General features: G+C 48.7%; 2 protein-coding genes across 3 annotated transcripts in view; one reads left to right on the forward strand and one right to left on the reverse strand.

Annotated features, from left to right (window-relative positions):
* POLR1E (RNA polymerase I subunit E) overlaps positions 1 to 9,283 on the forward strand; it is a 15,331-nt gene extending 6,048 nt beyond the window's left edge. Inside the window, exons 6-12 of one of the 2 annotated variants that reach the window (XM_065908016.1) lie at positions 789 to 933; positions 2,072 to 2,179; positions 2,805 to 2,901; positions 4,833 to 4,966; positions 6,920 to 7,001; positions 7,748 to 7,879; positions 9,025 to 9,283. In XM_065908016.1, the coding sequence (XP_065764088.1) occupies positions 789 to 933; positions 2,072 to 2,179; positions 2,805 to 2,901; positions 4,833 to 4,966; positions 6,920 to 7,001; positions 7,748 to 7,879; positions 9,025 to 9,184 (858 nt within the window). In that variant the 3' untranslated portion in view covers positions 9,185 to 9,283. The remainder of the gene's footprint in view (positions 1 to 788; positions 934 to 2,071; positions 2,180 to 2,804; positions 2,902 to 4,832; positions 4,967 to 6,919; positions 7,002 to 7,747; positions 7,880 to 9,024) is intronic. The other variant, XM_065908017.1, reaches the window with a different exon arrangement.
* A 7,913-nt stretch (positions 9,284 to 17,196) lies between these two features.
* Positions 17,197 to 60,631, reverse strand: FBXO10 (F-box protein 10). The gene is made up of 12 exons (XM_065908015.1): positions 60,513 to 60,631; positions 57,489 to 57,580; positions 40,537 to 41,127; positions 36,845 to 37,666; positions 34,951 to 35,100; positions 33,013 to 33,149; positions 28,027 to 28,097; positions 26,090 to 26,242; positions 24,804 to 25,073; positions 22,592 to 22,902; positions 20,501 to 20,679; positions 17,197 to 19,123 (listed from the first exon to the last, which is right to left on the reverse strand). Exons 3-12 carry the CDS (start codon positions 41,119 to 41,121, stop codon positions 18,949 to 18,951), a joined length of 2,853 nt encoding a protein of 950 aa, XP_065764087.1. The 5' UTR covers positions 41,122 to 41,127; positions 57,489 to 57,580; positions 60,513 to 60,631; the 3' UTR covers positions 17,197 to 18,948.
* Positions 60,632 to 60,948: the final 317 nt, after the last annotated feature.

The raw sequence follows: 60,948 nt of genomic DNA on the forward strand, positions 1-60,948 counted from the left end.
TTCCTTCCAGGCCTTGAATTTCTCCAGCAGTAATATAAAAATGCACGGTTCTCCCTGGGCGCTCCCAGTTCATTCAGTCTGTGGCTCTCTGGAGAGCTCCTACCTGCAGAGGCCTCTGTGACCTCACAGAGAGCAGATGCCCTATCTGGGGCAGCTGTGCATGGCTCTGTGCCAGCCTCTGGGACTGGTTCTCTGCTGGGCTGTCACTGCAGGTGTAGCATAGCACTTATTCTCAGGATTTAATCCAAGTTTGAGAAAATACTGGTTGTAGCCTGGAAACTTCACATCAAGACAAAGTAAACTTTAGGATTGTCAGTGTAGCTTCCTACAGGCTCATCTCATCCTAGGATGGCAGACTGATCAGATCTTCAGGGCTGCCTGCAGCACTATTGAGAAGGGTGTGAGGCTGTCTGCAGGCTCAGAGGGGGAATGAGTGATCTGTTAGCAGTGTCTGTTGTGGGTGTAGGATCGGAAAACGGTGAGCCGTGTGCCGGTGAGCCGTGTGCCCCAGACTTACTGACCCTAATTCTAGTCAAGCCTTTTCATTTTATAGATGGAAACACTGTTGATTTATACATAGCTCATTATAGTTTATAAAACAAGCACCTCAGATCTCTTAGTATCTTTTGGCTCTTACAACAAGCCTCTGAGGTAGTTAGGTATGAGTCAGCCCAGTTTACCGGTGTGACGTTGACGGGCTCAGAGAAGCTGAGAGTTCCCCGTAGTCACACAGGTAGGAGTGGCGGTGCTCAGCCTGTCTCCAGTGACCAGATTTGTCTTTGGCACAGATGGATTCTTGCATTGAAGCCTTTGGTACCACCAAACAGAAGCGAGCTCTGAACTCCAGGAGAATGAACAAAGTTGGCAGCGAATCTTTGAACCGCGCAGTGGCTAAAGCCGCAGAGAATATAATTGATACAAAGGGTGTGACTGGTAAGCAGCTGAAACTTGGGGTTAGAGGCTGCTCCTCGAGACAGCTGCCCCTTCTCTTGGGGTCCTTTTCCTGCCTCACAGATGGACATGATGGGAGTTAGGGCTGTATTCCTTTCTGCCTCTCCCTGAAGGCCTTCTTCGGAATAGACTCTGGAATTGTAAGAAACAGCTGACATGGTCTGCCTTCTGTGAGCTCAGTCGAGTAGTTTTTCTATTAAAATGGAATTTTAGGAAATTTTAGAAAACCTTTCCATACCCTATGATTATATAAATATTTTTGTATATTTTCTTTCACTACTTTCACAGTTTTACTTTTTACATTTACATTTTAATGACCTTTTTTTTTGGTCTATGGTACAAACCTCATTTTATCTTTTCCAAATGATTAGCGAGTTGTCCTCAACTTCATCTTTTCCTTGTGTAAAAAATGATTTAAAAAGTCATCTTTATCATTTTACCACATTCTTAATTGGGTTCTGTCTCAGCATTCTGACTGGCTATTCGTGTAGCAGCATACGGTCCTTCTAATTCCAGTAGCTTCACCATCCAGTTTATTGTCTGATGGGGCAACTTCATCCTTATTATTCTCAAATGTACGCTCTTGTAGCGTACTTTTTCTTCCAGATGATCTTAAGAATTATTTTGTCAAATTCCCTCAAAATCCATCTGGGATTAATATGGGGAAAATCATCATCTTTATAATACTATGTTTTCCCATTTAGAAACGTAGAGATATGTCTCCATATGGTCAAAGATACAGTTTAATGTCTTAAGTAAATTTTTCAATTTTTTTATTCAGTTTATTCTCAGCTATTAACAGTAAACTTAATAGCTGGAGACATTTAAAAAGAAAAAAAATTCACCCATTTTCCTATCGTTCTACAAGACCAGCTGTTACAGTTTTCCAATGTTTTCCTCTCTCTTCTTATCTGGGTGCATCCTTAATTCAGATGTGGTTATTCCTGTATGATAGTTACAGTTTTATAATTTGATCTTTCTCTTTCACTCACAACACGTGAGGTTCAGATGAGGGGTTTCTGGGCCGATGATAATCTCGAGTGTCCAGGTTGCAGAGAGGGTTGGGGAACCCAAAGCTGAGCAGGGTGACACTGACGCTGACTCTTCCTTTATTGAAAAGCCCTGGTCAGTGACGCCCTCCACGATGACTTGCAGGATGACTCTATCTATCTTCCTCCCTGCCACACCGATGCAGCCAAGCCTGAAGACGTGTATAAGTTTGAAGACCGTATCCTTCTTGCAGCAGAAACGCCACTTCATTTCCCAAGTAGGGGTGTGCGCACAGCAGTGCCATGGCCAGGCTCTCTAAGGATGTTGGTGGTCCTGTGATGCTCACAAAAGCTCGCCCCAGATGCTTGCTGTTGCCCCAGCACTGTTGCTGGGCTTCCCCAGTAATAATTCCCCAGTGAGGCTTCCCCAGTAGCTGAGGACATACGGCACCCCCAGCCTGTGAGTCAAACCCATCCCTCAGCAAAGTACCCGCAGCTCGGCTCAGCGGGTGGGGCTGACCCTCCACAAAGAGTCAAAATATGACTTTTAAGTTGGCCAGTACCCAAAGTCTAGGACAGGCTGATTTTGTAAAAGGAAAGGTTAGAATGTAGAGTTTCCATGCTTGTGATTCTACTCAGATGGAAGATGCCTGCAGCAGCTTTGTGATAAGACAGAAAAGTCCAGGCAGACCATGAGCTCTGGGCTGGGAGTCGGGAGAACTGAGTCCCGAAAACTCTGCCCAAGCAGACTGTGTTATCACCCCCTCTCAGCCCGTTTTCCTGTTTCTAAGCTGAGGCTGTTACAACATGATCTAGCTGGTTGATGTCTCCACTTTGGTTGGGCTTTTCTTGACCTGTAGCTAGTTCTTTCCCCTGTGGAGTATGACGCTCTGCAGAGCCCATCTGAAGCTTTCAGGAATGTCACCTCAGAAGAAATACTGAAGATGATTGAAGAGAACAGGTACCCCACTTGGGCGGATGGAGAGTCTGGGTTGTGGTGTTGGGACACACACTTCATGGAGTCAGACATGAAGGAGACCTCGGGTCAGTGAGGACGTATGTCTTTCAGCATTTGGACATGAATGAGCTCGTGTTTCTTCCAGTGTTCAGATTCCTAGGCCTGTTGCCCCAAGGCTGTGGGTGGCATTCAAGGGAGAGCGTTGGCCTCTGAGTGCAGGGGTCGTGTGGCCGGGCAGAGGGTGGTGAGGCCTTGTAGGCTGGGGCTGAGCACTGGGGCTGACCTGTATTCCCCCCACAGTGTTACACCAGGTCCAGGGGCTGGCCTGGGAGTAGGTGCCTGCTGAGGTGATAGTTTATCTGTGGTGATGTGTTGAGTGAGCTTTTCTGAAGTTGAATTATATATATTATTTGTTTACTGGTTTTTATTGTCTATATTTTTGGCTGTGCTGGGGCTTCGCTGCTGCGCAGGCTTTCTCTGGATGTGGTGAGCAGGGTCTCACCTAGTTGCGGTGCTCGGGTTTCTTATTGCCGTGACCTCTCTTGTTGCAGAGCAGGGCTCTCGGGCGCCCAGGCTTCAGAAGTTGCTGCACGGTAGCTGTGATGCACGGGCTTAGTTGCCCCGGGGCATGGGGGATCCTCCCAGACCAGGGATCAAACCAGTGTCCCTTGTATAGCAAGATGCATTCTTTTTTCTTTTTCCATTTCTTCCTTCTCTTTTCTTTTTTAATTATTTATTTTTTTGTTGTGCTGGGTCTTCACTGTGGCATGTGGGATCTCATTCCCTGACCAGGGATCGAACCTGAGTTCCCTGCATTAGGGAATCTTAGCCAGTGGACCACCAGGGAAGTCCCGCAAGATGGATTCTTAACCAGTGGACAATCAAGGAAGCCCTGAATTATGTTCTTTAAATATAGTGTGTTTTAAATAATTCAGAGGTGATTGCCTCTAATCCCCTCCCCCTTTTTTTGGCTTTTAAAACAGCTTTTCTTTTATGATGGTAGTGGGGGGTTTTTTTGCTTTTGAGTTTTTCTTTTAATAATTTTATCTTGAAAAAATGTTGTCAACCCTAGGTTGGTTTCCTAGATATTTGTTTGGAAATTTTACTGGTCAGTGAAATCCAAAGTCTTAGAAAATAAGTTTTTTTCCGCCCTCTCTCTAAAGATCCATTTCCAAAAAAAGCTTCATTGCTGGTTCTTTGTTGTCCTAATATGCTTGTGGCTCAGGGCCAGGTACTGGAATGAAGTCTGGGCTGGGAGTCTGGAGAACTGAGTCCCCATCTGCCTGATGGACTATGTGGTCTTCCCCTCTCTGAGCCTTAGTTTTCCCATCTGTACAAGGAGGCTGCCATGAGATGACCTTGAGCTTTTTATGGCTGCGATTCCATGCTCGTGATAGTGGTAGAACAACAGTATGTAAAAATAACAGCCAGCACTGATGGGACTCTTTCCTATGCCAAGCGCCACTTTAATTGTATTGTCTCATTTACTCCACAAAAATCCACAGGGTGAGGGTACTTAATTTAGAGGTAAAGAAACTTTAGAGGAGATGTTCAGAAACTTGCCAAAGCCACTGCATGGCAGAGAGGGGATTCAGACCCAGGCAGTTGAGCGCCCGTGCGCCAGACCACCACATCAGGATTGGGCAGCTATGGCCGGAGTGCTGAGCCTTGGACACCGCCTGTGAATAAAGTTTTACTGGAACACAGCTTCAGTCATTCATTTGTGTGTTAATCAGCGGCTGCCTTTGCTCCGCAGTGCCAGTGAGCATTTGCTCACGAAACGTGTCTTTACTGTCTAGACCTTTACTCCCCCTGCACTAAAGTCATGCTCCTCCTATTATAAGGAGCTGGTGGGATGGCCCTTCCTATAGCGGGTGTGGGGGGTGCCTACTGGCTGGTCTTACACATTTCCCCTTTTCTCTCCCTTGCTGTAGTCACTGCTCCTCTGTCATAGAAGCGTTGAAGTCTTTGCCATCAAATGAGGAGAGCCGAGACCGCCAGGCGCGGTGCATTTGGTACCTGGACACCCTCATCAGATTTCGAGCACAGAAGGTGATTAAGCGGAAAAGTAAGTCCGTGATAGACTTTTGTTTTTAATTGAAATACAGTCGATTTACAATGTGTTTGTTTCAAGTATGCAACAAAGTGATTCAGTTACATGTGTATTTATACATATATATATTCTTTACAGATTTTTTTCCATTATAGACTATTACTGTATATAGTTCCTTGTGCTATACTGTAGGTCCTTGTTATTTTATATATAGCAGTGTGTATCTGTTAGTCCCAAACTCCTAATTTATCCCTCCCTCCCTTGCTTTTCCCCTTTGGTGACCATACGTTTATTTTCTATGTCGAGTCTGATTTGTATAATTTTCTTTAGATTCCACATAAAAGTGATATTATATTTGTCTCTCTCTATCTGACTTTACTCATGATAATCTCTAGGTCCATCCATGTTGCTGCAAAGGGCATCATTTCATACTTTTTGACGGCTGAGTAATATTCCAGAGAAATGTACATACTACATCTTTATCCGTTCATCTGTTGATGGACATTTAGGTTGCTTCTGTGCCTTGGCTATTGTAAGCAGGGCTACAATGAACATTGGGGTTTATATATCATGATAGGCATTTTATTCTAGTTATTTCCGGTGTGTTATCTGTCTATAATTATTAGACTAGCTCTAGTGAGAGAAGAAATGGACATGTCTTTCCAGGTCTTCATTTATAAGTGTGTAACAGTGGGGTACTGCTGATGTTCTGAGGGGACTCGCCAAGCTCTTTCCTCTGAAAATAGGGTCGAGTTGGGTTATATGATTGCTCAGAGCTAACATTCACTGCTTCTGTTCTGTGTTCGGTAAAGTCTAACATCCAGTCCGATCAAGTGAATGTTCCAGGGGATGGTTAGAAATAGCTGTATGGGGAGAAAAGTTGGCCTTGCTTGTGAAGGCCTGTCCATGCTGTTGGGTCAGCTCCTTCTGGCTCAGAGGGAAGTCAGTTTCTGCTGGTAACCCGTGTCACCTGTCACCGGGGCATGGGTGTCTGCTAGACACTCAGAGCCACCCAGAGTTGGAAATCCAGAGAGACACCTGTGATTGGAGGCCTAAGGTGTGTCCAGTCGTGTTACTGTGACTGGGCACCTGGGGTCTTGGAACACCTCGTTCCGCCATGCTTCACAGATACCACGGTCTTTACAAATTGGAGGTTTGCAGCAACCCTGGGTTGACCAAGTCAGCACCATTTTCCCAACAGTCTGCTTACTTTGTGTCTATGTGTCATGTCCCACTGTGAATATTTTCAACTTTTACATTGTTATATTTATTATGATAGTCTATGATCAGTGATCTTTGATGTCACTGCTACAACACAGTGAAGGTTCAGATGATGGCTAGCAACTTATTAGCAGTAAGGTATCTTTTAATTGAAGGATGGACATTGGTTTTTAATTTTTTTTTTTTTTGGTTTTTAATTTTTAATTAATTATTGGACAATTTAAAAAAAAAACGTGATACGCCTGCACACTTAGGAGACTCCAGTGTACTGTAAGCCTAACTTCCAGGCATTGGGAAACCCAGGCAGTTCATGTGACTTGCTTGATTGTGGTGGTCTCTAACCAAACGTGCATAACTCTGAGCTGTGCCTGCTCTCATGTTTTTCAGAATCTGCGTAATTCTTGTTTCACATTCCAGTCTCCCCTCCTTTCCCTCTCCCTGAGCTTCCTCCAGTCTGTTTCGCTTTCTAACATCTTTGAATCATGTGTCTCTAGGCCTCACTGGAGTCTGGTTTTCTTGCTTGTCACTGCCCCGTCGTGAACATCTCTTGCGCACATATGGTCTGCAGGCGAAACACACCTGAGCCTGTGTTGATTTGTGGCTGTTCTGTTTCGTGGGCCCCTTTTTTGTCTTCCTGCATGCCTGTTTAGTCCAGGGGCCGGCTGTTATCCTTGTCTCCCAGCTCATAGGTGAGGCATGGCCTGAGAGTTTTGAAAGAAAATGATCAAACTCCACTTTGTCTTGTAGGTGCCCTGGGACCTGGAGTCCCCCACATCATCAACACCAAACTACTAAAGCAATTCACCTGCCTGACCTACAACAACGGCAGGTCAGGGGGCTTGACTTCTTGGCGTTTGCCTATAAAGGAGAGAGCAGGATTGCGGGGGCGGGGGGCTTGGATCGCTGTCCATGCTCAGAGACACTGCTGAGGTGGGCACCGCTGCTTGGCGGGGTCTTGGGTGAGTGAGTTAGGCAGCACTGTAGAGCAGACGGTCCCTCTGGGAGAAGTTCACACTAAGGCTCTGGGAAGTCCTGCAGCAAAGACCATCCCAGACACTTTCTCCAGGGACGCCCTCCCAGTCTCCCCAGAACCAGTGCTGTGTGGGGAGGTGGTGATGCAGGCAGGGGCAGGCCAGGGGGGCGACTTTGGGCAAAGCTCCCTAAGCAGCACACCTGGGCTTCCTTCCTGCTGTTTGCTTGCCGTGTGTGTCCTGCTCGGACTGCTTGAAGATTCATGGGCAGCCAGGTGTGGAATGACTGTTTCCCCAGCAGCCCTGCTGAGCAGGCTGGGAGGACGGGGATGGTCTGTGCCAGTGCAGGCTCCAGCTGTGCCCGGGGAAGGTGGAGATGCAACCTTTTTGTCCTCCCTGGAGGGACACTGGGATTGGCTCCACCGTGTGTGAAGGCTAGGGCAGAGCAACAAGACGAGGGGTGTTGCTCAGATTCCTTTTCCTCTCCCCGAGATGAGAAGACAGTTGAATGCATATGGGAATAGGCTTGGATGTTTTTCCTTTCCTTTTGGAGAAATCATCTTGGAGTTTAATTTTGTCTCTCTTTTTCTACCACTGATTGCAGTTTGCGGAACTTAATTTCAGACTCTATGAAGGCAAAGGTCACCGCCTATGTGATCGTGCTGGCCTTGCACATCAACAGCTTCCAGATTGACCTGACGATGTTACAGAGGGACCTGAAGCTCAGTGAGAAAAGGTGAGCAGGACAGAAGAGAAAGCTCTCCTAGGGAGCCTTGATGTAGTTCTGGTACTGCCAGACAGCATGAGACACTATCAAGGGACCTGGGGACAATCTTCAGATGAATGAATGATTGACTGAATGGATGGGCAGCCAGACATTACTGTGTCTTCACTATGCTAGGCACAGTGTCAAATCTGCCATGATCTCCCAGTGATTTCTCTTAAGAATCAGTGGAAGAATCTTTGGTTCAGAGAAAGCAGTGACTTTCCCAGGGTCACCCAGTCAAGGGGAATAGTTGGGCTTCAGACCTGAGCCTTCCGTTCCCTTGTAACCGAGCAGCCTCCAGTCTCCAAGTTGCTGTCCCTGGAAAGAGGGATTCTGTATGACTCTGATGGGGTAACCTGGGGGTGGAGGTTGCATAAGAGAACCCCAGTTTCAGCTTAGCAGAGAGCACTCTCAGAGTCAGATGGAGGGAGCTGCCAGGGGAGGTGTCTAAGGCGAGGCAGGGTGGGAGTTTGGCAGGGCTGCCACATTCGCGCTTCTCTGACCGGACTGGGAAGGTTGGCGGAAGTGGCGGCGTTTGCAGGCCCCTTCTAGCCTTGGTAGAAGGGGTTCAGACTGAGTAGGGAGCACAGCCTCCGGGGCGCTAAACCGCAGGGTGTGTTGGCCTCTGTCAGTGATTAAGGAGCATCTGACATCCAAGGACCCTGGTGGTGGTCCAAGAGCGCCTCGAAAAACACGTTCATCTGGACTCTTCCTGCAGTCCGGAGCGGGATTATTCTGAGGGCCGTCCACACATGGCCTTCTCACGGATAGTGAGGTTGACCATACAACAGAAATAGATTCTTGGAGCCTGTAAAATTCTGTTAAGTGCTTGATCCTTGTTATAGGAAGTACACAGTTTATCGATAAATAGGAGCCAGATAACCTGGTTTTCTATCACGTGTATAGGCATTTTCTAACCGCTGCACATTGACACGGGAGTCTGATGGCTCTCGGCGATCTTGTCGGCCTCTGCTGGGAGCTTTGCTCCTGTGTCCACCTCTGGGATTCTGTCTTTGAGGCATGGAGCACAAATGTGCCTCCCGCTCCTGCCTGCCAAGCTTCCCGGAGCATCGCATTGAGGAGACTCTCCCTTGTTTTGTGTGTTTGTTCCTTAGGATGATGGAGATAGCTAAAGCCATGAGGCTGAAGATCTCCAAAAGAAAGGTTTCCCTGGCAGCAGGCGGGGAGGAGGAGCACAGACTGGGCACTCTGTCCATCCCGCTGCCTCCAGCCCAGACCTTGGACCGTCAGTCAAAGCGAAGGAAAATCACCTAGAGGTGTGCTTTCCAGACACAACATCTTGGCCATTCCTTGTATTCATTTGCATTTTTATTTTTAAAGAAAGAGGATTAAAGAAGAAGCCTTGCTTTGGCATGGGTATGAAGCCAGACGCCAGCCCCTCAGTTGTGCTGGTCTGAAGCGGAGACATAAAGCAAGGCGCTGTTGGACTCCACCTGTCTGCTTTGGTGTCGCCATGACTATAAATGGCAGATGGTTCGTGTGTGGGATGTGGGAGGGTCGGAGGCAAAAGATCTCACAGGCTGAACCGTGGGCCACATCTAATGGATAAAGGCTAACATTAAGAGAAGTGTGAGGTGCTGTGCTTAGGTCTAGAAGGGCCGGTGGCGTCCGTGGTGGGGACAAAGCCCAGCAGGGCTGGGAGAGGAGGCTTCAGGTCACCAGTGTGATGGGGTTGCCCAAACAGGCTAATTTAGTTCTGGGCTGCTGAAACAGAGCAGAACCGAGTCAGAGGAAGTGATTAAATCAGTTGTTCAGCTTGGCTCAGGCCACACACAGGGCAGGGGTGAGCTCTGAAAGCCGGTGAATTGGTCAAAGCTCAGTACAGAAAACAAATGGTCCTAGATGTTCTTAAGGAGAAAGGTGTTTAATGGTACAAAATTGTTAAAAAGTTGCAGGAGCCGGTATCAGGAAGTTGCTGCTAGAACTGCTGAATTCAAGAACACAGCTTGGGTGGCCAGCCAGGCATGAAGAAGCCACTTGAATTCATGAAGCTTCTTGAATTCAGCTGCTTCCTGAATTCATGAAGCTGGTAACTTGACACTAGAATGCTGGTTCAGCCACCCATGCTTTCAGTATCCAGGCTTCCACCTCCTGGCTTGTCAGCATGGACAGCCCAAAGATCAAGAGGGGTCTCCATCTTGCTTCTGTCCTCTGTGGGTACACACGTAGGGATCTCATTTCATCCAGAATCCTCTCAGTGAGGGTGTCTTAGAAATAGGTTTCAGCTCTCCAGCCTCTAGTTACAGGAAGCCATACCAGAAGCAGATGGGAAGGGCTGCTCACTGCCACCCATCTTATCTGCCAGGGGACTCTGGAGAAGGGGTGTCCAGAGGGTTGTTGTGAGGAACGGGACTGTGACGCAGAGACTCAGGTATGTGGCTGATGGTCAGACTCAGCCCTTCAAGGTTCTCCTGAGGCAGCGGGAGCAGTGCAGTGTGTGGGGCTCGTGCTGGGGGCCGGGGACAGTGGAAGAAGGGAGAGAGAACCCCGCTCTCTCTGGAAATGAGAAAGGAAGACATTTACACAGCAGCCGGGCCATCTGTTAGGGAAGACATGGTAGAAATGGGCCTCGGATGATTCATTCAGGGCATGTGATCCTTGTATTTCTTCGAGTACCGGGGTGCGGTTGTCAGAGCTACTTCTAACGCACGGCCAGGCCTGAAGTGCCCATTTTCCATGTTCTTGTCTGGCTTGTCCCCGTTTGTGTCTGGTCCTGGGAAGCAGGCACTTCCCGTGAGCAGGAAATCTAAATGCCTGTTGTTTTTCTTTATCTAAGCTGTTGCAAAAATCAGGTATGTGACTTTGCATCAGAAAAAATAATAATCCTGATCTGACTCTGGGAAAAGAATCCCTAGTGTGTTTGCGGGTGTCATCATGAATACTTTTAGACTGTGATGGTTTTGACGCCTTGAAGCTTAATTTCCAGCAGTGATTAGATCACGGCATGTGACCTAGCCTCTGAACAGCCTCTGTCCTCATGGGGAAGCAGTCACCGTGTGGGTCACTTCCGTCACTCTCACTGAGGGGCGGTGTGGATGGGGAAAGGCCTCGAATGGTAAGTATACCGCTGACCTTTGGAAGCATGGATCTGAACCGCCTGGGTCCACTTAGACATGGACTTTTTTCAGGAGTACACACTGCAGCACCACATGAGTGGTTGGCGGAACCTGCAGATGCAGAACGACACACACAGTGGGCTGGCCTGAATCATGAGGATTTTGCAGCTGTGTGGAGGGCCGGTGCCCCTACCTGTTGCGTTGTTCAGGGGTCAGCTGTATACTTGTCCTGGGTGACAACGGGTGTACTTTACTAAGTGTAGGCGATGCAAGTGTTTGTACATCAAGGGGTTTGTGAATCAGAAGGCTCAACAGAGGGCCCTTTCCAGCAAGTCTCGAGAGAGGGCGCCTAGCAGTGCCCAGTGTGTAAGCTGCAGTGTCTGCAGCGAGCCAGAGCCCACGAGTGGTACCTTCTTTCCGGTGGATCTGTCCGGCAGTCCACACATTATTGTACAATAACGGGATTGCACTAGTTTTTTTCTGGCTCTAAAACCCCATTTATTTACTAGTGCGTTCACAGAGGATCCTTGATCTCACCAAGTTATTTGTCATAATGTCGCTTGATGATCTCTTTGAAGAAAAACAGACTGTGTGGGCTAGAGGCTTATACCCTTAATAAGGTTTGCAGTTTGTGGAATAACTTATAGAATGTTACAGAATGAAGTCCGTTCCCTGGAGGGACGTCTCTGTGGCCCTGACCTGCTGACACTGTTAACAGTAATGAGATCAAAGAAGGAATATTTAACATCCTTGCAGAGGACTCAACCTGGAAATAGCTAATTAGGTAAAATTTTTTAAAGCATCTTCTTTTAAGAACTTCATTTTGATATAATGTCATACTTAGAAAATAGTTGCAAGAATAAGAATAGTAGTGTATCCTTTACCCAGGTGCTCCAGTGGTTTATGCATTATCCTATTTATTATTTGCCTTATACACATATTTCTTTTTGAACCATTTGGGACAATTTGAGAAAAGCACCCTTTTTATCTTAAGTACTTCAGTGTGCATATCCTAAGAATAATGAGAACTTTTTCTTCCATAAGCGTATTATACTTACCAAAAGCAGGAACTAGAGCAGTGATACTAGGATTTGGCCCACAGCTCATATTCACATTTTTTCCATCACACTTCATTGGTCTTATTTCATCTGAAACAATTCCTCAGTCTTTGCCTTTCCTAACCTTGACATTTTGAAGAATAAATTAGCTATCTCGCAGAGTATCCCTCAACTTGGGTTTGTCTGGCATCTCCTTTATGATTAGATTCAGGATACACATTTTTGGCAGGGAATTCACAGAAGTGTTGCTCTGCCCCATACACATCACAGTCACAGCATGTGATGTTGGTTTGTCTTTAAGGTTATAATCTCTCCACTTTGGAGTTACTACTTTTATTTTTGTAGTTAATTTTTGGAGAAGTACTTTAAGTGTCTAAACCATCCTGTTCCCCATATAATTATTACCCATGAGTTTTAGCCTGGATTGATCATTTTTGCTGAATCAGTTACTGTGATGGCTATGAAATGGTGAGTGATTTTCTCACTCTGATAGTTTCTTACACATTTACTGTTGGCATTCTGCTGTTAAGGAGCTTTCTTTTCTCTTACATTAAAATGTTTTGTTCATTTAGTATGGACGCATAGATTCTTATCCTGTGAATAGTTACCAATTATTTTTATACTCAGATTGTACCACATTTGGCCAATCTGAGTTCCTTCAAACTAGCTCCTGTATCCCTGTCTTTTTAAGGATGCTTCCTTAATTTCTGGCACAAGATACTCTAGCCGCCTTGTACTTTCCTGCTCTGGCCCTGGAGTCAGCCCTGGGTGGATGACGTGACTGATGGGCCCAGACCAAGAAGTGAAATACTGTTCTGACAATTAAGACAGCAGCATCTTTGGCCACAGTCGGGCAAGAACTGGTTTCTAAGCAGGGGTGACAGGTATGAGTCATTCAGACTGCACTAGAAGGTCACGTTAGGCTTGACTTCCATTTACAAGGATGATCACAGTGAATGGGCCCAGTGCAGTGGCCATAACTGCACCCTGTGAAGTTCTGGACAGGAAGGGAGAAAGAACTAGTGGAATGAAGATGCTCCTACTGGGAGACTACTCAGGTTTGGAATAAGCCCAGCAGGCCCCAAGTGAGTTCACCGTGAGGACCGTTCAGGGAAGAGAAGGAAGGAGAGGGAAGAAGGTGGGCCCGGGGATGTCGCCGGACAGGTGTCCGCTCATGTGCTGCTCCAAGACCCAACTCTGGCTTGTCTGGTCTGGCCACAGTGTGCCCGCCATTCACTATAGCCAGGCCCACCTCTGGCTACAGGGGGCAGTGGCCTCGACAGGACTGGGAGGCCTCGGTGATGAAGCTGTACTGGGTTTTCTGAAGTATAGTTGATCTACAGTGTTTTAGGTGTATAGCAGAGTGACTCAGTTAAACATATATATCTGTATCTAACTGTCTGTTTTTCTGATTCTTCTGCTATAGGTTATAGGTTATTCAAGATACTGAATACTGTTTCCTGTGCTATTCAGTAGGTCCTGTTGTTCATTTTATATGTCATAGTGTGTATCTGTTATTCCACAATTCCTCATTTTCCCCGCCCCCCCATACTGGTCTTTTTTGTGCTTATACACTCCCATCAGCAGGCATCAGCATTGGGCCTGACTGGCCAGCAGGGAAGGCTAGGGAGGCCGCAGGGTAAGCTGCTTGGGTGGGGAACAGCCAAGACCTGTGAGGTCCACACAAGGGTTAAACCTTCACCTGTGGCAGGCACCCTCGGGAGGGGGCTTAGCTGCTGCAGAGAAGCAAGCACCCCCAGGAAAGCTCAGCTTGCTTAGAGAACCCTACCTTCTGATCTGTGATTTCTGCACGTCTTAAGAGCTGGGACGTACCTCCTGAGGTGAGAGACGGGACTCCTAAACTCTGTCTTCCTTGAGCTTTCCAAGACCCGCCCAGGCCACTGGAGTGGATCTAGAAAAATGACCAGATGGTGAGGAGACAGCCTGCAAACTGGCATGCATGAACTGAGAGCAGGAGAAAGTGGACCCGAGGGGAGTAAAGATGCTGTCCATGAACCTCTGGAGAGTCGCCACAGAGGGGAGAGAGGGCCTTTGGGGGCTCCAGAAGGTAAAAGTAAAGACACTGGGAGGTCGGGCTTGTTTCCTTATCTATCTATCCATGTGTCCAACGCTTAGGGAGTTTGCTTGGAGTTGGGTATAAAGGACCAGCAGGGCATGACCACACAGCTTGAGAGGGGGAATCATACATATCCGCAGAGTCCTTGAATGCAGAGGATTCAGTGTTACCATGGGGATAACGTGGGTGGGTAGGAGAGCCTGGAGGAGGGGCACCTAACTAGAAGATCAGGCATGTAAGTAGGATTTGAAGGGGTCAGGGAATGATGATGAAGTAAGGGTGTGGGTAGGATTTAGCCAGGGTGATAGATTTTGGCTCATGTAAGGAAAAAATACCCAGATAGAATGGGTTGTCTTGGGCAGGTCTGGCCTGTGTGGGAGAGCAAGCCATGCACTTAACCAATGCTAGCTACTTGGAGCAGTCTCCTTCCAGATGCTTCCCCAGCCACGGAAGAGCCAAGACAGGATGGGTGGCCGGTGTTCCGCTCATGCCTCCAGATGACTTGGCAGAACATGGGCACTGTGCGTGTGTGTCCTGGTTGTTCCTGTTACGGAAGCCCTAGGTTAACAGCCTTCCCCACGCCTCTCCTGCATACAGCCTCTTAACACTTGGTAGGGAACCTACTGAGCCTTAACAGGCACCTCCACTCAGAACACAGTTCCCTCCGGGGAGAGCAATCAAGATGGTGAGGTAGTACGATGGGACGCTCACCTCCTCCCACAAATCCGTCAAAGTACATGCACATGTGGGATGGTTCTCACCAAGCACCTATCGAGCCCTGAAAGAGCGAGAGAACCTCCACATAGCTGGGTAGGATGAAAGAAAAAAGGGGGGAGGGGAAGGAGTCCGGATGGGACCTGTGCTCTTGGAAGGAAGCTGAGAGAGGAAAGGTTCCCGCACCCTGAAGTCCGTTCATCAGCAGAGACCAGCCAGGATGTAAGGGAGCTTCGGGGCCTCGGAGGAGAGCTCAGCCGTCAGCCGGCAGCTGCTGGGACAGATGGAGACCCCTACAGACAGACACCCCTACAGTGCCAGGGCTGTGCACCCCCAGCCTGACGTGTCCACCGGCGTGCATGTCCACAGCCCGGGGGCCGGGTGCAGAAGCTTGGGCTTCGGAGATCAGACTCCGTGAGAGGACTGAGGTGGGCTTCGTGCAAACGGCCTGAAGGGGTTGGGGTCTGTTGGCACCGCACCTGAGGGTGTACTCAGGACGCCTGGGCCACCTTCGAGGGCAGGCACCGTTGTGGGCGGTGCGTGAGGGGAGGGGCGAGACCCACCGTTACAGCCTTTATCCCTGCAGCAGCTCTCAGGCAGCAAGACAGCATCGAAAGCAGCAGGATCTGTCACAGACTTTGAAAGCTGCTGCCCCCTTGGATGCAGGAGTCATCTCTAGCTGCTGACTTCCCCCATGCTGGGCTCCAGGAGACATTTCTCCAAAGAAGAAATGGCCAAAAGGCATGTGAAAAGATGCTCAACATTGCTAATTACTAGGGAAATACAGATGAAAGCTATGAGGTACCACCTCACACTGGTCAGCATTCCATTCCTCATAAAACTAAGAACAATTACCATATGACCCGGCAATCCCATTCCTGGGCAAATATCCAGGCAAAACGAACCCAAAAAGATACGTGCACCCCTCTGTTCACAGCAGCACGATTCACGATAGCCAAGACAGGCAGACAGCCTGGGTGTCCAGTGACAGATGAATGGGGAAAGATGTGCATGCGCACAATGGGATACTACTCGGCCATCAGAGAGAACAAGACGATGCCATCTGCAGCAACATGAATGGACCCTGAGATCATAAAGTGAACTCGGAGAAAGACAAATACCCTAAGGCATCACTCACACGTGGAGGTTAAAATACGACAAACGAGGGCTGTAGATCCCTCAGTCGTATCCCCCACGGGCTGTAGCCCACCAGGTTCCTGGGTCCATGGAGTTCTCCAGACAACAGTAATGGAGCGGTTAGACACTCCCTACTCCAGGGGAGCTTCCCGACCCAGGGACTGAACCTGGGTCTCCTGCATCGCAGGCGGATTCTTTACCATCTGAGCCGCCAGGGAAACACCTTATGAGAAAACGAACCCGCCTACAAAACAGGAACAGACTCATGGACGTAAACTCAGCCGTAAAAAATGAAATTCTGCCATTTGTGACAAGCATGAATTTGCAGGGTATCATGCTTAATGAAGTAAGTCAGAGAAAGACAAAGGTATGATAGCACTTACATGTGGAACCTAAAAAGTAAACTAGTGAGTATAGCAGCAAACACACTCTTAGATCTAGAGAATGAATTAGTGGTTACCAGTGGGAGATGGTGAAGGACAGGGAAGCCTGGCGTGCCGCAGTCCATGGGGTCGCAAAGAGTCTGACATGACTGAGCGACAGAACAACAATTGGGGGAGGTAAGGGTAGGAGTTTAAGAGCTGCCAACTACTGTTAATAAACTGCAAGGAGAATAAACTACAGGATCGTGTACAGCGCAGGGAATACAGCTGATATTCTATAAGTGAAGTGTAACCTTTAAAAATTATGAACCACTATGCTGTACACTTCAAACATACATCCACTATACCTCAGTTAAAAGTATTTAAGAAAAAAAAATATTTAAGAGAAAAATTCTAAAACTATCCTAAAAAATAAGTCTTTTAATTAAAAGTGCACTTAAATACTAAGTCCTAGCTTTCTACTCAAGTGACGTGTAGATGCTAAATGAGTAAAGCTGAAGAAGACGTGGTCATGGATCTGAAATCCCTTTGCAGACCATCAGGTCATCCACACCAGGGACCTCACTGTTGCTCTTCAGAAAGCCCATGGGGCAGGCAGGCCTGCACCACGGTCCCCGACCTGTGAGGACACAGACCTTAAAACCTGGGATCTTGCGGGAACAAGCTGAATGGACAAGATGGCCCTGGGTCTCCCGCCTCCTTCAGTGGAAGCTGTGGTACCTCTGGGAGGCAGAGAGGTGATGGGCCTGCATCCAGCGCTCAGGACCCCCAGTAGATACCCAGGCCAAGGAAAGGACCCCCCAAAGCGCCTCTTAAAATATAGAACTTTATTTTGGTCGCCGAGATTTTCATAAGCACTTGGTTCACAGAAAAGTCATTTGTTACAAAATAATAAAAGGCAGCATTCTGTACAGCAACTCACAACGGGGCCACAGATTAAGTGCAAAGAGCAGTGTTGGGGAATGGAGGGACCCACGCTCTTGTGCCCCACGTCCTCAGGGAGACCGAGCCCCTGGCTCCCTCCAGCCACGCCCTACCCCACCCGGAGAACAGCACCAGGGGCCTGGCAGAACCTCCCTGGGACGCCAGCTGCGGGCACACAACCATGACCTCAGCAGGCTGGCGAGGCGCCGCGTGAAGGGCCAGGTTGGCGGGGCACTGTTCAGGCTGAGCCGAGCCTGCGTCAGGCCCCCTTCCTTGAATAGTGGGTCTGAGACCGCCTGGCTCTGGAACCTTCACAGTCACAGCTGAGCTTAGCAAAGCCTTCCTCCCCTTCCTCAGGCTCCTAACCCTCCCCGTACCCTGGGCTGGGACACCAGCGGTGACCTTCGAGGAGCTTACAGGTGAGTCAGTGGGCAGGGACGGACCTGGGCAATTTCTAAGCAAGACAGAGTGTACCCTGTGGGGGCAGAGACGGGGCAGAGCAGGCTCAGAGGGCAGAGCGCTGCCATCCGCGTGGCGTACTGAGCCTGGAAGAACGGGTGGGGCCTGGGTGTGCATAGCTGGCGGCGAGGAGGGCGCGCCCGGAGGGGAGGAGAGCGTGAGCCAAGGCACAGAGTGGGAAACCGCAGTAGGGTCCGTAAAGGCAGGCGGTCAGTCATCCATGAGAATGTGAACACAGACAGGGCCCCAGGCACCTCCAGCCCCACCTGTCTGGCGCCCAGCGGGGGCGGCTGGTCTGCGTGTGCTTGTGGGATTTGGATCCTCCCTATGCCGCAAGCCCTGAGTCAGCCTTGTCCTCCTGAGTGTGGGGGCAGCGGGAGGGGGGAGCAGTCAGGTGAGTCCTTGCACGGCCCGGCCCTCACCGGCACACCTAGCCACTCGGGGGAAGCCTTCTCCACACGCCCCTCCTGCTTTCCGGGGTGTCCGGGGGCAGCCTGCCAGGAGAGGCTCCTTACCTCACGTCCCCCCTCCCAGAGGCCCACGTCCAACTGTGTCCTTGAGGAAACCGGACCTCAGCCTCCCCCACAGCAGGGCACGTGTGGCAGGGTCCGCGGAGTCAAAGTGAGCTCTGGGAGAGGGGACGACTCGGGCTCTCTCCCTCTCACTGGAGCCACTTCTGTCCCTTAAAAGTACATTCGTCCTTCCCTGAGAAGATTCTGGGTTTGGTGCGTACAGTTCCCTGTAACTCAAACAGAAAACCCTGGCCAAGGTTTCAGAATCAATTTCCCCAACTCTTCATCATCTCTACAAGAGCTCAAGGGACTAGAAACCCACCAACTTCTGTTCCCTTTTTCTCCTTGAAAAATAATTCCATGGTTGGGGAACTAAGATCCTGCAGGCAGCACACATGGCAGAGCCAAAAACACCAACCAGCCAAACCAACACAAAATCCAAGCTCCGTCCCGCTGAGGGCTGCGGAGCCAAAGGGCTGTGGAGGTACCTAGTTCTCGGTGCCCAGAAGACTCAAGAGCCGGCTTTTCAGGGAGGAGAGAAGATGAGCAGGAGCCGTCACAAGCACTTCTTCTTCCATCCTTGAAGGCTGCACCCTCTTAGCTCGGCCCGGCAGGGCCTGAGCCTGACAGCAGGGTGTGTGCCTGCCTCCTGGGGTCTTCGGACGCCCCCAGCTGCCTCCTCCCGCAGCTCTCCGTTCTTACAGGATGGTGCAGAAGATGCTGCGTTTGCTGTGGTAACCGCCTTCCACGTGGGCTGTGATCCTGGTCGCCATGGCTGTCACCTTCTGCCCACCGTGGGCAGCGGAGGGGCCTCGGAGAGGGTTTTCAAGGTGAGGCCGTGCTGGTGGGTTCACCAGGCACCACGTATCAGACCTGAAGGGGCAAAATGAGAATGCACTCTTTGAGGGTCTAGAGCATTTGCTGAATGGCCCGCACAACCTTACCTTTGGCTCAAGGTCCAGGTGTTTAAATTGGGGTATAGGTTGTGTCTCCCTAGTTAAGTGATAGCAAAAGGGGGTGGCACATGCATGCAGCTAAATCTGGTTCCAGCTCTGCCTTCAGTTCTGATGCAACCCTGGACATGTTCCCTCTCATCCTCTATTCCTCCATCTTTAAACAAGCATCTAGATAAGACCAGTGATTTTCTCTTTTTTCTTTCATTCCCCCAAGCCCCATTTTTTCCCCATTATGTACGACCATGAATGTCATGCAAGCTTTAGTCATTCATTTACTTTGAGTTTTTGGCCGTACCCTGCGGCATGTGGGGGCCTTAGTTCCCTGACCAGGGACTGAATCCGCACCCCCTGCATTGGAAGGCGGACTCTTAACCACTGAACTGCCGGAGAAGTCCCACACAAGCTTTATTAATCATCAGCAAAAATGAGAAACTACCTAAATATTCCTCAGCTGATGAACAGATGAACCAAGTGGCGTGCCCATTCTGCGGCAAAAAGAATGAGTGACAGATGCGACACCACAGGGGAATCCGGGATATACTGGGCCAAGTCTAAGAAGCTAGGCCTGAAAGACGACACACTATATTATTTCTTTAGATGACACTCTGGAAAATGCAAATCTACGGAGGGCAGAAACTGATGGGTTTCCAATCTCTTAAGCTTGGAGGTTATGGAGGGTTAGGGAAAATCAAATGATAGTGATGGTTTGCTCAGGACTTTCTGACCTAAGTTACAAGGAATCACCTCTAATACATATCAGATCCTAAACTGCTTAAACCAGCAACATTGTCTTGTATTTTTAATGACAGTATTACAAGTAGGGCTGGCAAGCTGTGGGCAGTGTCAGAGGCTGGCTACCGTGGGGTGAGTAAAAGCCCGGGAGTATTGTTCAAGGGGCAGCAGCGGCCACAGCAATAAGCACTTATGTGACTCAGATATGCTACGAGGTCACAGGACCTTATTTTATCTTAAGTTGGTGCTACGGACATTATTAAGTGGATTTTACTAAGGTTCAGAGATGCTGAGTAAATTGCCCAAGGGCACATGGCCAGTAACTGGCAGAGGTGAGATTTGAAACCACATACCCCTGACTCTGAAAGGTTATTCCCTCCTAGGGAGTCAGGCTGAGGTCCTCTACCCAGGCCCAACACAAAGGCCAAGCACAGGCCTTTGTCTGACCAGAGCTGAAAGCTGGCATGACTCGGGAGCGAGGGTTCCACAGTCACTGGGCCTGGCTTCCCCAGTGACCTCGCTGCGGTTCTAGAAGGTCGGCTTGGGCAGCCCGTGCACTCACTTCTTGAAGACCAGGAGCCTGTTGTTCTGTATGACGCACGCTTGGTTGCCCGAGCTCTGCTGGAAGATGCTCTTGCTGCTCTTGCCCTGGAAGATGGTGTTCTCCTGCACCAGGGCCTGGGCGTGGCCCTGCACTGCAATGCCGGAGGCCCGGAGTGAATGGATTCGGTTCCTTATTACCTGGGAGGGGCAGCCAGAGCTTGTCACACCTCGGGGACTGGTGCGGAGCCCGGTGACTGAATCACCAATTATAAAACCAAGGGGTACAAGCACGCTGGGTGGGTCAGCACTGAGCCGGGGGAGCCCATGGAAAGGCTGTCGGGCCAGCAGAGAACCAGAGGCGCCTCCTGGGAAACGTACTGGGTAAGCTGTGGGAGTTTCTCAGGCACAGAGCAGGGGAGAGTCGTTCCAGGAAGAAGGAACAATGTGAAAAGGGCCCTCAGACTGAGGGGGTGGTGCCAGAAGCAAGGGCCACTGATGACCCACTGAGGCGACAGTGAGCCCTCCTCTGCCTTCCCAGTGCTTGGATGCAGAGCCAAGGTCTTTACTCCTTGCGGACGCCAGGGACTCACGAAGCCACAAAGCCAGAAAGAGGCTCTGGGACCATAATTTCACAAGGGCAGGGACTGGGTCTGCTTGGCTCAACCGTGAAACCCTAGCACCCAACCCAGTGCTTTGCATAAACGTGGAGCTCGGAGCTCAAGGTCCTGTGCGGAAGAAAACCAGGTAAAGGGAGAGACAGCACTGAGGGAAGTGCCTGTGAGGCAGGGGTGGGCACAATCCGTGGAAGTCAAAAAGGGGCACGTCCCACAGCCCGCGGGATCACGGAGGGCTCCCAGAATCAGTGACGGCCAACGGGGACAAGGCTACTCTGGGCAACGGGACAGCGTTGCAAGGCCCCAGGGCAAGGCTTCTCATTAAGCACCCACCGCAGTCCGGGTCCTGAGTGAGATTATTCCTCTAGGAGAAGAAAGCTGAAATAGCCCCGATCTTGACCTGAAGACTGTGAAGATACCCCAGGGGGCACCTCCCCCAGCTTCCTGCCAGCACCCCTCCTGTGTGACGTGCCCCCTGGATCTCGCAGGCAGGGTTTAGATGGCACCCTTGAAGAGCGCTGAGGGTTTGTGGTTCTGTTTCTCAGCCTAGAGGGCACGAGAGCTCCCCTAGGACTGGCGTAGGCATGCACATCTCACGCGCACACACACACACACGGCTCTCCTAGGACTGGCGTAGGCATGCACATCACACACACACACACACACACACACACACACACACACGGCTCTCCTAGGACTGGCGTAGGCATGCACATCACACACACACACACACACACACACACACACACACACACACACACGGCTCTCCTAGGACTGGTGTAGGCATGCATGTCACACACAGACACACACACACACACACACACACACACACACACACACACGGCTCTCCTAGGACTGGCGTAGGCATGCACATCACACACACACACACACACACACACACACACACACACGGCTCTCCTAGGACTGGCGTAGGCATGCACATCACACACACACACACACACACACACACACACACACACACACACACACACGGCTCTCCTAGGACTGGCGTAGGCATGCACATCACACACACACACACACACACACACGGCTCTCCTAGGACCGGCGTAGGCACACACACACACACACACACACACACACACACACACACACACGGCTCTCCTAGGACTGGCGTAGGCATGCACATCACACACACACACACACACACACACACGGCTCTCCTAGGACCGGCGTAGGCACACACACACACACACACACACACACACACACACACACACACACACGGCTCTCCTAGGACTGGCGTAGGCATGCATGTCACACACAGAGACACACACACACACACACACACACACACACACACACACGGCTCTCCTAGGACCGGCGTAGGCACACACACACACACACACACACACACACGGCTCTCCTAGGACTGGCGTAGGCACACACATACACACACACACACACACACACACACACACACCTCTCCTAGGACCGGCGTAGGCATGCATGTCACACACAGAGACACACACACACACCTTTGTGTCAGACGTGGGCAGCAGCTGCAGCCCACTGCCCCGGTTGCCAATGATGTCATTTTCCATGACGGTGCTGTCACCCTTGGTGATGATGCCATGGCCTCTGTTGTCATAGATACCATTGCCCCGGAGCTCCACCTTGCACTGGGCCTCGATCTTGACCCCACTCTGGCGGTTGCAGGAGATGCTGTTGTTGGCCACACGGGTGAGCTGACTGCTCTGGGCCACAGTGATGCCTCTGACTCTGTTGGCGTGGATCACGTTGGTTACAATGTGCAGTGCCTCACTGCTCTGGATGTAGAGTCCGGAGGCTGTGGGGGAGAGGAAGCACAGGCTGGCCCCAGGGTCACTGCGAACCAGACCAGGAGGAAAAGCCTTCCCAGAACTGTGCAACCAGGAGAGGAGGTGGGGAGGACAGGGAGAACCAGCCCTGGGGACTTGCATCTTCCAAGCTGGATGACAGAGCAGCAGGGAACGCAGGACCAGCAAGGAAAGTCTGCTCCTTCTGAGCCAAGTGCTCAGTGAGGGGGAGGGAGACGTGCTGTGAAGAGGCGCCTAAGACTCAGCTGGTCCTCCGGCCCAGGCGCTCATCCTGCGCTGGAATGCCTCCTACAGTTGCCTCCCCTTACCGGCGTCTGTGCCTCCTGGGACGGGGCGCTCTCTACCTGATCAAGGCTGCCCATCCCGCCTCTGGACAGACAGACTCACCCGGGCGCAAGTTCTGTGGCTTTTGTTCTGCTTCCCATTTTGAGCTAGACTCTGCCTCTCTATTGTTTGGGGAAATTTTCTTATTTCTTAAGAATTAAGAAATTTCTTACAGATGCCGTAGGGGGAAAAAAAAAGCACAAGATCAGCAGGCTGAGAACCGCAACACGCGGTCAGGAAGAGGCAGCATGGCAGGCGGACCTGGGGTGAGCAGGACTCCCAGTGGTGACGTCCACCGCGCCCCCCAGGAGCGGGAGGCTCGGGCAGCAGGGGGAGGAGGCTGAGGGAGGGTGATGACCATGGGTTCTTGTGGGAGCAGTCTGGGTTGTAAGCCCTGCAGGTATGAATTTTTTGGTGCCACCTGTGTGTTGCTTCTCTTGGCTTGGTTGAGAACTGCAAAAACAAATCAAGTGTTTTGAATTTACGTGGCTTTGCTTGTCGAACTGGACAGTGTGGCCACGGGAAGGAAACCCTGAAATGGGAGGGAACAGAACTCATTTTCCAGGTAAGTAAGTGGGCTGGCCCCACTGGCTCCCCACCTCCCTGCCTCGGCCACTCCCAGGGTGATGAGCTTACTCAGGGCCCAGGGGCCTCTCTTTAACAAGCCTTCCTCCACCATTCCCCAGAGTGGTTCTCATAATCAGCCAGGTGTGGGAGCTATAGAGTTGGATGAATTCCACAATAATGTTTTTTTCCCATTCAATAAACATCAAACACCTACTATCCATTTTTATGAAGTTTAAGATAACATGGATTTTAAATATTCTTATTTTCTATATCTCTAAGAAAGAAAAAAAAGAAGTGAAGTTGCTCAGTTGTGTCTGACTCTTTGCGACCCCATGGCCTATAGCCTACCAGGCTCCTCTGTCCATGGGATTTTCCAGGCAAGAATACTGGAGTGGGTTGCCATTTCCTTCTCCAGGAGATCTTCCCGACCTAGGGACTTAACCCGGGTCTCCCGCATTGTAGGCAGATGCTTTACTGTCTGAGCCACCAGGGAAGTCTAAGAAAGAAAAATCACTGCCCATTAAACCATGACATGCCATCAACTGTAAGATGCATCTCATCAGAGGTGTGAAAAAAATATGAAAAATGTGTCTCAGAATTCACTGAAATGTATATGCCAGGTGTGGGACTGGTGCCAAGGGGCAGGGGGCACCAACAAGAGTGGGATGCAGTTGCTCACCTCCAGTTCACTGCCTGTCAGAATTGATGAAGCAGCCACAGAAACGAATGCAGTCTCAGCCCCCCTGACAAGCGCCGGTGCGGCTGGGGGAGGGCCCAGCTGGAAGGAGGGATGCACGGCGGGTGAGGGCTCTGAGGTCCGAGCTGCTTCGGACGTGTGGGTAGGAGAAAAGGAATTTCGGGCAAGAGAAGGGTGAGAGGTGGTGGTGGGAGAAGAGAATGGATGGACGCCCAGGGGGTGGGGGCACCAGGCGAGTGGCTAAGAAGTGGCCGGTGCGGCTGCAGGGTCCCGGGGCAGCCCCAGCATGGGAGGGGTGCTCACCTCCGTTGTGGTTGACACTGTTGGACTCGACCAGCGCTGTGGTGATGGGCCGGCGCGGCGGGTCGTCGTCCTTCTCCAGCTCTGTCTCCCACAGGACGGCATCCCCGTCCTCGCTGAAGTTCTCCTGGGCCCCGTGGCCTCCGGGGAGCTCTCCGGAGCCATCCTTCTGGCTGAACACTGCCACGCCGTACAGGCCGTTGTAGCTGACGTGGTTGCTGGTGACGTGGGGCAGGCTGGACGCCATCATCCACACACCGCAGCCCTTATTCGCTGTAACAGTGAAGGGCGCTGGTCACTAATGCTGCCGACAGGCGAGGCAGCGCCCGGCATCTCCCCAGGCGGGGAAGCAGAAAGGCACTGGCCTGGAGACTGGGCCACAGACTGGTAAAGGGCCTCGAACGCGTCACTTTAGGGCTTGGCTGCTGCAGGCTTCTCCTTCATACAAGGGGTAGTAACGGTCAGGCTCATCTCACAACTGCCGTCCCTCCGTGGGGTGTAAGAGTGCTCTGGGAACTGCCAAGGCCCCGCTTCCAGATGGGAAACACATGAGCCCATGGCGACAAGTGCCCAGGGGCCCTCAGAACTCGTCCAGCCCAACCACACCCCGCACAGAAATGCAGGGTTTGAGTCCCAGCCCTGCCACTCCCCACCTGTGTGACCTTGGGCAGGCTGCTAACTCTGTGCCTCAGTTCCCTCATCTTTAACACGGGCTGACTGACTGTGCCAACCTCAGAAGGGGTCCTGAGGATTAGATGAGAATGCACAGGAAAGGCCTAGTCAGTATCCAGGACCGGAATGTAGGTTCGCTATGATTATTATTAGAGACGCAGTCCAGAAAGGCAGGTGTGGCCCAAGGTCACAGAATGAATGAGAACCGTTTTCTTTCTATGATTTCTCCATTTTCTCCTATTTCTCCATTATATTTTTAGTTCTCTGGATCAAAAGAAAGAGTAAGAGGGGTTAGATGCTCATGCATCAGAAATTAAGATGGCCCTGTCCTTACACAAGATCCACTCCTGCCCTTGGCCACTGTAAGTGGGGATTAAAGCTCTCTGCTGTGCAGACCCCATGGGGTCCCCCTGGATTAGAAGGTGATTTATGAAAGCCTCATGCCTTCTGAGAGGGGCTGGGACCTGAGAGAGAGGCTGATCTTTAAGAGGAGGTACTGGAGGCCCAGGGAAAGGCAGTGACTCTCTCAGTACCCACCAGCTAGAGATGGAGCCTGGGCTTCCCGCCTCCAGGCTGCACTGGCCCCCAAACCTGACCCCAAGGAAGGCGGCTCTCACCGTAGATGGTGTTTCCTTCCAGCAGGCCTTTGCCTTCATCCCCCACAACCACACCATCCGAGTAGCCAAAGCAGATGAGGTTGCTCCTGAGGATGGGGACCCCTCCTCGGCGGATGTCCACACCTCCCCATTGATTCTCTCGGATGACATTTTCTATGAAAAGAGGTGGAAAAGAGGGTCACAGGCCACCTACAGTGCTGGCATGAGGACTTGAGCAGCTGACAGAAAACAAGTCCGGACAAGGACGCTGAGGCCTGCGCGTCAGGAGTCAGCACCGAGTCTTGCCTGCTGTGTGACGTTCCAAGGACTTGTCTGCTGTCTGCTCTCCCCTAGTGCAAGGCCTGTGTCTGCCTCGTGGTTTCCTGTATCCCCAGAACCCACCGTATCCAGCGGCCTGGGGGACTGATAACGAAGCACAGACTGGCTTCAGAGTCCCCGGACCAAGGCCAGGCAGGGCCGTCTGTCCTGGGGGACTGTCCTCGGGAGCACTGATGCAGAATCCAGCTGCTCCTGCGGAGGTACGAGCCTGTCCTCCTCAGCCTGTTCTGGACTGACCACAGCCCTCCTCTCCCCTCCACCACGTCTCTGGGAGGGGGCGGGCTGGAGGGCCACCAGTGAGAAGGGGAGTCCTGGGACACGGCTGCCGCAGCACCAGAAGGAAACGGACTCTCAGCCTCTTGTGACAGGACTGCAATGGTTCAGGAGACCCTGCGGGACCAGCTCCTGCCTGCCTCCCATCTCAGGCTCCTCGCCCCTTGCTCACCGCACTGCAGTCAGATGAGCAACCTCTGTGCTCCTCAGGCCTGCCAAGTCTGTTCCCGCAGGTGGCCCCGTTTGGAATCCTGGTTCTTTCCTGAGTTCCTTCCCATCCTCCTGCTTCTAGTTTACATGTCACTTTTTTGGAAGGCCTGCACTGACCACACAGTCCTAAATACCCACACAGTTTTGTCTATCACCTTATTTTAATTATCTGTAAGACCCCCTGGCAGCCAAATGGTTAGGACTTGGCACTTTCACTGCCAGGGCCAGAGTTCCATCCCTGATTGGGGAACTAGGATCCTGAAGCTGTGTGGTGTGGCCAAAAAACAAAAATATGCATTGCCCTCAGAGATGACTCTTCTTGAAAAAAAAAAAAAAACATGCTTTTGTTATTTTTCCCACCTAAAATGTCAGTTCCTGATAGCAGAGATCATCTGTTTTCCTCACTGCCGTATCCCCAGCTCCTGCATACACTGTGCGCTCAAAAAACGTCCAATGAAGAAAGGCAGGATTCAGCCAAGAGGAGTTACTGGCCCAATATTTACTGGATCTCGTTAATGTTCTAGGTATGGCTATGCTCTGTGTGAGGCTACACTGACGTACCAGATGGACGTGATGCTTGCCTTACAGAACACAGCAAAGGAGGCTGTCACTAAATGGACCGTAAGGAGGCTGTCACTAAATGGACCGTAAGGAGGCTGTCACTAAATGGACCGTAAGGAATTAAGTGCAGTGTTCTGCAGAGCAGGCCTGCTTGGTGGACTGAGTGAGTGGATGTATAAGGGGAGGTCAGGGCAGGCTTCCCCCAGGAAGAGACAATTGGGCTGAGGCTCAGAGAATGACAGGAGCTGGCCAGGCAGAGGGGGAATGGGGATGGACTGCCAGAGCAGGAACAAACCGATAGAGCCCAGAGAAGGGCTTCAGTTCGTGTGGTGTGAACATTTCTGAGTGTTCTGTGAGCCACCCGCTCAGATCCTATAAGCACCAGGCCTGGCAAAGGACGGACGCGACCTCCCTGCGTGGTGGGCACGGCCAGGGCGTGGAGCCCGCGTCCCCGAGCGCCGGTCACCGTCAGGAGGCCAGTCTGCAGGGGAAGGACGGGGAGGGTGGGAAGCCGCGGACGCTGGCTGGGTCGTGGCGGCCTGGGTGGCCACAGCTCCAGGCCGTCTCATGCCGACCTGTGATGAGGCCTCTGCCGCTCTCGCTCACGGCGATGCCGGCCGCGTGGCCCTTGAAGATGTGGTTCCGGCTAGAAAGAAAGAAGACAAAAGGTGAGGCCAGACCACCATCATGCATCAAAGACAACTCCCAGCCAAGGTGCTTCCCCTTCTTCGTGGGCTTCCCAGATGGCTCAGGCCCACTGGGGTATGGAGCACCTCTTTGAGGCCCAGAAGCCAGGCAGAAAGCAATCGTCAGTTACCACTGCCCCCAAACCACCTGCAGCTATGCCACAGAATTAGATACACCTGTCTCTGCAGCCTCTCTGGACTGTCAGCCACACTCAAGCACCATTTTATTTGTATTATCGTTGTTGTACCGTCTTGTATGATTTGAAGGTGTCCCACACAGTAATTCACAATTTTTAAAGGTTATTCTCCATTCACAGATATTATAAAATATTGACTATATTCCTGATGCTGTACAATATATCCTTGTAGCTTATTCTATACGTAACACTTTATACCTTTTATACCTCTTAATCACCTACCCCTACACTGCCCCTCTCTGCTTCCCTCTCCATACTGGTGACCACTAGTGTGTTCTCTATATCTGACTCTGCTTTTTCATTATACTCACTAGTTTGTCGTATTTTTTAGACTCCACGTATAAGCGATATCATACAGTATTTCTTTCACTGACTTATCTCACTTGGCGTAACGGAAGCTCTAAGAAAGCGTGCTCCTGACTCCAGAGACACACATGGCCCTGCTGCCATGGAAAGTCCTCGAGAACGAGCTCCTTAGAGGAAGACACCTGAGTGTGTTAAAGGACCCGCATCGCTCCAGTCTCTCCACTCTGGTTTCCTGCCTGTAAACACGAGCCACTCAGACACTGGCAGAGGTGGGTTATTTCTGGAGGAGACACATTTGCTGTTTGGTATTTCTACTAACAGGAATACTGTGAGCTCCTTCTGTCCTGGAGGAGGACCTGCCCCCTCTCTGAGGAGGTGCCCTCCGACTTCCTACCATGCAGCCGAGGGATTTAGATCCCAATATACAGCGAGCTGTTCAGAGCCTGACACGGGGCCTGGCTCCTCTCACAGAGCCTCACGGATCATGAGTTGGCTGCTAAGTCTTCCCAGCTGTAGGGCAGGGTCCAAAGGTTTACTACATGTTATTATTGTTTACTTGCTGAGCCGTGTCTGACTCTTTTGTGACCCCATAGACCGCGGCCTGCCAGGCTCCTTTGTCCAGGGATTTCCCAGGCAAGAATACTGGAGTGGGTTGCCATTTCCTTCTCCAGGGGAATCTTCTTGACCCAAAGATCGAACCCATGTCTCCTGCTTGGCAGACAGACTCTTTACCACTGAGCCACCACCAGGGAAGCCCTTACTTCCTCGTGGGGGAGCCAAATGCCAACTGTGCCTACAATATGCATTTGGAGTTGAATAAGTGAAACTGTCTGTTAAAAAACATCCTTATGTTTTTACTCAGATATGAAGCAACTGCTTTGATGTGATTATAATTCAATCAACTGATGGTTACTCTGGGTTTCTAGAATTCAGGGTCAGATGCAGTCCCTGGGCTCGGGCACACCTCATTCTGTGAGCTGCGCCACAGAAGCAAATGCATAAGTGTTATACTTTTAACACAAATCTCACTTACTTTCAGAAAGAAAGTAGGCAGGCAGGGCAGGCAGAGCAAATATAAAAGAGACATCAGAAAACATGAGGAAAAGGGGACAGAGCATTGTTCCAAGAACCAAGGGTGGGATAGTAACACAGTTTGAGTCCTGTGCTTCCTTGCAGCCAAGGCAAAAAAACCAAAAACTCATAGGTTATGTAACTCTTACCAGCAAGAAAATATGCTCAATGGCTTGCCTTATTGAGGTCACATCAGGGACCTTGAAATTTGGGCACCCCCCACAAATCCCTGTCCTCCATCACAAAGAAACATAAAGGAAAAAAGCACAACCTAATTCTCTCAAAGCAACTGTTTTATTCAAAAACTACTTTTTATTGAAGCATATTTGATTTATAATGTTGTGCCAATCTCTGCTGTATAGCAAAGTGACTTATTATACACATAGAGACATTCTTTTTCCTATTCTTTTCCATGATAGTTTATCACAGGATATTGAATATAGTTCCCCGTGCTGTACGGTAGGATCTTGTTGTTTATTCATCCTGTACATAGTAGTTTACATCTCAACCCAGAATTTTTTTGGGGGGTGGAGGTTTTTGGCTTGTGGGATCTTTGTTCCCCAACCAGGGGGAACAAAGGCCTTCAGCAGTAACAGCATGGAGTCCTAGCCACTGGATCACCAGAGAATTCCCTCAAAGTGACTGTTTTAAAAAGCCAAAAATAAAATAAAATAACAGCAACAACAACAACAAAGCCAAGACACTGATCTGGTTGTAATAGTCCTTGCTCGAAACCCTTCAACAACTCCCCGGCATCCACAAGGTTTGGGTATATGGCTGCAGTAAGTAATTACCACAAACTTAGTGGTTTAGAACAACACGAATTTATTGTCTTCCAGTTTAGGAGGTCAGAAGTGCAAAATGGGTCTGACAGGGCTAAATCAAGGCGCCAGCAGACCTGCCTTTTTTCTGGAGACTCGGAAAGGGTCTGTTTCTGACCTGCCTGGCTCCTGGAGGCGGCCCAGGCTTCCTGGTCTGTGGTCTCATTCCTCCGGCCTGGCCTCCGTTGACACACTTCCTTCTCCGACTCCTCTTCTTCTGAGGTCCCTGTGATTACACGGGGCCCACCTGGATCGCCCAGGGTCCTCTCCCCAGCTCAGCACCCTTAACTGAATCACATCTGCAAAGTCTCTTCTGCCTTGTAGACGGTCTATGCACAGGTTCCAAGGATTAGAAAATGGATAGATTTGGGGGCCATTGTTCTACCTACCACACGTGGTGTTCGAGCTCCCCCATGCTCCAGCATCAGCCCCACGTTGTAGGCTGACCTTATGCCCAGACACACCACACTTTTCCCACCACTTTCCCAGGTCATATCCCAAATTTCACTGCCCCAGGCTTGTTAACGCCTTTCTGAGGCCATAAAATCCTACCTGTCCTTCAGCAAAAGTAAAGTATTAGTCGCTCAGTCACGTCCAACTCTTTGCGACCCCACGGACTGTAGCCTGCCAGGCTCCTCTGTCCATCGAATTTCCCAGGCAAGAACCCTGGACTGGGTTCCCATTCCCAGGGCATCTTCCTGACCCAGGGATTGAACCTGGGTCTCCTGCATTGCAGGCAGATTCTTTACCGTCTGAGTACTGCTCAAAGGTCAGCGCCCCACATGCCCTGTCCTGACTGATTCAGCTGCAATCATGACTGGTTTCCTTCTGCACCTGCATGAAGACCTATAAAAGCGGTCACTTTAGTGAGTCCTTCCCTTACAGCTCCATCTGCAGAATGACACCGAACACACTACAGAGCAGAGGCTGTTCACACACCCTTGATACTGCCAACCCCCGTACATGGAGTAAACACCTAAATGGGTGTTTAATGGGTAATACACACACATGCAAGCCCATACTCTTAAGGCAATAATGTAAAAGATGGGAAAACAGCTCCATAATCAGGTGATCACTAATTGTTTTTAGTAAGCTGCCTGTTGGAGAAGTAAATGACAACCCACTCCAGTATTCTTGCCTGGGAAATCCCATGGACAGAGGAGCCTGGTGGGCTACAGTCCATGGGGTCGCAAAGACTCAGACGTGAGTTAGTGACTAAACAACAAACAAAAACAAGCTGCCTACAATAGTGAAAAATAGAAGCCTGACAGTAATAGGACTGGTTCAAAAATGAGGGAGTATCAAAACAATGGAATGTTCTGAAACTGACCAACGTGATAAATATAAGATCCTGCATGGAAAAGAACACACAGGATAATGTAGGGGAAAACTCTCAGAATATATTTGCTGCACAATAATTCCAGTTATTTTTGTAAAGCACAGACATAACAAGTGAGTCTCCCACTCAAAACCTTTAATGATCCCCCCTTATCTAGACAGAATAAATTCCACCTTTCCCACTGGACTGCATAAGGCCTTCCTCATCTGGCCCCAGGCTTCCGGCACACTGCCTGGCAGAGGTGGACTGCCACGGGGATATAAACACTCAGGCTGCAGTGACCACAGGACCCAAGACGATCCGGGACAGCTCCAGCTTGAGATGTTTCACAGCCACGTCACAACTTGTGTGAGACGTCCTCTTAAGCCCCCGGGGCCTGTGGGCATCCTGACTCTGCTGTGTTTGGCTGCCTCTGCGCACACCGCTTCCTTCTCTAGGAGTGTCTGCTCCCCAGCTCCACGAGAGGCCAAGCCCTACCCGTATATCAAAGTCTAACCCCAATGCCAGCTCCCAAATGAGGCCCCCCACCACCCCCCCCAGCAGGGCAATTCCCCCTCTCTCGGCACCACTCTGACAGCATTTATCACGGCCTGCACCACATGACGGGTGGGAGGGCAGACCCACAGCCCCACCACCAACAGCTCACACCAGTGACGGATCACGGGCATGCTTCCAAGCTGAGGTCAGATGCAGCCTCCAGTCTTAATACACCAATCCCAGGTAGCCACTAGCAACTGATCAGAGTTGTCAAGTGAGTTGAAATCTCTATGCCTCTCCTATCTTGGCATTCTTTCTGGACACACATGTCCTCCTCCAGACTAGAGTCAGCTCCGAGGGAGCAGAGTCTGCCTGGTTTACCTTCAGTATCATTATTAGACGTGCCCAGTAATGCTTGCTGAATAGAATGGCCCCACGTAATTAACTGGAAGGGAACACAGATAAGGTAACACAGAAGGCTGTGTTGCTGAGGTGGGATTGTGCGTGAAGTCTGTCTCTTCTCTGCTTGCATGCACACAGTTGCTTCAGTAAACAAAGATGGTTTCAAATGAAGCAAAGAGAGGAAGCAGGGAACCAGAGATGAAAGAGGAAGAAAGGGACCAAGGGTGAGCAGGGTGGTCCGAGCACAGAGGCACGTACACACCTCACGACTGGATTCCCGTGGTACAGGATATAAACGCCAGCCTCCTTGTTTGAAAAGATCTGATTGTTCCGGATGATGCCTTTCCCATTGCCAAGGACAACAATGCCAGAGCGAAGGCCGTGGTGGATCTGGTTACACTGCAGGTGAACGGGAGAAGGCAGATCAGACACGCCGGGGAGCAGCAGAGGGCTCAGCGCTGCCCCGCGGCAGGGCCAGGACGCATCCGCAGAGGAAGACGCGCCACTGCAGGATCCCAAGCACAAGACAAAGTGAACGGAGCGGGCGTGGCCCTGCCCTTTGCACAGGTGCACACGTGCATGCCTGCCAGAGAGAGTCCCGAGAGAGGCGTCTACCCCGCCCAGACTCTGGGGATGTGTTAATAGTTACATCCTGACACTTAATGCTGAGGGCTCTTGCCTTCATCTGCAATGCACAGTACTGAAAATTTCTGAGCCTCCAAAGAGTCCTCCAGAAATTTCTGAGCCTCCAAAGCGCATGGTCATCATCAAGGCCATGTTACCCCAGGGCCCCGGAGGCGGAGCCCCAGTAGTGGGAACACTGACTAAGCATGGGCCTGAGGGACCACCCAGGGAAGGTTAGCCCAGGGGGCTGAGGTTTCCCACGAGGCAGGAGGCCACCAGAAGGTGTACCGGCTACAAGGACCCCTGGAGGTATTTCTGCCGAACTCCTCTGTGCAAATGGGGAAAGAGGCCCAGGGTCATGTGCTACATTTGTGGCAGAGCCGGATCTGAAACCTAGCTTTTCTGTTTCCCAGTTAGTTGCCTTTTGCATACTGATTAAAATCTTCAGTTCAGTTCAGTCGCTCAGTTGTGTTCGACTCTTTGTAACCCCATGAATCGCAGCACGCCAGGCCTCCCTGTCCATCACCAACTCCCGGAGTTTACCCAAACCCATGTCCATTGAGTCGGTGATGCCATCCAGCCATCTCATCCTCTGTCATCCCCTTCTCCTGCCCCCAGTCCCTCCCAGCATCAGGGTCTTTTCCAATGAGTCAACTCTTTGCATGAGGTGGCCAAAGTACTGGAGTTTCAGCTTCCTTCCAATGAACACCCAGGACTTATCTCCTTTAGGATGGACTGGTTGGATCTCCTTGCAGTCCAAGGGACTCTCAAGAGTTTTATCCAACACCACAGTTCAAAAGCATCAATTTTTCAGTGCTCAGCTTTCTTCACAGTCCACCTCTCACATCCATACATGACCACTGGAAAAACCACAGCCTTGACTACACGGACCTTTGTTGGCAAAGTAATGTCTCTGCTTTTTAATATGCTGTCTAGGTCGGTCATAACTTTCCTTCCAAGGAGTAAGCGTCTTTTAATTTCATGGCTGCAGTCGCCATCTGCAGTGATTTTTAAAAACCTTAGGTTAAAATAAATTATAATTGTTTCACTCTGCTAATTTACAGCCTAAATACAATCATATATTTAAACCAGGAAGCTAGCTGTTTCTTTTCCAAAACTATTTCACAAAAACAAAGTTCAAGTTTGCTTTAAAGTGTTTTCTGCTATGGGAGCTCCTATTCTTATTGGTTTCCAGATTTTCCCCTGAAGGATTTGGCAGACTCACCAGGGTAACCAAGTGTTTTTTCAGGGCAGACATCATGTCTTTATTCTTACTGAACTCAAAACCCACAAGAGCATATCAGGGCTGCAGGAAGGAAGGCCCTGTGAACTTTCCTGTCTGCTGGGTTCTCATCCTTGCTGAGGGAAGACTTCAGGGATGTGATTTATCCAAAGTCACCTTCAACACACGGAGGAAGAGACCAGAGTCACAAGGACACACAGAGGAAAGGACACGAACGACTTGCGAACAGGAAGCAACAGGAATTCAAAACGGTAGCATTTGCTTAGACATCCTAGCAAAGGTTTCTGAGAACTATGAGCCACCCTGAAAGGGGCACCGAGGTGGAGGAAGTACCAGAATGAGGGGGTTGGACTTCTTCCGGATGTCCACGCCGGCCTCCGCGTTGTGGCAGATGTTGTTGCCAGCGATCAGGCCGCCACCCTCCAAGCGAAGAAAGATGCCCGATGCTCTGCAGTGGTGAATGTGGTTCCTGAGCATGATGATCTAGGCAGAGAAGAAACAGCCATTCGTTTTCTGGTCACAAAGGTTATTTTTTAAAACCTGCTCAGCGGGCACCTGAGTTTCCTCCTTCCTGTCTGGTCTGTGCAGATCTGCCCGACGCCAGCTCGGTTGCTCTCTCCACGTGCTCACAAGGAGAGAGCATCTCCACGCCCTTCTGGGTTTGGTCCTGCAGCCTCTGCACCAACCTCATACCTGTTCTTCACTAAACCCTGGATGGAAGCTTGGCCCTGGGCTCCACATCCACAACCTCGGAGCAGGATGGAAGGGATGCTTAGATGAGATGGGATTAGGCAGGCTGCTAACACCACATGAAGAGCTCCCCAGAGGTCTGAGGGCACAGCTACTTCAAATGGAACCAAGAGCCAATTCCACAGGCACTTCTGCTGGACTTCACCTGCCTAAGGAAGCGCGGGAGGGCAAGGTAACTCACAGGCGCTCCTTGCCCACCTTCCCTTTGGCTTTTCACTTGTAAGACAAATACCCATTCTTGCCCGCTCTGCATCTCTCTTAATGTGTTATCTTGGGGTGGAAAACCCACTGGAATTCCAAACTAAGAGACAGTTAGAAATGTTGGTATAGGGATAAGGAAGCCTCTTTAACACAAAATACCATAACCCGGCACACAGCTTAGTAAGAGGATGTACTGCCACTTATACTTTCTTTTTATATTTAATAATTATATAAAAACTTTAAATATGTCTTTTAAAAAACTGTGTATTAATAGTAAAATAGATTATGTGAAGGTAAATTGTGTATTAACAATAAACAATATATTACGCTAGAGTTAAATCCTGGGAGGGGTCAAGTAAATTTCAAGGTGATGCTTTCCGCTTATGATGGAGAAAGTTAGAAAGAGTATTGCTCCCACAAGAAGATTCTCTGAATCCACGAGAGCTGAGGTCGTAGGACAACCAACGAGCCTGGAATCTAAGGGAAAAAGGCACCTCATGGGCATGAGACGGGAGTGCCTGCTTGTTTGAAAAGACACAGGTGCCATGCTAGCCAGAAAGAAGAGTTTGGCTGTTTTCACAACTTGTTGAAAGCCAAGCGTGAATCGGTGAGAGCACAGAAGCCCCGGGAGTCATTGCATCTATTCACTTCTCCACAGACCAGGCCAGGTGCTCACGGAGAAAGGCTGAGGGTCAGACGAGAGGCCGGAGATGCCTCCCTCCTGCTGGGTACTTGGCGGGAAAGAACAGTCACTTTGGAAAAAGCACTAAGCCCCTCTTGGATCTCCCCCCTAATTTTCCCAGAGAGCAAGCTTTAAGCAGCTGAGTGAAGAGCTGCAAACCCTGTGGCTCTCGTCGGGGGTGGTGGAAGACAGAAAAGCAATAAACCCTTTACCCCTTGGGGATGTGGGAGAAAAATGTTTTGGGTCTTAAGGGTTAGACTTCCCCTCCGAGTGCAGGAGGTGAGGCAGGACCACTGCAAAGGGCCCACTGCCAAGGTCCTAAACTCATGGACACATCACCTACCCAAGACTAAGGATGAATGGGGATACCAGACACTCCTTACCAGGACCGCTCTGCCTCATTCAAGTCAGATGATGGACATGGGGCCAGTGTGCATTATAAGCTTAAGAGACGATGACTTTTTAAAAAATACAGACTAACTCCATCCAAGCCCTCCTGTGTACAACCACTGAAGCACTCTCACCACTCAAAAATCATGTTCCTGGTGACCCAGTGAGGCCTCATGGGTCTGCACAGTAAGCCTATGAGAGCACCTTGCTATTATGTATACACCGCACCGCGTAAGTCAGGTTCCGGAAGATGTTTCCTTCCATCTTGGCTCGGCCATAAGAGCAAACAAAGACGCCTCCCTTGCCGTCCTGGAAGAGGCACTTGCGGATGAGGCAGCCCTGCACGGAGCTGGCCAGGGCCATGGCCTCCCTGTCCTTCTGCAGCTCCTGCCGCAGGGAGTTCAGTACCAGGCAGCTGGGCAGCTGGATGGAGGCTCCGGGCAGCGGTGGGCCCAAAAAGGAGCCCCCCAGGACGGGCCGTGGGCCCTGCACTTGGTAGGACAGTCTGTACGTGAGCTGGTCCTCGTCCTCATCCTCACCGCTGGGACTCAGGCCTCCATCGCTGCTGTCTGGGGTCCGGGCCACCCTTTCCCCATTGCTGCCCACCTCTGCCTCCCGGGAGCCAGCCCTGGGGGAGCCGGTGGCTGGGCTGGTGGGGCTCTGGCTGCCCTCAATGACAATGCCACAGGTCCTAGGGCTCCAGGCCTGGTCCCTGCTCTCCAGGTCGAGGGACATTAAAGAGTCCGAGTCCTCGGTGGGGAGCACGCCAGGAGAGGACCTGATGAGCCCTAAGAGGTGCGTGTAAGCCCAGTTGTTTTCTGAGGACGGGTGGCCCTCGACAGTCACCGAGTTGTTTTCACTGCCCACGAATTCACAGTTTTCCAGGACACACAGGGGCACATTGTGCAGAAAGACGTGAGTGTTCTTGAAGGAGCAAAACTTCACTTGGCAGGTGCCCGGGCCGTGGACCTGGATGTGCCCATTCTCGAAGTTGCAGTTGTCAAACTGGACGTGACCTGAAGTTGTCTGGGGGATGAGAGAGACAGTGGGTGTAACAGCGATAGGATCTGTTTTGCTGGTCGGAGCTCCGACTGCTCCAGAGGGGGTGGCGCCTCGAGAGGCCTCTGTCCTGCTGGTCACGTTCCCTTCCCCACAGGCTGCATGTCTGCCAGCCCCGGAGGAACCGGAGGAACCGGGAGCTGCTCTGCATGAAGGAAGCTGCCTGCCCCTCTCTCCCTCCAGTCCCAAAGGGCGGGGCCGAGAGTGGAAACGGAGAACGGCAGAAAGGTTCACTCTGCCGCAGGGCCCCTCCCCAACCCCTCAGATCTCAAGTAAATCCCACCAATGCTCATGACGCACTTAGAATAAGGAGTGTGTGGGGGAGGGGGGACCTGCAGAAGGGGGAAGATGCTGAATGCTCAGAGGGATGATGGGGGAAACGGAATCGACACATGTCAACACTGGAGGTGAACCAGGAAACCATCACTCTACGGATGATTAGAAATGATGGGGAAGCTTCCCATTTCCACAGACCGAGGAGCTGGCCGGGATGCGAGCCCAACTTTACCAAGCCCTCTGAGGGGTAAGGGTCCCACGTGGGGCCTCGGTTTCACAGAGACTGTGTCCCATCATGGGGCACTTCTCGGGGTCTCACCCTCCAACGCGCTCTCCCGTCCCTGTCATCCTCCCTGGGTCCTGCAAGCCAGCCTCCACCTGAGCCTGCAGATTGCAGCTCGCCAGAGGTCAGCCTAGTGTCTGGACTCAGGACGGAGCCGGGCGAAGTGGGAGGGCTGACGGAGGCCCAGGTGGCCAGGAAGGGCTGTGCCAGCAGTGGGAGGCCCCGACACAGGTGCTGGGGGTCTGCATGGGAACTGAAGCTGCTGCGCAGCTGGAGCAGGAGACAGCAGGCCACGTGTCTGAAGAGCCGGCAGCACAGAGGCTAAAGGGCGCAGGCTCTGAGGTCTGGGTGCCGGGCCCAGCTTCCAGCTCTGCCTCTTCCAAGGGTGTTACCTCAGGCCGACATGTCCCTTCTCCAAGCCTCAGTTTCTCTGTCTACAATACCGGGCTCACAAGCTAACAAAGCACCAGGCATGGAGGCAGGCACAAAGATGGCATGTGAAAAAAGCCAGCTATTATCACCGTGCAGAGCAGAGTCCTCTGGGGCAGGGGAGTGCTGAGCCCTCAGCTCAGTGAGGCCTGGCTGCTCTGTATTTCTGAATAACTGTTTCTGGACTTCACACCAAGTTCCATGAGATGTATTTGAACCACAAAAGGAGGGAGTGTCCCATGATCCCTTCAGTAATCCTTGGACAATTTTACATTCTCCAGCAGTGATCTCCCTTGAGAGCTTGTCCCAGAACTTAGCTCCCCTCAACCTGCCTAGTTCTTCCCTAGGGCTAACCTAACTTTTTCTTGCTGCAATTGAAGTCTGTTTTCTCTAACTTGGTCCTCTCTGTAGGCAAACACTGACTCTCTAGAGATGCAGAACCACTTCCAGGGTTCTCCTCAAAAGCCATATAAAACAGCTGTGATCGCCCTGGCCTTGGCATTGTTTCAGGCAGGGTGATTCTGGCTCCTTGTCCTGTTGTTAGTTAAAAGACAGTCAAGGACTGAGCACTAATATATGCCAAGCACTGAGGCAGGAAGTGGGCTGAGCTACAGAGACGTCTACAGCCAAGGCCTACCCCCTGAAGATCTGTGGCTACACTGCTGAGGGAGAACAGAGGCTGAGATGAACATCTTACTCCAAGAATAAATGTCTATGAAATGTGAAGGGTCTGGAAATGAACAATTCTTCTGGGTCTGTAGATCAGCATTGGAAGACCTCACCAGTCCTGAAATGTTCTAGGTCTAATTAGCAAGCAGCCTTCCAAGCTTCCAGGAAGACAGTACAATGTAATTTCAAAAGCACTTCGGCTCAAAGGCCTGGATTTGAGGTCTAACCTAATTATCCACTTGAGAAAGTTACTCACCATCTCTGAGCCTCAGTGTCCCTCATCAGCAAAATGGGGACACATCTCCTCTGTCCACCACAAGTTTGTTGTGAGACCACTGATGCAAAGTCACCTATATTATGATTACAGGTTTTGAACCCTAGTTCTGTCCCTTACAAAGTCTGAGACCCTTGCTTAGACTCCGTTTGCTTGTCTATAAAGCCGGCTGACACTACCCATCTTAATCATGCTGTAAGGACATGCCTGGCACCCAGTAAGTGCATCATAAATGACTGGTGGCATAAAGATCATTATGAACCTGACAGACAATCTGGTTGTTACTGGTAGAATAGTGGTGGTGTAATTTTTGTTGACAAGGTACAAAATCCATGCACTGGAATCAGTTTCTAAGCAATGTAAAAGCTGCAGACTGTTCTGCCAGGAGCTACCAACAAGCTACCGTGTTTGTCTCTGAAAACAACTGCTCTGTTCCTAGAAGGACTATGTTGTTCTGCTATTTCCCGATTTTCTCTCCGGTCACTCTTGGCAAAAGCCAGACCTTCCTTGACCCTCCCCAGAGTGGGGCTAACGTGCTGAAGGTCACTGGCCTGCAGAGCGTCCCATCTTTGGCTGTCTCTCTGGGAATGCTGCTTGCCACCATGCGGCATGCTCCTGGAACCTGGCTTTCCCTCCCGGCTGCTGTAACCGTGGCCCCAGTTGGTCTAGCTTGGAACAGAAGACGTACAAGGCGATTTTGACCTCCAGGGAGGGAACAAAGCAGAATGTTGATGTTTACTGATCCCCGTGCCTCCTTCTCAACTGGTGTAGAACTCAGAGGACTGTGTTATAGGAATGATGACTGAACTCTCAGTTCCAACAAAAAAAGGGTTACAAACCCGCCGAGAAGAGGCCAAGACTCAGGGTCAGGCTGGGAGAGGCTGTCCGTCAGAGGCGGACACCCACCTTAAACATGAAGGGCGAGAACCAGGCCGGCATGAAGACGAGGTTGCAGAGGCGCGTGGTGGAGCACTGCTGGTCAATGCTGGCCAGCAGGGCCACTTCGCCCAGCTTCCCGTGGCCTACGATCTCCACGGGCACCTTCAGGATGATTTCACCTTGCTCTTCATGCAGACCTGGGAACAGCAGGATGCGGTCAAACAGGCTGGACATGGCCAGGGCACTGCCGAGGCTGTGAAACTCGTGGCCTGGCCCGACACTCAGGGTCCGGCGCGTCCTCCTCCGGCGAAACAGAGAGAAGCAGACAGAGGTCTCCAAGATGGCGGCGTTCTTGGTCCAGGTCTTGGAGGCAAGGTAATGCTGCTTGAAGGCCTCCCTCCAAGACTCGGGCTCCACGTCGGGCTGGTTGGGCCAGTTGGGGTGGCGGCACTCAGCACAACCCAGATACAGCTGCCGCCAGCGCGTCCTGTCGAGACTGAGGATGAGTTCACGCCAGGCCCTGCACACCAGGCTGCAGCGGCCCAGGTCGGGCAGGGGCAGGTAGGCCAGGATCATGCGCCACAGCTCCACGGGGAGGCCGCCAGCCTCCATGGTCACCTGGGCACAGACACAGAACAGAAGAGCTTTCGTCTACCTGCTTACGGCCCCCTTTCTTAAAATATCCCCTGACACCCCAGAAATGCAAAGGATCGTAAAAGGCTACTACACGCAACTATGCTGATGAAATGGAAAACCTAGAGGAAATGGACAAATTCATAGACAGGAACAATCTTCCAAGACGGAACCAGGAAGAAATAGAAAAATATAAAAACAGACCAATCACAAGTACTGAAATTGAAACCATGATTAATAAGCTTCCAACACACAAAAGTCCAGGATCAGATGGCTTCACAGGTGAATACTAACAAACATCTAGAGAAGAGTTAACACCTGTCCTTCTGAAACTATTCCAAAAAATGGCAGAGGAAGGAATACTTCCAAAATCATTCTATGGGGCCACCATCAATCTGATATCAAAACGAGACCAAGATACCAAACAAAAGAAGAAAAGAAAACTACAGAGCAATATCACTGATGAACATCGATGCAAAAACATTTAACAAAATACGAGCAAACTGAATCCAACAACATAGTAAAAGGACCATATACCATGACCAAGTGGGATTTATCCCAGGGATGCAAAGACTTTTCAAAAAATGCAAAACAATCATTGTGATACACCACATGAAAAAATTGAAGGATAAAAGCCATGTGATCATCTCAAAAGATGCAGAAAAAGCTTTTGACAAAATTCAACACCCATCTGTGATTTAAAAAAAAAACCATCCTCTTCAAAAAGTGGGCACAGAGGGAATATACCTCTACATAACAAAGGCCATAGATGACAAACCCAAAGCTAACATTGTCCTCAACAGTGGAAAGTTGAAAGCATTTCCTCTAAGATCAGAAACAAGACAAAGATATCCACTTTTGCCGCTTTTATTCAACACAGTCCTAGCCACAGCAATCACATTAGAAAAATAAAAGGAATCCAAATTGGAAGGGAAGTAAAACTATCATTGTTTGCAGATGCATGATATTATACTTACAAAATACTAAAGATGCTACCAGAAAAATACTAGAGTTAATCAATGAATTTGGTAAAGTTGCAGGACACAGAAATCTCTTGCATTTCTATAACTAACAACAAAAGATCAGAAAGAGAAATTAAGGAAACAGTTTGATTTACCATTGCATCAGAAAGAATAAAATACCTATTAATAAACTTACCTAAGGAGGCAAAGGGGCTTCCCTGGTGGCTTAGATAGTAAAGAATCTGCCTGCAGTGCACGAGACTTGGGTTTGATCCCTGGGTTGGGAAGATCCCCTGGAGAAGGAAATGGCAACCCACTCCAGTATTCTTGCCTAGAGAATCCCACGGACAGAGGAGCCTGGTGGGCTACAGTCCATGGGATTGCAAGAGTTGAATCTGACTGAACTACTAACTTTTAATTTTATATGCAGAGTACATGAGAAATGCTGAACTGGATGAAGCACAAGCTGGAATCAAGATTGCCAGGAGAAATATCAATAACCTCAGATATGCATATGACACCACCCTTACGGCAGAAAGTGAAGAAGAACTAAAGAGCTTCTTGATGCAAGTGAAAGAGGATAGTGAGCTCAGAAAACTAAGATCATGGTATCTGGTCCCATCACTTCGTGGCAAATAGATGGGGAAACAATGGAAACAGTGACAGACTTTATTTTTTCTGGGCTCCAAAATCACTGCAGATGGTGATTGCAGCCATGAAATTAAAAGACGCTTACTCCTTGGAAGCAAAGTTATGACCAACCTAGACAGCATATTAAAAAGCACAGACATTACTTTGCCAACAAAGGTCCATCTAGTCAAGGCTATGGTTTTTCCAGTGGTCATGTATGGATGTGAGAGTTGGACTATAAAGAAAGCTGAGCACCAAAGAACTGATGCTTTTGAACTGTGCTGTTGGAGAAGACTCTTGAGAGTCCCTTAGACTGCAAGGACATCCAACCAGTCCATTCTAAAGGAGATCAGTCCTGGGTGTTCATTGGAATGACTAATGTTGAAGCTGAAACTCCAATACTTTGGCCACCTGATGCGAAGAGCTGACTCATTTGAAAAGACCCTGATGCTGGGAAAGATTGAAGGCAGGAGGAGAAAGGAATGACAGAGGATGAGATGATTGGATGGCATCACTGACTCAATGGACATGAGTTTGAGTAAACTCCAGGAATTGGTGGTGGACAGGGAAGCCTGGCGTGCTGCAGTCCATGGGGTTGCAAAGAGTCAGACATGACTGAGCAACTGAACTGAACTGAACTGAGCAACTAACACATACAGACATGCACACAAGGAGGCAGAGACCTGTGCTCTGAAAACTATAGGATCCTGATGAAAGAAACTGAAGATGACACAAACAGATGGAAAGATATACCACGTTCTTGAATCAGAAGAATCAATACTGTCAAAATGACTATACTACCTAAGGCAATCTACAGATTCAATGCAATACCTGTCAAATTACCAATGGCATTTTCCACAGAACCAGAACAAGGATTTTTAAAAATTTTCATGGAAACATAAAAGACTCCAAATAACCAAAGCAACCCTATGAAAGCAAAATGGGGCTGGAGGAACCAGGCGCCTTGATTTCAGACTATACTACAAAGTTACACTAATCAAAATAGTGTGGTAGTGGCACCCACAAAAAAAGAAGTATAAATCAATAAATCAAACAGGACAGAAAACCCAGAAATGAACCTAGGCACCTATGGTCAATTAATCTAAGTCAAAGGAGGCAAGGATATATAAGGGAGAAAAGACAGTCTCCTCAATAAGTGGTGCTAGGGAAACTAGACAGCTATATGTAGAAGAGTGAAATCTGAACATTCTCTAACACAATACACAAACTCAAAATGGATTAGACATCTAAATGGAAGACCAGCTACTATAAAATTTTTAAGAGGAAAACATAGAACACTCTTTGATGTAAATCACAGCAGTATCTTTTTGGATCCACCTCCTAGAGTCATGAAAATAAAAACAAAAATAGACAAATGGGACCTAATTAAACACAAAAGCTTTTGCACAGCAAAGGAAACCATAAATAAAATGAAAAAAAAACCACTCAAATAATAGAAGAAAATATTTGCCAGCAAGGTGACCAACATGGGATTAATCTCCAAAACACACGAATAGCTCATGCATTTCAGTATCAAAAAAAACAAAGAACCCAATCAAAAATGGGCAAAGACTTTTCTCCAAAGAGAACATAGAGATAGCCAAGAGGCACATGAGAATATGCTCAACATCGCTAATTACTAGAGCAATGCAAATCAAAACCACAGTGCAGTATTACCTCACAACAGTCAGAATGGCCAATGACCATCATCAAAAAGTCAACAAACAATAAATGCCAGAGAGGCTTTGCATAAAAGGAACCCCTCCTACACTGTTGGTAGGAACATAAATTGGTACAACCACTAAAGAGAACAGTATCTGTTCCTAAAAAAAAAAACAAAAAACTAAAAATAGAGCTACCATATGATCCAGCAATCCCACTCCTGGGTGTATATCCATAGCAAACTGTATTTTGAAGAAATACATGTACCCCTATGTTCATTGCAGCTGGTAAGTCTCCCTTCAGGAGCTCTCTGAGCTCAGAGAGGATTTCCTTTCACGCAAATGGCACATTCGCTGTTGTTCCATTTGGCACTATTTACTATATCAACCCATGGGGATCCATGCAGCAACAGGGATTTCTATAACCAGGTAACACTTAAAAAAATATATATTCCCACAAGATCATCTCAATATACACAGAAAAAGCATTTGATAAAATCCAACATCTATTCATAATAAAAAAATCTCACTAAAGTAGGTAGAGAAGGACTATATCTCAGCATAGTAAAAGTTATTAATATTTATGGTAAACCCATAGCCAACAAATAAACAGTAAAAAGTTGAACAGTAAAAAGCTGAAATCCTTCCCACTAAACTCAGGAATAAGACAAGGATACACACTCTCACCACTTCTATTCAACATTGTATTGGAATCCCTAGCCACAGAAATCAGACAACAAAGAAAATAAAAGGTATCCAAATTGGAAAAAAGGTAAAACTGTCAGTATTTGCAGATGACAAGATACTCTCTCTATACAAAATCTCCACATAAAAACTATTAGAATAAATGAATTTAGCAAGGTAGCAGGATATAAGATTAACATAGGGAAATCTGTTGCATTTCTTTACACTAACAATGAAATATCAGAAACAGAAAGCAACAACCCTGTTTAAAACCATGTCAAAAGCAAACAAAAAACAACTCAGGGATAAACTTAACCAAGGAAGTGAAAGACCCATATGTTGGAAGCTATCCTACACTGATAAAGGAAAGTGAAGATGATTCAAAGAGATGAAGAACTATCCAGTGCTCTTGGGCTGGAAGAATGAATACTATTAAAATGGCCATACAACTCAAAGCAATCTACAGGTTTAATGCAATCCTTATCAAAATACCTGTGAAAAATTATATTTTTCACAGAACTAGAACAAATAATCCTAAAATTTATATGGAGCCACAAAAGATCCAAAATTGTCAAAGCAATTCTAAGTGAGTGCCAATTCTGAGGAAAAAAGAACAAAGTTGAAAGTATAACCCTTCCAGACTTCAGACTATATTACAAAGATACAGCAATCAAAACAGTATAGCACTGGCACAAAACAGCCATATGGACCAATGGAACAGACTTGAGAGCCCAGAAACAAACCTACCCACCTACAGTCAAATTAATTTATGACAAAGAAGCCAAGAATATACAATGGGAAAAGACAGTCTCTTCAACAAGTGATGTGAGGAAAGATGGACAGTAACATGACAGTCAATGAAACTAGAGCACTCCCTCATACTACATATAAAAATAAACTCGAAATGGTTTAAAGACCTAAAGATAAGACATGACACCACAAAACTCCCACAAGAGAACACAGGCAGAACATTCTCTGACATAAATCATAGCAAAGTTTTCTTAGATTAGTCTTGCAAGGCAAAAGAAATAAAAGCAAAATCTAACTTTTGCACAACAAAGGAAACCATCAACAAAGTGAAAAGACAATCTACAAAAGGAGAAAATACGTGCAAACAATCTCACTGACAAGGGGTTAATGCCCAAAATACACAAACAACTCATGCAAGTCAACATTAAAATGAAACAAAACCCAAAAACTACCCAATCAAAAAATGGACAAAAGATCTAAATAGACATCTCTCCAAAGAAGACATATAGATGGTCAATAGGCACATGAAAAGATGCTCAACATTGCTAATTATTAGAGAAATGCACACCAAAACCACAATGATGTTATCATGTCACACAGTCAGAATGGCCATCATCAAAAACTCTACAAATAAAGAATGCTGGAGAGGGTGTGGAAAAAACAGAATCTTCCTACACTGTTGGTTGGAATATAAATTGGTGTAGCCACTATGGAAAACAGCATATGGGTTCCTTAAAAACCTAAAATAGAGCTACCATATGATCCTGCAATCCAACTCCTGGGTATCTATCTAGAGAAAACTTTCATTTGAAAAGATGCATGCACCCCAATGTTCATAGCAGCATTATTTACATTAGCCAAGATAAGGAAGCATTCCAAGTGCCCAACAACACATGACTGGCTTAAGATGTGGTGTATATGGAAAATTCTTGGCCGTTACTACTTCCCTGGTAAGGAATCTGCCTGCAATGCAGGAGACCCAGGTTCAGTACCTGAGTTGGGAAGATCCCCTGGAGAAAGGGATGGCTACCCTCTCCAGTATTCTTGCCTGGAAAATTCCATGGAGAGAGGAGCCTGACAGGCTATAGTCCATGGGGTTGCAAAGAGTTAGACACAACTGATTAACTATGCAATATTACTCAGCCATCTGCAGTCAGATGGGTGGACCTAGAGAATATCATACTTAGTGAAGCAAGTCACACAGAGACAAATATATGATACCACTTACATGTGGAATCTACAAAATAATACAAGTAAATATATACACAAAACAGAAATAGACTCACATAGAAAACAAATTTATGGTTGCCAAAGGGCAGGGTTGGGGGGAGTAACTTAGGAGCATGGGATTAATAAACTATCAATACTATACATAAAGTGGACTTCCCAGGTGGCGCTGGTGGTAAAGAACCAGCCTGCCAATACGGAAGACTAAGAGACATGGGTTTGATCCCTGGGTTGGGAAGATCCCCTGGAGGAGGGCGTGGCAACCCACTCCAGTATTCTTGCCTGGAGAATCCCCATGGACAGAGGAGCCTGGCAGGCTAGGTCCATAGGGTCACAAAGAGTTGGACACAACTGAAGCGACTTAGCACTCAGCACTCATACATAAAGTAGACAGGCAACAGGAATTTACCATATAGCACAGAGAACTATATTCAGGATCTTACAGCAACATAATGGAAAATAATCTAAAAAATAAGTCACTCTGTATACCTGAAACACAATATTGTAAACCGACTATGTTTCAATTTTAAGAAAAGTAAACACGTTTTGCCTCCTCCCCCTTTTCTTCATCACTGGGGCTTCTGAGTCATGGAATTAAAAGTAACAAATGTTCCCCAGGGCTTGCGCCTGTAAAGAACAGACAACAGCGCGAATCTGTTTAGATGGGAGGGAGCAGGTCCTGAGGCAGGGTTCAAACTGTTCCTTTTTAAATCTGTTCCCAAGAGCGTGAGAACTCCAGGTTTCTGTGAGGTTCCTACCTAGCCACACTGGAGGGATCCGCATGCCTCTGGGCCACCTGAGTGTCCCCAGACTCAGTGGGGAAGGCAGGGGCCATTCCCTTGGGAGACGAATCCTACGGAACCTGGCTCTCAACAAGTAGACTCTATCCCTTCCTTGCCCCTTGAGGCAAATCCTTTAACATCTGTGAGCTTGTTTCCTTATCTGTAAACAGGCTCACGATGGCTATCTTGCTATCCTTCATGAGGATTTTGAGAATTTCCAAAGGAAAATAAATCATTTATTCAACAAATATTCATCAATTGTCTAATTTTGTGCTAGGCACTGTTCCAAGTACTGACAACCAGTAAACAAGACCTTCAGGGACAGAAAGTACATTTAAAAAAATAATAACAGAAATGCTGTGAAGACAAATAAAGCAGGCTAAGGGGTGTACCTGTGTGCGCCCACGTCAAGGAAGGTCTCCGATGAAGTGACATGTGAACAGAGACCAGAGTGCCATCTAAAGCGAGGGCGTGAGATCACCAGAGGCGGTGAAGGTGACCCACGCCTCGCCAGCCTAACACCTAAATGGCATGAAGTGGAAAAGGACTTGATAGAGGAGAGACTGGGAGCGAACACCCTGAGAAAACCATACAGAATTCCGGTCAACATAAGGCGCCGGAATTGAGGCACTGCTGTGACGTCCAGGCTGCCAGTGCTTCCAAGAGGGTGGCGGCTGTGCCATTCAGATCACTGCATATCACGACGGGTCAGCGAGCTGGGGTCAGGAGTAAAACCTCCAGTGGCATCTCTGCAGCTCACTAATGCTCTCGGGAGAGTGCAGTGTGGGCTGGGAGGAAGTGCCGAGTTACAGCATAGGGGCTACTCGATCGAGGACCGAGGCAGCACACGCAGACGCAGGGCGGCCAGGGGACGCGGCATCTGGACACCGGCTGCAGAGCAATTCACTCAACCAGTCAGACATCCTCTGCCCTCAAGGAGCTTGTCGTTTTATTTAAGGCTTCGGTGTGCTGCCTGTCTCCCCTGAGTAAAACGTAAGCTGCTTTGTAAGATGCCTAGAACCATGCCTGGCCCACAGTGGGCGCTTAATAAACACTTACTGAATGAATGAATGGTCACCATCATCAGTTATCTGGTGTACAGTCTTAGAACAGCCTCAGCTACAGAATCCATACTTCGAGACAGATCCTTGTGGAATTTAAAAAAAAAGTAAATAAAACCCAAGTATGTGGTCAACACTTGCTACGTATAAGACTGTGGTGAGCACTGTGAGACAGTCAGAAATAATATAAAGACCTCACCCTCCAGTCTGGCAGGAGACGAAGGTAACACCACCACCTTCCCCCACCCCCAAAAACCAGTACAAGGAAAAAGTGCTCAGAGCCGTAAGAGAGGGAAAGTCTGTGTGTAAAGAATAAAAATGTGACCCCTAGCTGGGGGAATCAGCCCGTCATAAGAGCAGGCAACAAGAACAGCAGGAGCTACTGTTCACTTAGCACGACTGTCTGAAGGGCACACCATTAAGCACGTTTCATGCTTTTATTTCCTTTTATTCTCTCAGCATCTCTTCAAAAGCCTTACAACTCAGAATGTTGTTTCTATGACCTATAAGAACTGGTTAGAAATGCCAACGCTTCGGCACCATTCTGTAACTATTGGATCAGAATTGGCATTTTAACAATTTTACAGGGAATTCGTATGTACTGTATGTTTAAGAAGCACTGATTTAAAACTATTATTGTCTTTCTCTTACACATAAAGAAACTAAGTGAGAGAACTTAGGTGACAAATCACTCTGCTAGAGAGCCTCAGAGCCCCCTTTTGAAGCCAGACCTTACCCCAGTGTCTGGGTTTTTAATCATTAAGTTTCATGGAAGAGCTGACGTCGGAGATACAGGGTGATGTTGGGGCATCCAGAGAAAAGATGAATGGGGACTGTGTACAGAGCAGAGGGTCAGCCGAGCCCCCAGGCAGGAAATTTCGGCTGAACTTCCCTGGCGGCTCAGACAGTGAAGAATCTGCCTGCAATGTGGGAGACCCAGGTGTGATCCTTGGGTTGGGAAGATCATCTGGAGGAGGGCATGGCAACCCACTCCAGGTTTCTTGCCTGGAGAGTCCCATGGACAGAGGAGCCTGGTGGGCTATATAGTTCATGGGATCGCAAAGAATCAGACACGACTGAGCAACTAATCACAGCACAGAGGATACAGGAAGAAACGCAGTCTGGCTGAAGCTCCGGGAGTCTAAAGGGGTCAGGGAGAAAGATCAGCTGGTTCAGGAAATGCAGAGTTTTTGTTCACTTGAGGGCAGTAAGGAGCTGCCGTGAGTCCCAGCACAGATGGCCCTCCCCATCCTGAGACGAGTCAGACAAAAAGGACCCAGTCAGCTTCTAGTCCGGGTCTGCCTCTCCCTCACTGGAGAGCCTTGAGGGTGGGACAAAACAACCCTGCCTTCCTGTCCCATGTTTGTATAATGAAGAAAACGCACTTACTTCCTACCTAGAGGAGGCCACATCAGTATATCAAAGTGGCAGGAATTTTGCTTTTAACAACAAAGCAGGGGAAAAGAGTCAAGACAGTTCAGGATTCTAGTATTTCAAAGGAAAAGCGAAGAGATTTTCCTCCCCTGTTCTGAAGCATACTAAATACAAACTGTATTAGTTGAGGAACCGTAATAGGTTAATGATTTTAGACTTTTCTTCAAATCAAGTACATTTCCTAGAGCTTTGTTGATCTTAGTTTGAAAGTACACAGACATTAAAATACAGAGAACCACGAAAGAGCTCCCTACACATACCTACACTTACACATGTACACACTCTATTGGAAAATGAAATAAAGCTTAAAACTTTGAAGATGACAGATCTCATGTGGGCTTTTTATCATTTCTTCAAACCTCAGTGCTCTTCAGCCTGAGAAACAACCAACTGTTTCTTACTTTCTGCTTTGAAATTTGATGACACAGACAAGAATTCTGTGTTCCGGCACCTTTACAGGGCTGAGTGTGCCTGGGAGCTATAAGGACCTGCTTTCTCTCCTTCAATGCACTGCCATTTATTCTCACCTAGGAGAGTGCACTGGGTCAGGGAAATCCAAAATCTGGATTTGAATCGGATTCTAGCTCACCGGGTGATCTTAAGGGGGCAGGGAAAGGTTGAGGGCTTGCTAAATGCCAGGTGCTTTTTATATGTCATCTCAGTAAGCACTTCTAACCACCCGAGAGGTGGCGGTCCTCTCACACCCGATTCTAGGAATAAAGGTTATCCCATCTTTTATTCAGCAAGCAGTACAGCCATTCCCAGCCTGAATTGAGTCCAAAGCCCCTGCCTCCTAGTTTCCTTTCTGAGGTTCTGGGATTCCTAACTCGTGCCATGATGGTAAAGGACCTTCTAACCTCACCATTACACAAAACTCACAGGTCATGAAATAAGCATGAATTTACTCCTGCAATTATTATGCACTAGAGTATCACACAGTGTCTGAGCAGGACTCGTTAGGAAGCCTGAGCCAAAGATCTAGGACCTCAAGCCAGTGTTTGTGAGAATCAAGGCTCCTGAGCCCAGCAGCAGGCCTCTGGCCAGCAGGCAGCAAGTGCGGCAGCCTTGCAACCTTCAACCGACCCCAAGCAACCCAGATGTTCTGGCGGCCGCCCTCTGGCCTCCTCCCAGGCGGCTTGGTCTGCGGAGGAAACCGATCTTACGTCTTTCTCACCACCTCCTGCCTCTCACTCGGCCACATACAGCTTCCCAGAAATTTCTCTTCAATCACTCTCAGCGTGAGACAATTCCACACCAAGTGATTATTACTTTACACCTGAGATCACATGCTCAGTGGAGTCCAAGCATCTGGGTCTCAGCTTCCTCATCTATTAAAGGGGGGAAGGATAATAAAACCCTCGGGAGTTGTGAGAATACAATGAGACAATGAATGGAAATCACTGAACATTGCACCTGACACATAGTAAACACGCAATAAAGTGATGAATTCCCTCTCTGTTACTGACTCTTTCCTTTCTCTAAATTCCTTTCTCTTTCTGTACTGCCTTTGAATCAACCCTCCAACATCTTAGAAAAACAAATCATAGTAAGTGATGGTTTTCTGTACTGAGATAAGATACAAGGAGAGCAGAGACGGAGTGGCGGTCATGGCCGCCCTTCCTGGCCTACAAAGCAGACAGCCCCACCAGGCCAAGCGGCGGGTGCAGAGGATTCTTACTGCAACAGAGCCACCTGATGCCACTTGATGGCAAAGAGAATGAGGTTTCTTTTCAGAACAGCATCACTGAGAAAGAGCACAGGCAGCAATAGAAATCCACCCATGCCGGCACTGACCCTAAGTTCTGAGTGTCTGTTCTAGTGAGTCTCCTGACTCCAAGAGCTAGCAACAGAGAGCTTATCACGAGGGTTTATGTGGCATTTGGGGGGATGGATTTTAAAGGAAACACAAGAATAGAAACAGTAGGTCTGGGTTTCCCAGAGTCTAGAATGGTCTGGATCAATGGCAGCCCCGAGGCCCGCAGCACCTGGAGTGTGGGTCTTCACTCTTCACATGACTCCGCCCCTCTTCAAGGATCTCCTCTGTTCTCCTCTGGTTTGGAGTCTACAAAACATTTCTCTCCTTCATTACTTCTGCTTCCCCCTAAGATCAGCTAGCCAGGGCTCCTCGAAGGCTGGACTCCACCTCATGGCTTCTCTCTCTATACCATTTCAGCTTCAATTTCTGTAGCTAAGTGTCCTTCTGTATCCCCAGTTTAAATGTCTAAGAGAACACACGTCTTCTTTTACACTGGGTCACATCACAGGTCCCCGGTGAGGCCAGCAATTGGCTGCTCTTGGATCTAATGTCCATCTCTGGTTCAGTACGTTTTGAGCAGGGTGTAGGGGTAGAGCAAAATTTTATGGTAGAAACACAGCTGTTTGGGGCTGCCACTCCATGAACAGGAGTTACGGATGTAGAAGTTTCTCTTAGGGCTGTGGGAATGGCAACCACCACGGCTGACGTGTTGAAAACATCTATTCACACTAGAGCCCCACACGTCTGCTGTCAACCACGGAGATGTCCTCAACCAACAACGCCAAGGTGCCCAGAGTGAGTGAGGAACTGTTGACCAGCCTCCTCCTTCCTTGTCAGCGGGCTCGTAAGCAGTGACGTCCTCCCACTCTGTTCTTGTAAAGATTAAATGCCTTAATTCCAACTGCAACCTCTCCACCCCCTTGAGCCTCTGTATCTCTCCGTCAGCCCTTGCTCAGTGCAGTGGACTGCGGTAGCTGCAACTTCCGTCTGCCCGGCACGCGTTCCCTCTTCACAATTTGTATTTACTGTCGGCTGTGCTGGGTCTTTGCTGCTGCACACGGGCTTTCTCTAGTTGCTGCAGGTGGGGGCTACGCTCTGTGGCGGCTTCTCCTGTTGCAGAGCGCGGGCTCTGAGTGCACACGCCTCGGTAGCTGTGGTGCCTGGGCTGAGCTGGCCCTCAGGATGTGGGATCTTCCTGGACCAGGGATTGAACCTGTGTCCCCTCCACAGGCAGGCGGGTTCTTAACCACTGGACTGCTAGGGAAGTCTGCACCTTCCTTCTTGTGGTTTTTTTTAGAAGAACCCCACTCCCACTTCATTTAGTCCTGAGTCCAGGGACTGTCATGCAAAGTGCTTCAGCCCTTCATCACAGAGGATGGATCTCTGGCCCAAAGAAGATGATCAGAATAAACCATCCCCCCTTGCCAGGCATGGGGACAACTCAGATGAGTCCATCTGAGGGACGAAGCCAAACCAAGACAAACAAGGTTATATGACTATAAGAGATAGAGAAAGCACCCTAAGAATATTTTTGGGCCCCTGGATCCAGCTAGGCAGTTTTATAAGCCAAGAGACTTTCTTTTTAAAGTTAAGAGTGCCTAAACTGGTCACTTGCAACGAAGAGAGTCCTGACAGGTACACACAGAGTTTTCTCAAGGAAATTCTTTGCTCTCTGACTTTTCTCCTCCCTTATCTCACTTGTTGCATCTCCCGGTCCTGAAATGGCTCCACTCAAAGCTGATACACTGTATTATAACAAGTCTACCGTTAAGCGGCAAAGGAAAAGACAGTTCAAGTGGCCTAAGGTCTTGTAGCATCCAAAAGGAGAGTAGAGATATTTATCATTTCCATAATTTGTCAACTTTGGTTAAATTAAAATATCAAGGGTAGCCACTAAAAGAAGAGCAAGAAGAGCATAATGTCCAAACTAGAAAGAAGGGGGGAAAAGCAGTGATTGAAAACACCCTCCCCAAAAGGAAAAAGAGCTAAAATAAACGGAGCACTAGTAGGACAAACACACAGTGAAAGCATAAAATATGACGACAAACTTAAACCTAAATACATCCGTGGCTGTTTTAAATGAATATGGAGTAAACATTCCAGTTAAGAGACAAAAATTATAAAAAACCAAAACCCAACTATATGCTATTTATAACAGGCATCCACACCCAGAAACAGAAAGGGTGAAACAAAAAGGACAGGAAAAGATATACCTCGCATAAATTAACCAAAAAAGATGGTATAGCTACACTGGCATCAGATAAAATAGAGCTTAAGGCTAAAAAAGCTTCTTTACTTGAAATAAAAAAGGGCAACTTCATAAATGATAAAAGGTTAGTACACTAGGAAGTATAACAACTTCATATTTGTATGCACTTGATAATTGGGCTCAAAGATATAAAAGCAAAAAAATTAACAGGTAAAACAGACAATTTCATTATCATAGTTGTATATTTTAACACATTTCTTTATAATAGCTAAGATAAGCAAAAAAATCAGTAAGGATCAAGATTTGAAAATAATTAATAAACCTGATCTAATGGCATTACACAGAACTATTACAGAGAATCCAATAATTAAAGAATACAAATTATTTTCAAGCGCACATGTAACACTTATAAAAACTCAAAACAGAGCCCTAACAGAAATTTCAACAAATTTGAAAGATTAAGATTATACAGAACAAATTCACTGACTACAATCAATTAATAAAAGACAAGAAAATACTCATATCCTTGGAAGTGAAGAAAACATTTCTAAGATTCCTATGAGTCAAAAGGGCAATCACAGTGGGAACTAGAAAGTGTTTAGAAATAAATGATTAAAATATTACATATCAAAACTCATGAGCTCTGGCTAAACAGTATTTGGAGAAAAGTGCTTGATCTTAAATGTAAAGAATAAAAATAAAAAGTATAGAACTTAATGAACTAAGCACCCATTTCAAAAAGTTAGAGGAAAAATTAAAAAATATGCCAGGAAAGTAAAATTCTTTTTAAAAAAAAGCAGAACTTCATGGAATAGAAAACCCAACCATGGAGAAAACCAATGAAGACAAAGGTTGGTTCTTCAAAAGGAAACTCCAGCCCAGGTTGGATGCATGAGACAAGTGCTCAGGGCTGGTGCACTGGGAAGACCCAGAGGGATGGGACGGAGAGGGAGACGGGAGGGGGGATCGGGATGGGGAACACATGTAAATCCATGGCTGATTCATGTCAATGTATGGCAAAAACCACTACAATATTGTAAAGTAATTAGCCTCCAACTAATAAAAATAAATGGGGGAAAAAAAAAGAAAAGGAACCTCTACTGAAACTCAAAAAGAAAAAAAAAATGAAACTCAAAAAGAAAAAAGAGAAGGCATAAGAATGAAATCAGATGGAAAGAGGATGTTGCAGACATGAAAAGGGAAAGGAAATATTACAAACTTTATATAAATAAATTTGAAACTTTAAAAGGGACAAATTCCTGAAAACTATTACTTAAGAAAACTATTAAACTATTCTTTAAGAAGAAATTGAAAAACTTGTCCTAGAAGCACTAAAAACATTGACTCTGTAGTTGAAAATAACATAACAAAATAAACTTGCAGACCCAGGTCGCTCTGTCAGAGTTCTCTCTTACATTCTCTCTTTGTTCAGGGGACAAAGGAGGGAAACTAACACGGATGGTGGAAGTGGAAGATTACGGGCATGATTTGATCTTTGGACCAACAGTAGTGGCAGGGACTTGCTTGTCCCACTAACCTTATACTTGTGAGTTTCCCCAGAAACTGTGACTGACCAGAATCCTGGAGAGGCTGTACCTGGATGGAGTGACGCTGATGTAGAAGGCAAAGGTTTGACTATAGGCAATATCACTGGTGCCCCACCCAGATCCTCTTTACTGCCTAGCGCACCCATCCCCCAGATAGAAGTGTCAGCTGCTAACAACACACTGATGTCTCTTCTCCAGAAAACTGCCACCTCACCTAGTTATCCTTCTCTTCCTCTCCTCCCTCCATCCTGCTTCCCTCATCCTCCTTTTCCTGACCACTTCTTCCAATGCATCATTTGAGTGTTAATCCCCACTGAGGTCCTGCTTCAACAGAACAGGGTCTAAGATAAACAGCTAGGAGGATGAAAAGAGTCACAGAGCAGGAGAAGGTACTTTTAAAACATATAACTGACAAGGACCCACTACCCAAAATTTATACAGAACTCGGATAAATCAATAAGAAAAGCTGAAAAACAGGCAAAAGACTGAATAGGCAGCAAACAACAGATGTCATCTGATTAACCAATAAAAAAGTGCTCATCAGTAGTAACCATGGAAAGAGAATTAAAACCACTGAGATATCAATAAAAACCACCTACAAGAAAAGTTTAAAATTTTTAAATTGACAATACCAAGTCATTGCAAGGATGTGAAAAAACAGGAACTGTTATATATTGCTGGTAGCAAAGTAAATTGGTACAATCACTTGGAAAACCGTTGGCATCATCTAGCAAAGAAATTCTACTTCAGCATATATAACCTAAAGAAACTCATTCACAGGACTTCCCTGGCTATCCAGTGGTTGGGACTCTGATTTCACTGTAGGGGGTGCGGGTTTGATCCCCGGTCAGGGAACTAAGATGCCACATGCTAAGCAGCACGGCCAAAAAATTTTAAATAAAATAAAATGGTTAAATGGTGAATTAAAAAAATAAATACATAAAAAATTAAGAAACTCATTCACCTACACAATAGAAAATGTCTAAGGATGTTCATGGCGGCACTGTTCTTTGCATTTAGAAACTATAAGATAAAATACTTGTAAATACAAGGATGAATAACACTACTGTGACATATTCATATCATGAAACACTGCTAGCAATGAAAATAAGTGCAGTCATCACATGGATTCAGCTCACAAACAAGCTGAGCAAAAGAGGCAAACACAAAAAGCATACAATATGATTCTACACGTATAAAGTTAGAAACCTAGTAAAAAGAGTAACTATCTCTGAGAATGCAAACATAGGTGACAAAACTACAAAGAAAAGCAAAGAAATGATTATCACCAAAGTCAACATAGTTTCTTCCAAGGAGGCGGTTTTGATTTGGAAGGGGGTGCTATGAACTACTGGCAATGTTTATTTCTTGACATAGGTGGTAGTTACATGTGTATTTTCCTTAGAACCGTTAAACTATACATTTATGGATTTTACCCACATGCATTCTTGTTGTATTTCTCTCTCTTTTTTTAGGCTGTGCCTGAGACATGCAGGATCTTAGTCCCCCCGCCAAAGATTGAACCCGTGCCCCCTGCAGTGGAAGCATGGAGTCCTGACCACTGGACTTCCTGTGTCACATACTTTTAAAAGTTTAAAACAAAGACAATAAAATAAACATACTGATTACTGTTTGACTCTTACCTATGAAAAGCGAGATGAGTGGGCACCCAAAGTCCTGGAGGAGCTATCTGGTTGAAGGTTGGCATTCCTGAGTATTCTTGGTAGGCAAAATCCTGGAGAGGAATAAAAGCGATTTGCCAAAAAGCCACGGGTTAGGGTTAGGATGAGAAAGGATTCAGCTCCCAAACCCTGAGAAAAGTTTTGAAAATACATAACTCTACTGGGTGGTCTGAGGTGACCCCGACCGAGGCTGCCTCTATGTGCTTCCCAAATAGGGGGGCCCGGGGGAACCCAGCTGAGTGACAAGCTCCACACATGGCCCAGAGTTTGGCCCTTGGGAGAATGGCTAAGCACGGCGGCATAAATTTTAAAAGCTCCAACCCTGGAATCCAAGCACGGGATCAGCTGGCAAGGCCGTGGTCCAAGGAGGGCAGTGAGCATCAGTGGACACGCTCCCTTAGATGGCGCAGGACAGCTGTTCGATAGTAACACGACACAGCTGTGTCAGAAACCACGTGGGCAGGCTGCTCGGGCTACTGTTCCCTCCCGTCTGGACAGTAAGACTGACTTCTCTGGACTGTCTGAGCCCCCAGGGGGCTTGCAAGTGGGAGACTTCGTAATTCTCACTAATGGGGGCATTAAGAGACTTGGGAGATTATTTGGAAAAATAAAGAAATATGGGGCTGCTTAGAACCCAACTGGTTTTGAAATGCGATATAGGGTTAAACATCCAAAATGAAAGACAAAATCTCAACCAAATGAGTCTGCTTATCTACTTTCATCTACCTTTATGAACGTATCATCATATGTACAGGTAGGAACTAACACATCCCTAGGCTAAAAGAACGACTAACGAGAGAAATAAGGAAACATTTCAAAGAAAGCCCATGATAGGTGACTTAAGAGAAGGTTCTTTCATTAAGGTAAGCTGAAAGGACAAAATGCTTCTTGTACTATTATTATTATGTTACCGACACACGCAGAAGGAATTTGTTTCTTTTACATCTTCCTTGAAAAGCATCTCAGTATATGATTTCCTCTTGGTTGCCCAGGACGGCATCTTTACCACCTCTCCTGCTCCCAGTCTCCCTCTTTATCAGAGCCCCACTGATTTGCCCCTTCCGATTATCCCTCTAAAGATTCTGAGATGCCTACACCAGGGTCTATACGTGGTGTTGTCCTGTTGTTTTTTTTTTTCCTGTTTCTACTTGTTACCACTCTTCTTGGCCCTGCCACTGGTAGATGTTTGTTAAAGCAAAGAAGGAAAGAGGCTGGGAGGGAGCAAAGGATATTATGGCTGCACTGCAGCTGAAAAAAATAGAGAACCACCATCAGAAAACAAACCGCAGGGAACTGGGGCCTACCTGACCACGGATCAAAGCTACTTGTGCTATCATAACAACACAGTTCAGCTGATAACCATGGAAACCAAAATGCAGGCACCGTGGTGAGGGTGGCTCTTTTCAGAAATCTAAAGACAATAAGAGGCCTGCCTGAAACCAGAAAAAGAAACCCAAGCACTGCGCGCGCCCGAGGAGATCCTTTACTAAAAGGCCTGGCAAAGCAGCGTTTTCTACACTCTCTAAAAGCTCACCAGGCTTCGGCAAGGGCCCTGGGACCGCTGGGGCTGCTCACGAAACTATTCAGGCCTCTCGCTGTGCATCGGTCCCTTGGCGCCAGCTGCTATGAGGAAGGCTCACTGGGACCTATTGTTATTTTAAAATGTACTAAGAACTGGCAGAGGAATATGTATGTGTGTATTTCTTCTCCAGACCCTATTAGGCACACCAGCACACAATACGCGCTCCATATTTCCTTGTTGAATAAATGAAGACATCAGGTCCAAATTCAGGGAAAGTACAGCATCTGGTAAACAGGGTGCCTTCTTTCCACCACCCAGGGCCAACATCCTGTCGGGTCCTGAGAAAATCAAAGTCCTGTCCTCAGCTCTGGGGCCAGTTTCTCCCTTGGCCAAGGAGACACCAGAGGAGATGGTTTCCCAGGCATCTTCCAGCTCTGACAGCCCATCACTGCACTGTGCTTTTTTTTGGTGGCAGAGCACGCCTGGCACTTCTCCTTCCCCTCAGAGGGAATCTGATCCCCATCTGCTCCAATACATTAGTGTTCCCATCCTCACTGACTCACTTGGTAGAAACAACAGGTTCACATGCCAACTGCAAACGAGACGGCAAAGGGGGCCCAGACAGAAATGGGGAAAGAGCTCCAGTTGGGCCCGCTCGTAGGAAATCAGTACAGCACTCTTTTTAGGAATAAACGCACAGAAACGGAAGTGTGAGGGTTCTAAACGTGCGTCACCTGGATGACTCTCTAGCTCACTAATGTAACACTTGGACCAGTAGCAAGTTATTGAGCATTTCTGTGCTGGACACGGTGCTAAGCCCTATCACACTTAAACCCCACAACGACCGCATGAGCTAACTGCTGCTGGTATCTTCTAACAGGTGGGGCTCTATCCGGTGGAGGTCGCACGGTGAGTGGCAGAGCTATATGAACCCAGGTGTAACCGACACCCCGAGCTCTGGCTCTGCAAACGGCTTTTCCACCTGTTCTGCACCGCAGTCCTGTGAGCGAGGCAGGGCAGGGTGGTCCGCTTTACTTTAAAGATGGAGAAGCCAGTCTCGGCAGAGGCTCTGCGATTCGCACAAAAGGCAGAAAAAAGGAGCCCCTCGAACACGCGCTCCTGCGTTCCCAGACGAGGGTTCTCTTCCCAGCCTCCTCTTCGACTTCACTCACAGACTCGCACAAGCTCCAGGCTGGAGGCAAACGCAGAGAGCCACCTTCCCGGCCGCGTTTCACACGCGGGGAAGCCAAGGCACAGGCGTTCTCCGGCGCAGCTGAGCGCGGGGCCGCGAGGGCAGCCCTCCCGGGGCGGCCGGGGCCGCGGGCTCAGACTCCTCGGCCGGCAGGCTCGCGAGGCGCCCGAGGCCCCCGGGAGGCAGCCCGCGGGCGCCCGAGCCCCCTCCCCGGGCCGCCCCCCGCTCCGGGGCCAGGGCATCCCGGGGTCGCGGGCTGTCTCCCCCTTACCTCGCCGGGAGCTGTCCGGGGCGCGAGCCCACAGCACCGCGGGCCTCGGGCGCCGGGGCCGCGGCCACCTGAGCGGCGAGGGCTGCGGCGCGCGGCGGGGGCGGGCGCGCCTCGAGCCCCGCCTGGGGGCGGTATCCGCGGGGCCGGGGCGGGGCGGGCGCCGTCGCGGGGAGGGGACGCCGGGAGCGGCGGGCGCGGCCGGGCTGGGCTTCCGGACCCCCGCGGCGGGAAGGAACGCGGAGCCTCCGCAGGGAGGGTGGGGAAAGGGAGACGTGAGCCGGGCGGATGAGGCTCCGACGCTACGAAGTCCAGCTCGCGGAAGGACGAGTAAGGCTGGGACTGCATGGCCCCGCTGCAGCAGAAATAGAATCGGTGGGTGGAAACTGCAGGCAGGCGACTGGGGTCGTCACCATAAAGATTCTCCCAGTCACGTTAC

This window comes from Muntiacus reevesi, chromosome 17 (assembly GCF_963930625.1).
Source record: "Muntiacus reevesi chromosome 17, mMunRee1.1, whole genome shotgun sequence".
Taxonomy (NCBI): Eukaryota; Metazoa; Chordata; class Mammalia; order Artiodactyla; family Cervidae; genus Muntiacus; species Muntiacus reevesi.

What these genes read in the sequence shown, in the direction of transcription:
- FBXO10 (XM_065908015.1), bottom strand. Translation starts at nt 41,121, where the DNA reads ATGGAGGCTGGCGGCCTCCCCGTGGAGCTGTGGCGCATGATCCTGGCC. An exon ending in GGAAGGAAACACCATCTACG is followed by an intron (nt 25,074 to 26,089) that starts GTGAGAGCCGCC and finishes TCACTGTTACAG; the next exon opens with CGAATAAGGGCTGCGGTGTG. An exon ending in CAGTGTCAACCACAACGGAG is followed by an intron (nt 22,903 to 24,803) that starts GTGAGCACCCCT and finishes TCTCCCCCACAG; the next exon opens with CCTCCGGACTCTACATCCAG.